The 72089-nt window shown below is 40.4% G+C and overlaps 1 protein-coding gene and 1 non-coding gene across 4 annotated transcripts; one reads left to right on the top strand and one right to left on the bottom strand.

Annotated features, from left to right (window-relative positions):
• The first annotated feature begins 11190 nt into the window (after positions 1-11190).
• Positions 11191-11277, top strand: trnay-gua (transfer RNA tyrosine (anticodon GUA)). The gene is given in 2 exon segments: positions 11191-11227; positions 11242-11277. It is a non-coding gene; the product is annotated as a tRNA-Tyr (tRNA).
• Positions 11278-22836: 11559 nt separating this feature from the next.
• Positions 22837-66483, bottom strand: uts2r (urotensin 2 receptor). Of its 3 annotated transcripts, none has more exons than XM_018762169.2 (3): positions 65945-66483; positions 64309-65406; positions 22837-22888 (listed from the first exon to the last, which is right to left on the bottom strand). In XM_018762169.2, exon 2 carries the CDS (start codon positions 65402-65404, stop codon positions 64310-64312), a length of 1095 nt encoding a protein of 364 aa, XP_018617685.1. In that variant the 5' UTR covers positions 65405-65406; positions 65945-66483; the 3' UTR covers positions 22837-22888; position 64309. The 3 variants fall into 3 exon arrangements, with proteins under 3 accessions (XP_018617685.1, XP_018617686.1, XP_018617684.1); XM_018762170.2 differs by lacking the exon at positions 22837-22888 and adding an exon at positions 28351-29099 and having other exon boundaries at positions 64309-65409; XM_018762168.2 differs by lacking the exon at positions 22837-22888 and adding an exon at positions 28351-29099.
• Between the last annotated feature and the right edge of the window lie 5606 nt (positions 66484-72089).

The following is a 72089-nucleotide window of genomic DNA, read 5'->3' as shown; positions in this document are numbered from 1 at the left end:
ACTGGGGTTACATGATGGCATGGAACAGATGCTCTAGGCAAACTGACTGATAGCTGCTCTTATGGGCAGCTAAGTATTGCCTGCGGCAAAGTCAAGTTGTCTGCTGACAAGAAGGAAAAAACATTGTTAAGCCCAACAATGGACCCTAACCCAATCTGGGGTGTACCCTGCCTTGTAGCTATGCTTCCATGACATGCTCCAGACCACCATGACTCTGTATTAAACAAATGGTTACTTATAATCAATGAATTAATTAAAAAATTATTTCTTTACCACCTGTAAAAAGAACATGAAGTGTGCCCTTTTATCCAGCCATAATCAATAACTCCTCATCTAATTCCCTTTCTCAAGAACCATTTTTGCAACAATGCTGGTAAGTAAAAGAAGCTCTATTATTTATTTACAATTTTGGGATGTATTAAAGTTAAAAGCATAATATATGATGGAGGTTTTATAGAATATAAAGACTGACATGGGTTTAGGCAGTGAATATAATTCTTTGAAACTTGTTACGCAATTGGAATATATCAGAGGTCAAACCCTCTTTTCACATTTTTCCTCTTCTGGGGGATTTTCAGTCTGGCTAAATGCCCCAGAAAAGGTTTCTTCCCTCTCTGTTGCATTCCTCTATATATTATTTATTTTTTTTAATTAAGTAGCAGTAATACATAGACAAATGTGTGGCTCCATTCCAGGCAAATTAGAAAGAACTTACCAGGGGGCTTCCAGCAAAGCTGACAGCATGTGGCAAACAGGGATAGAGAGCACATAGAGGCCTCAAACACAAACACACACAAAAGTCAGGGAGGAGAGCTACATGTATTCAGGGATGGTGCCTCCTCCAATGTGAAGTTGGCTGCTGGAGATAAGATTTCACATGTCTTTTGGCTGCAAACTGAAATATTTTTTGTATAAGTGGATGTTTTCTTTCACAGAAATGTGTTCCTTTTGACTTCCTCTCTCTCCAGAATCTAACTGTTGATCACAGCCAAATAGGAATTTGGAGGAAATTAACATTTTTTTATACATCCTCCTAACATTTTATATTCATACTTTATTTTTCATGAACGGTAACATTTTGACAAAGGGATAAAAATCGTCACATTTAAAAGAAAACCGTACAGAGTACATTCTTTAAGAATAATTTCAGCTGCTCCATTAGGAAAGCATTGAGTCATTCATGTGTCAGTGATTACTGGCTTATGCCGTGACATAGACTGGCTTGCGCAAATAGGCCTGCTCAAAGACTCAGTTACACCACAAGATATATCAAACTTGTTTTGCAGCAACCAACACAACACAGAAACAAGTTATCCTCTAAGATCCATTGTTAACAGCGGAAGTACAAAAAGTTCTTAAGACACGGGATAAAACCACAAGCACTTCCATTCGGTGACCTAATGCAAAAAGTTAATCTGAGAAAGTCACTGTTGGTACACATGACTGCACTCTGAGAGAGAAAATGCTGGATTGATTCTGAGTAATTGTAGATAGCTGGATGGGAACCTGCTATGTTTGATCTCTTTGGTAAACACAAAGTTTACATTAGATTAATTTTTACCTGACTTTGCTCGCCAAAGTGATTTACAGTCTTAAACTACTTATAATGATTTTCCCTTTTATACAACTAGGTAATATGTACTATAGCACTTTCTTAAGTACCTTACTTAGGGGTACTACAGCAGGTGATGGGATTTGAACCTTGGTTAGGGTTGGTCTAAAGGCAGCTAACCATAACACCATTTGGTGCACTACTGTAGCACTGTAAATGGATTGACACCAGGGCAGAGCCTCTCTGAAAAGTCAACGTAAGCTTTTGGGGGTATAGCAGTGTGGTTTTGTCTACTGCAAGGACATATCACACTCCTAAGCCTCATTAAGGGGGTGTGGTGGTGTAGCAGGTTGGGGTGGGGCCTGCTGTGTGGTGAGGCTAGGGTTTGAGTCCTGCTTGGGGTGCCTTGGGGCACACACTGGTGATCTGCCTGGGGTGCATCCCCTCCCCCTCCAGTCTTGCACCCTGTGTTGCCAAGTTAGGCTCTGGTTTGCCGTGACCCTGCTCAGGAGAAGTGGTTGTACACGTTGTGTGTGTGTGTGTGTGTGTGTGTGTGTGGGAGCCTTATTAGTATGAGTGGCTTTTTGATTCTTGTAATCTGAAGAGCAAACAGAAGGCAACAATACAGAAACTGCTTATCTCAAAATAAGCACCTTGTTCACGTGTGACAACAGTGGTAATTAAAAACCTCTATCATTGGCTTAATCAATTCAGGTACTTGTAGTTATGGAGTAGCTCATAATAACCGATTCCCCATGTACAGCAAATTTTAAAAGTCAGTGGAAAAGACTTCTTTCTGAGAATGTTTTAAAAGAAATTTCTTACCTATACAGGGATTTCATTTAATGTTTTTTAATTTTTTAGTAAACTGAAATTTTTATCCTTTTTGTTTCAATAAACTTTCTTGTTTTGTCTTGCATTATTTGTATGTTCTGTATGTACACATTTTATGCACTTTTTAAAAAAAAAGTCCTTTATGTGCATTATTGTTATTTTATTGTAAAAATAGTTAAATTAGTAAATAAAATATTGGAGTTTTCTATATAAATCAATATATGTGTAAATTACGAGATTATTTGCCGACCCTGTAATGGACTGGTATCCTGTCCAGGGCGTACCTCATCTAGCATAGAGCTCAGTGATTCCAGCATAGGCATGGTTAACAAAGGAGAATGATTGATTGAATGAGTGAGTAGGTGAGTGAATAAAATGTTGTATCTTAGCAAGAAGCTTCCTGAGAGCAAACAAACAGCTGAATAGTGATGTGCTGTATGCAGTTTCCATAATGTTTCAATGTACAATACAAATCCATCTGCTTTCTTCATCTACACTTGTATCAAGTGATATTAGGTGTAGAAATATGTAAAAATCAATATTAGTGCTACCCCTGTGTATTGTGTTTTGCATTGCCCCCCAGAAGTCCAGACATGGGAGAAGGGCAGCATGGTGGCACAGCAAGTAGCGCTGCTGTCTCACACTGCCTGGGTGGTGTGAGAGAATGTGGGTTCACACACACACACACACACACACACACACACATTTTCAGAACCGCTTGTCCCTTACAGGGTCACGGGGAACCGGAGCCTACCCGGCAACACAGGGCGTAAGGCCAGAGGGGGAAGGGGACACACCCAGGACAGGACGCCAGTCCGCCGCAAGGCACCCCAAGCGGGACTTGAACCCCAGACCCACCGGAGAGCAGGACTGCAGTCCAACCCACTGCGCCACCGCACCCCCAGAATGTGGGTTCATTCCCTGCTTAGTCTGTGTGGAGTTTGCATGTTCTTCCTGTGTCTGTGTGGGTTTCCTCTGGGTGCTCTGGTTTCCTCCCACAGTCCAAAGACATGCTGTTCAGGTTCTCCCATAGTGTGTGAGTGTGTTTCACTGATGCATGGATGAGTAACCCCTTGTAAGTAGTGTATCTAGCAATGTAGTCACCTTGGTGAATAAGGTGTGGGCTAGTAACACTGCATAGTATCTGTTGTAAGTTGCTTTGGACAAAAGTGTCTGCTAAGTGAATAAATGTAAAATAAAAAAGCTTGCTATTGTATACTCCTGAAAAAGTCTAACTTCTTGCTATTACTTGCCACCTTCCGTGTCCTAAGTTGCTTCTTACATAACAGACTGCTCTGTGTGTTGCAAGACAGCACTCCAGCTGGAGCCGGTTTCTGAACTGCCAGTAGCTGCAAAGATTACTCAATGTTTTATCAGTGGGACAGAGCTGGAAGATTCAGAAAGCAGCTCTTTGTGGCACCATATTTTACAGAAGTTGCGCAGAAGTGGTGTCTTTGGGACTAGGGATTAAATATGTGCCTGTTGGACAGATGGTTTATCAGAAAAGGGGAATAAAAGGACAAAATAGCTCTCTGAAGTAGCCAATTACTAGAGTACATTTTTTGGGTTTTTGCTACATGCAGGATAGATGTGTGCTTCTTAACAGAAGCAACTGTAAATATTATGAAAGCCAGAATTTAGTCTGAATTTTCTGCAAAGCAATTCTGCTAAGGATAACAATCAAGAAGTGTAATGTCCAAGGGAAGAATGCCCATACATACATACAGAGGTGTGAAGACAATTGCACTATGAATGAAATTTTCAGTGTTTATCCCTTGATGCTTTTGGGTCAGGACCTATGGAGATATTACCTGAAGAAGAAAGAAGCAATCAGTGATGTTATGATGAGCTATAGCAAAAAGAAAAACATATATTGAGATACTCCTTTGAAGATAGATTTGATTTTCTGGAACCCTAGCCTGGGTTTTGTATTTATGGATACAGAAGGCTCATATGACTTTGACCAGTTATGGCAACTTACCAAACCAAGGCTAGCATATTTCAATTTCATTATTTCCAGGTGCATTCCTGTTAGTGATCCCTGATTTAGCCTGAACCTGGACTGTGGACTACACTCTGTGGCAACAATGTCAGAACTTGTTGAATTGATGTGTGGAAACATGGTCACTGGCTGACATGCTGCGTCTTTTGTCAGTAAGCCTGTCACTTGGCTAACGATCCATATACATGCTTCTAAGAAGCATTTAATTTGTCTGCTCTATCCTTTGGCAATAGAGTGCACTGGTTCCCTACTGATGGACCAGATGTTGGAACACTGGAAACGCTGATTCTGACTTTCACTGGGAACCAGGAACCCTTTGAGTCGATTTATCCAAAGGGTCCAGGTTCAGACTTTCTTGCCAGTTTTGACCTCTGTGACACAGAGCAAAGGCAAACCCATATCTTCTTTCCTGAAAAACACAGATATAAATCTTCAGTATTCAGATTCATAAGGTAGTTTTTTGGATTTACGTATCATTTGTTGAGTCTTTGTAGCCAGCCCAGAAAAAAGCATGCTTATGCTTCTGCTTTCAGATTCACTCTTCTTCATTGGTCAAGGTTGTCTGTGCTGTTGCCCAGTATTTATATAGCTTAATTCCAGATGGTTTCTCAAGCGTAATTTATTACTCCGAGTAGTTGTGTAGTTAGTACTGTATCTCCTTGGTCAGGTCTTTTTGAATCCTGCATGTGAGCCTCTAGTACTTCTATGGTAAATTATAGTAAATTGAAACTTGGTGGGGATGTCAGAAAAGGATGCCCTCTGATTTCCAGCATGATCTGGTTCATGCAGGGTCACTGCGTCCACAACTGCACGACTCAAAGCAATTCAGAAAAATTACATGCATTTACACAGATCTGACTACAATCTGTGTCTTCTGTAAGCCTCTTTAGGATGCATCTTTGTGCATTTTAATGCCTGTGTATACAATGAAGAAAATAAAGAAAACCTTGAATCAAAATAACATTAGAACAAATCTTTCAGAATTTGTGCATAAATGTTAAATATACAATCAAATTTGTACAATAATTGTTTGTGGAAAACAATTTACAGATATATACATATACATACTGCATATACAACACATTTGAGGATGTAGGTAAAGAGAGAATGTTTAGAGATGCTGAATAACATGCAGCCCGTGGTAATTTATTTTCTTTCCCACAATAAAAGCGGTTGCTGCATTCTTTCCAACTGATTTTTTTGCCACTGGGCATGAGCTCTGCCAATCTCCTCCATAAATGGTAGTCCTGTATGAAAGATGAGGCTGAAGAGCTATCGGGGAAAAGGAGCAACTGGAAACAATGCAACACAAAAGGAGAACCAGTGATTCTGGCCCTTTCCAGGATCTCCAGCCTGGCTGGTGCCTACTTAAAGATGTGAGGAGGATGGGACTTCTGCACAGATTGAATGCTTGCTTGTGGAAGCCGAACACACCGCATTTGTTATTGCAAGGAATTTCATTGCATTGCATTACGGTCACCAAGCATCAGTATTCAACAATACCTTACTTGGAACTTCTTAAAATCTTTTTATGGTACGTTTCTATGGAAGACTGCAATCCACACAAGCAAGAGCTTCCAAGTTCATACAGAGATGTAAAACTATATTATCATTGCTTGGAAGGCTGCCTTTGAAAGTTGTTGAAATGAAGTTCGTCCTTCATAAAAAAAGAAAAAAACCAGAGGAAAGAAACTATTGAAAAAGGAAAGAAAAACTGATAGAAAAAAATCAATAGAAGAACTTCTAGAAAAGAGTAAAAATGCAGCTATTTGTGTAATTTGTGTACCTGGTTCATATGGTGGAATGGGGAAAATTAGCTGTACTTTAGAATCACATGTCTACATCCAAGTCTCTCTTTCTGTTGATGTAATGCACTCGTTTTTTTTAGCTGAGATGTACGACACTTTGTAGAAAAGCATCTGCTAAATGAGCAACTGCAAATGTAATGCCAAATGGCAGTAATCATTAAGTACAACTTTGAGGCATTTCAGAAGCATGTTGACTCAGAACACAAAAGGTCCTCCTCTGCAAAATCCTAGCACAACTGACCTGCATCTTCTAATCAGGACTCTGTTAAAAAGGGCATAAGATGACTCTGTCTTTGCTGAGTCATGATCATCTTACTTTGTAAATTTTTTTCCTGTTGATCTGTCACGTCCACACCCACAACACAACAACACCTGACTCCGCACTAGCTCATGAGTAATCGCTCACCCTATAAAGACCCTCTTCAGCTCCCGTACCGTTGCGGAATCTCATTTGGGACAACTACCCTTCCTCGTGTTACTACACTCTTGCTCTGTCCACGATCTCCGGTTTTTTATGACTCCTTGCTTCGTTCTCCGACCACGTCCATGGATCCTCGTTCCTGTCCTGTTCGCTGATCGACCGACTCTTCGCCTGTCCCTGGTTTTGAGACCTTGCCTCTTCCCTCAACGTCTAACGAGCAACGCTGCACTTTGGTTCAGCCGTCTCGGCTCCCTGTGTTCCGGGTGACATGATCAGCTCCCATGTATTCCTAGTGCAATCTTTACCCTGTTAGGGTGCTTTATCACTGTTGTGTCAGAAGTCTTTTTTGCACATGAAGATCTGCACCGTCTCACACACACACACACACATTGGCTTAAACCGCTCCTAGCATGCCGGAGCCTAACCTGGCAACACATAGGGCATAAGGCTGGAGGGAGAGGGGACATACCCAGGACGGGATGCCAGCCAGTCCGTTGCAAGGAACCCCAAGTCGAGCCGCTGACCAACTGGAGAGCAGGTCTTGGCCAAACCCACTGTGCCACCGAACCCCCTAAGATCTGTACCATCATCACTGTAAATAAACTCTGCAACTGGATTCATCTTCCTATCCCAAGTTTGTGCCATTATACAAATCCAGCATAATGGGTTAAAATCCCAGTATTAACTCTTTTTGTGTGGGGTGTGTATGCTCCTCCTGTGTTTTCTTTGAAATCCCACAGCTGTTCAGGTGAATTATTAACTTTACCACTTTCTGTGCCCTGCCATAACCCCAGTCTTTAACAGAAAGCACTCCTCAACACAGCAACCCAAATTAGAATTGGCTATGGATTTATTGAATCTTTGGCAAACATTCAAAGACTGAAATTAATTGTAACTTACACAAATCATACAAGAAACCAAGATGATCTGATAAGCAAACAAAGTAATGATTAGCCATGCAGACATTACAGAATGAACTCATATATGTATATGTACTTAGAATACAGAAATGCACTGTGATGAGTAGTTTTTTAAACAACTGAGACAGTGAAATGCAGTTGCAACACAATATGCTAATATTAACAGAACATCTGTTACTATAGGGCTTGCGCTTTCATTAGGCCCAGGAAACAGAGCCCAAAACAGAGAGATGCACAAAATGTCCATATGAGGAAACTACATTACCTGTCCTGAAGGGATTTTTTTTTTTTGGGTAGGAATGGAAATGACAGGGGGGATGTGGTGGCTCGGTGGGTTGGACGGGGTCCTGCTCTCCAGTGGGTCTGGGGTTCGAGTCCTGCTTGGGGTGCCTTGCGACAGACTGGCGTCCCGTCCTGGGTGTGTCCCCTCCCCCTCCAGCCTTATGCCCTGTGTTGCCAGGTTAGGCTCTGGTTCCCCATGACCCTAAATGGGACAAGCGGTTCAGAAAATGTGTGTGTGTGGAAATGACAGAAGACAACCGCAACTTAACAGTACATGTTCTGTTTAATTTTGATGATTTTGGTGAGAAAATAAAGAAAGCAATTCAGAAGACATCATATCTGTAGCACACACACCACACTCATAATAAAATTTAAGCATTTTGTTGAAAGACAGTGGTCTTCTATCATCAGCTGAAAAAATTCTGCCAGTATAATCATGAAGCGTTTCCTTCATATCTTTTTAGACACTTAATGTAGTTCAGATACGTATTGATTTTTGTCTAGACTTGAAAAATGTTCTTCCAGATCTAACATATTTCTTGTGGGGAAGTACAATGACTCTTTGTTTTCAATGTTTTTGTTATGTTTATAATACCAAACATTTTCAGTAACAAAAAAATCAATCAGTTCTATAGGCAGGTTCTTGTTTAATGTGCAGTGGAATTGGACAAACTGACTGTGCTTTCAGAATTAAGTATCTGCATCTGTAACTTTTTCTCTGTTGCCAATTTAACTTTTGTTTACTGTTCGTTATGTATCACTTGGAGAGAAAAGCATCTTCTAAATGCATAAATGTGATGTGTCAATACACCCAACCAACGTCAAGAACTGCTTGTTCTGAGCGGGGTCGCACGGAGCTGGAGCCTACCTGGCAACACAGGGCACAAGACCAAAGGGGAGGAGAGACATCCAGGATAGGATGCCAGTCCATTGCAAGGGACCCCAAGCAAGGCTCAAACCTACCACACAGTGGGCACCAGCCAAACCCACTGCACCACCATGTCACCATGTCACTACCTATAACACTGTATTATGCAGGATGTATCTGGAGGACCACAACCCAGTCTTCCAGATACATCATGCATAACATCCACGTAATCTGCCATAATCTCACAACAAACTCTACCCAGTTTGAGAACCAAGCCATGGTAATATCCTACCTGGACTACTGCAACTCTCTCCTCTTCCGGCCTCCTCCATCAAACCTCTCCAGGTGGTACAGAATACCGCTGCATGTGTTGTGTTTGACCTGCCACAACGAGCCCATGTCTCCCCCCCGACCTTGCCTCTCTTCATTGACTTCCTGAAGCTGCCTGTATCAAATTCTAAACTCTGGTTATGGTCAGACAGTTATGTTCCTCCTCCTTTGCCCTCTAGGTGATTCCATACACCAGAGGCGAAAGGTTTTCGGTTCTGACTCCTATGCGGTGTAATGAACTAACTCTCTCATGCAGAACAACCTAGCCTCTTTCAACATTCAAGAAGGATCTCAAAACACGTCTCTTTCAGACTCACTTCTCCTCTCATCTCCTATGTGCTTAATAAATATACACTGTGTAAAGCTTTATTTTAAAAAACTATATGCATCAACTTTTGTAATGTGTACTGGTTTACATACTGATTTCAGGTAAATTAACTGTACTCCAGAATCACGAGTCTCCATCCAGATCTCTCAGTTTTTTGGTGTAATACATTGTTTTTTGAGATGCAATGATGTATACTGATTTGGAGAAAAGCGTCCACTAAAAGAATAAATGTAAATGGAATAGAGAATGAGACAGAAAACAGCACAAACTGAAGTTAAGTTTTTAATATATTTATTTGACACCACACTCCCAGATACCTTAGAAACCTCACCCTGGAGACTATCCACATCCAGCTAAGGATGAGAGGTTAAATTCATGTCAGTTATATCAGAACTTTCTCTGTTTTGGGAAATAACATTTGAAGCACACATTAAGATGAATTCTTTCGGTTGATTTGTAGAGAGAATGATGAGAGAAGCATTCTTGCTCACGGATGGCTACTGGTAAAGTCTCTTGTAGAATTCTGTAGACTTGCCATTAAAAATAACTACGGTGATAACAGACGTGAAATGTTATTGTGCACCTGAAAGGATGCTACTGAAACGACTATAAGAATGTGTTCGATAAAGAGTATGTAACCAGCTTTTAAATTTTGTGATTAAATAAATACAGCAAAATTCTCAGTTTCCTTAGTGTGTCATGTTCATGGAGCTTCACTTTGCCAGCTGCTGAGACAAATTATTGCCTTCTGTAAAATGATCAGTTGATACAGTATATGTTTCTACCAGATACAATACTGTAACGACTCACGTTACTGATTTAATGTAAATAGTTGCATTATGGGAAATCTGTAAATAATGTTTGTAACCGCTGGGGGCACTTCGGGGGGAAATGGTGGGTTGACTGTGTCTGCCACTGTGTTGGAGAGAATGTAGGGGTGCTAGGCAGGCTGGCTGTTAGCGCAGGTCCTGGAGGAAAGGGGGTCCTTGGACCGAGAGCATTATTTCCCTTGTGCCAGTGTTCGAATAAATCGTTCGTTATGAACGCTGCCTCCGTGCCCTTCTTCGCCCCATCCGAACCCACGGCACTGCGCGCCACAATACTAACTAAAGACACTGCTAAATACTTAAAAATTGCAGACAGCTTTCTTACGAGCAGCGTTCCCCTATATTAAAGACACTCTGTTTTATTCCAGTGGAGTGTTTCGAGGTGTTTGGAACTGGTAATAGATGTACTGCCCTTAAAGTAACTGGTGGGCCTCTCGAAGCATGTAGTGCAAGGGGTGGTCCGTGCAGTGGCACCCTCTCTTTACGCACAGCTCCCAAACTTACTGTCACTGCCAGTAACTGCAACAACAACGACAACAGCAAAAAAGAAATGTTCAGAAAGTGAAATAAAACCGACTTCCTCCTGCAAAGCAGTGACAGTGTTAGGTTGTGGTGGAGTATTGTGAACTTTTTTCTACAGCGAGCTTGTTTTCGTAACCAAGAATTTTGGCTTTTCATCCTACACTAATGCTGCTTTCCTAACACTGCCCACTACTAGTAGCCTAGGGTTAGGATAGGGTTGCTGCTTTTAGTAAATACATTCACATTACAGTACTAATAATATTGTTTATATTTATAAAAACATGGGCTACGAGAGGCACCCTATTTTTTTTCCCCAAGACGAAGCGAAGGCACCTAGAAACCTAACGTTTATGTTTCAAAGGTTGTATTACTTCTACCCAACAGTTAGGCAAAGTCTTAGTCTACACTTACACATAAAAGCAATAAAGGAACACGTGCGAAGAGAAGAGCGAATGTCGTCCACAAATACGGGTCCCTGCGGGCTGTGACGTGTCTCCCTTCGATAGCTCAGTTGGTAGAGCGGAGGACTGTAGAGGAGAAAAGAGGCATCCTTAGGTCGCTGGTTCGAATCCGGCTCGAAGGAGGGCTCACTTTTGACTCACACCTCCCTTTCCCACTCACCACTAAACCTCCCTTCTAACAGACATATGAGGAAAAAAAATCCTCACTGAGACCGTGGAACGATCATCCGCGTTCGGTGTCCGGACAAGTTCCCGCCATTTTATAAACACCTGCTGCTTTTCGCCCGGAAGTCTACGGCTGTTGTAGCCGCCCGTGCTATCGGTGTGTCTCGGTGGATTAAAAACCCATTTAACATACTGCTTTACTCGCCAACGTTTTTTTATTTTTTTTTTTTTTATTTTGTTGGACAATTCTATTTGTGAACAGCAAAGCTGCTTAAAATATATTAACAAATCAACAAAGGCGTTTGGCCCATGGACAATGACCAAAGACTTCCGCCATGTTTTGTCTGTGAAGGTTGTTTTTTTCAAGGACAGGCATTGTCCTTTATAAATATAACAATTATTTCTCCTGTTACCTTGGGAAATATTAATAAATTGTAATAACAGAAGCGTTACTGAGCCAGCTTGAAGTTTAAAAGTGTAAGTCACAGAGTCATTACAATAAGAAACCATAATAAAATCAAACCTTTAAATCAACTGAGAACAGCTGCTTTGGGCAAGATCTTAGTTAAAGGAGATGATCTGAAGATACAGACATAAATGTACTGTTAGTCGGTCAGTCAGTTTTCTTCCTTTTGTGTGTGTACATCAAAATAAATTAGTTGCAAACTTTTTAGCAATAAAAGCTATTCACCCAAAAAAAGGTTTTTCTAGCAATTATCTTACAGAGCAGAGGGGATTATGAAAGGGAATTTACTTAAGGTCAAAGCATAACTAATCAGCTATAGAGCAGTATTTGGATTTAAGCAGTCACATTTTTGGTTTCATAATCACTTGTGCTGTGATCTTAGTTCCACAGACAGTGCCGTCCAAATACAAGCAATGGTATTTCTTACAGCCTTTTGCAACAACCACTGAAAATATAGTCCAGTTATATTTCAGTACTCAAAGAGAAGTGAGCTGTCATACTATTTAATTCAAGTCAATGATATGAAGAAAATGACTGAAGGTATAAAATACCATTTTCATCCTATTATTTACTCCCTCAAAAGGCTGTTTAATATTTCTGTGCATTGTGAGAAATATGAGGTTGATTGTGCGGGAACAAATCGTAGCAAAAGTGTTGCAGCTAGTCAGGTTGGTGGTGTGTTCCCTTGAAAATTTTTAAAATTATTAATGTAATAATGACAATATACTGGTAAAGAATTTGGAAATAGAGGCATTCCTAGGTTCGTAAAAAGCACACATTTCAGGCATCTCTCAGTAAAAAGCACACATTTCAGGCATCTCATTTTAGTTAATCTCATCATCTTTATTTTCTATGGCTGCCTGTTTATGCCAGCTCCTATCGTAAACAGAATGGATATGAAATGCAGATATTTAAATTAAATAGATAAAAAAAAAAAAAAGAGGGTGTGGTGGCGCAGTGGGTTGGACTGGGTTGTGCTCTCCAGTTGGTCTAGGGTTCAATTCCCGCTCAGGGTGCCTTGCGACGGAGTGGTGTCCCATCCTGGGTGTGTCCCCTCCCCCTCCGGCCTTATGCCCTCTGTTGCCGGGTAGGCTCTGGTTCCCCACAACCTTGTTTGGGACAAGCAGTTCAGGAAATGTGTGTGTGAGTGAGATAAAAAGGATGTTGGTGCTCATTGTCAAGGTATAACTAGAAACAACAAGTGTCTGAAGGTTTTCAGCACAGTAAATGAAAAGCTGTGTATATCTCTGAGGAAATTCTTTTTGTAGGCGATGACTTCAGGAATGCAGCAGATGATAATCTGGAATACAGCCAACTGTATACAGAGTATACACAGCAGTACCACTCCAAGAAAGAAAGACTGAAAGAAACAGGTAGAGCTTAATGCCAAGTAATAGTAGCCGCTTAGACTCAGAGAAGGGTGAATGCTGAGACCCTCCACTGAGATGGGAAAGTTGTAGAAGTTTAGCATAGCCTCAAGCCGTCTGGTCTAAGCACCAGAGAATGTGGTTTACTTGGCATTAATAGTGCTGAAAGTACAGGAAGGATTTATCTTGGGCTCCTGCCATTAGAACATGGATGCAACTCTGAACCACATCCAGATGGTAGAAGTTGAAAAACGTTCCCCTACTTGACATTACAAATGTATCGGTGCTGAGAAATTTTGTGGTTGTATTCCCACTTGACCAAAGTTTGTGTGAGGAGTGACTGCTATATAAGTTGAAGGTGTTCACTAGAGTAGGGGGGTGCAGTGGCGCAGTGGGTTGGACCAAGTCCTGCTCTCCAGTGGGTCTGGGGTTTGAGTCCCGCTTGGGGTGCCTTGTGACAGACTGTAAGTGTGTCCCCTCCCCCTCCGGCCTTACGCCCTGTGTTACCGGGTAGGCTCCAGTTCCCTGTGACCCCGTAGGGGACAAGCAGTTCAGAAAGTGTCTGTGTCTGTGTGTGTTCATTAGAGTGAATGACCTTCACCTCAAGGAGAATGAAGAATTGCTTTTGACTAATCTAACTGTGGTTGATATTTGAAGTCATACTTATTTTATGTATTGATGATTTTACCAGAGACTTGTGGCAATGAAGGTGAACTAAAAATGAATTTTGGACTGGAAGCTGGAAACCAAGGCCTTAATTTTTGTCAGGGGTGCTGCCTCTGCTGTTATGAGTTCCTTTTTAATTGCATTACAACATGTTTTGTAACTATGCAACAATATTTATGCAACATAGTTAGTTAGCAGTTTATAAGTATTTTTGTTAAAGAGTAGCATAATGTACAACAGTAACATTGCTCATGTACAGTATGTTGTTAAGATTAGTAATATTTATTCATATATGGAAACGAGTGCTTCCTTAATTTAAATTAGCTTCCAGAAACGGAAACAATATACATGTTCGATTAATCAAAAGTCATTTTTCCTTTGCAAAGTGAATGTGACCCAATGTAAAGTTATTAATTTTGTTCTGGGGCAAAAATTACAAGCTAACTTAATCAAAAAATGATGATGGAACAAGTTCAAAATGTAACTGGGGTCAATAGCTTTTGGTAAAACGAGAAAAAAATGACTGATTATAGGCAGCTTTGGAAATGTGTGAATAGCTGTGGAAAGTTTCAAGGACTCGAGGTGAATCACTGCTGTGATTTATACATTTTTATTCAAACAGGTGCTCACTTTTTAATGCAGAGAAAAGTGAAGTGTTAATCTTGAGCAACGTGTCAGCAGTTTATGGGTGAATCTATGGGGAACAAACTAATTGTACTTAAGAATCACACGTCTGCTACTATGTCTCTCTTTCTCCTAATGTAATGCACAAATTGTATTTTCTATGATATATATGTCGCTTTGGAGAAAAGCATCTGCTAAATGAATTAATGTAATGTAAATGTAAATGTGCCTGGAAAATGCTCTGTGACAAATACTTGTAAAAATACTCAATAGCAATCCATTGACTGTGTATTTTCCATCCTTATGTATGTTATCGTTGCAACCCTTATTTGTGATTAGTACAATTTCCTTACTGCAGTAAATTTTCACACAACCCCTTCCCCTTACAGTACAGAGGAAGACAGCAATTTGCACAACGGCTCTCTCAGTCGATGGCGACATTTGGGAGAAAATTCCAGGAAGCAATTTGGGACATGTTAAATGTGCTGAAATAGAGTACCACTTTTGTCTTTTGTTGTCCCTTCAATTCCCAGTGGTGAAGGGAGATTGTTTGTTTTGGATGAAAGCACTCTTGATTTTTGTGTCTGTGCTGCTATGATTACAGTACATCTGTCTTTCTGTACAGGGTGGAGAGCAGGGTGCAGAGGAAGTGCATTTGTTTAAATCCCCTTGTCTAAAAGGGGTGGTTCTCTAGGAAACATGCTATTTTTAGAGAGCAGATCATGGTCCTGCATTTGGAGCTGTTAATCCAGCTGTGCATGCCCCACCTGCCACCTGTTCAGCATCCTGCTGTAAGTTCCCAACTCATCTACTGAGTGAGACTGCTAAAGCAGAAACTAAGTGAATCTTGTCAAGGGCTTGGAGATGGCCCTATCTGGATGTTTCCAAGCAACTTGATGCAGGTCATTGTGTCAGTAATTATGAGGATTTTGTAACAGATAGCTATGGCACAGCTCCCCATTTATGCTTCATCTAAAGCAACAATTGCATTTCCAATAAAATTCTGTTTCCTTATTTAAATTGTTTTAAAACTGGTCTTTGTTCATAATTAAAAAAAATAAATAAAATTATATATATATATGTATACAGTATATATCCATCCATCCATCCATCTTCCTCCGCTTTTATCCGGGGCTGGGTCGCGGGGGCAGCAGTCCGAGCAGAGTCCTCCAGACTTCCCTCTCCCTGCACACCTCCTCCAGTTCCTCTGGGGGAACCCCAAGGCGTTCCCAGGCCAGCCGGGAGACATAGTCTCTCCAACGTGTCCTGGGTCTGCCCCGAGGCCTCCTCCCAGTGGGACAAGCCCGGAACACCTCCCCAGGGAGGCGTCCAGGAGGCATCCGGAACAGATGCCCGAGCCACCTCAACTGGCTCCTCTCGATGCGGAGGAGCAGCGGCTCTACTCCGAACTCCTCTCGGGTGACTGAGCTCCTCACCCTATCCCTAAGGGTGCGCCCAGCCACTCTGCGGAGGAAACTCATTTCTGCCGCTTGTATCCGCGATCTCATTCTTTCGTTTGTTCTTTCTTTCGTTCTCATTCTTATACAGTATATATATTTTTTCCATTTCAGTCACCTTCTCGCTGATTGTCAGTATAATTGGGGCTTGTCATTTCGGATGAATGCATCCACAGAGCCCTCAGTGGGATCCGCTCGCCCCACTGATAGCCTTCCAGCTGGGATTTAACCCCTCTGGAGATCAGAATTCCATGTTGCAATCACAGAAATATTCCCACAAAGGATGTTCTGTTAGTGTGTAGCCCACCAGGGCTGCAGCCCTTCTGATAACTCCACTTGCTTCCCTTGCTTGCAGAATCGAGCAAGCTACTGCATAGAAGCAAAGCAGCCCTCCTATGTCAGTTTTCATCCACTGTTGGGGTGTTCCTATGGTCACAATATACATCCAGGCTAGCTGGTATAGTAAAGGGCATTGGGGTTCTTGAGGGATCCTGTGTAATTTAACCACTGGGTTGGGTTTGATGTGGCATGGACTGATGAAAAACATGAAGTTGTCCTTAAGGACACAAACCTGAAGGTTGTTGCTTCAAGCCCCAGGTGTGGTCCTGCTGAAATGTGTTGAGCATGGTACTTAACCTCAATAGCTGTAATATAATAAATGCTTCATAAATGTACAAAAATAGCTCCTTTTCATAAACATGGCAACAGCTTGCTAGTTTTGCAACAGTATGATAAAAAATACTCTGGCAAATGTCATATTCCCTTAATGTCTTGCGCAGCAAAACTGAGACATCTTAAGGCCTATTGCAGAGTATCCTCAGACACTTTACAGTTTCCTCTGAAGGCATCTGCATCTCCTGCAGTACTGTAATATAAAGCACCTTCTCACTGCCACAGGGACCACCCAGTGAATAAACCTGGAGATTAGTTTTATTTTACCCTGGACATAAACTTACCAGACTAACAGTGTAGCAAGGAAATGAAGAATGGTCTTATGTGAAAAAGCTTAATAACAAATGATCATCTGCATAGAGTATACAGTTTAGTTCATGTTCTGCCCTTCTTCTTCTTCAAAAAAGAAAAGAAATTGCATAAATTTAAATATTCACCTTTTTCCCTGCTCACTTGAGCTGTGGGATCCATCCAAAATTGATCCATCCACGTTTACACTTTTCAAACAACTGGCAGCTGAAAAAACTAAGCATGCAAGTGATTTGAGAACGCATTATTATACAGTGCATGAAAGTTGTCCTTCGCATTCCTTTTGGTCTGCTACCCGTGAATGACACGCTATGAATTTCATAAAGTCACTTTCATATACAATGCATTATGATGTACTGCCGCGAGGTGCATGCTGCTGAAAAGCCGAGTTGAGAAACATTGACTGTCAGATCCAAACCAGAATTTCCACTTACTCTGGTGTCATGCAATCAGTCTCCACATTCTTCCAGACTCAGTTGGCTGTATAAGTATCACTTGATGTGCAAACCACGTTTTTACCAAGGTTCGTTTTCTTATTCATACGGTTTTTTCCACACAGCTGAGAAAGAGTGAAGCATGTCAGAAGAAAAGGAATAATACTAGTGCTGGGTTGGAGTAATAGCTCAGGTTGCCTAAGATTATTTGGTGTCATTGTTCTCACTGCAGTGTGACAAGATATGGAACTCACACAAGTTGAACACATTCTGTGTTTTCTCAGATAAAACCTGGGCCCAGACCAGAAGCATAGAAGTACGATATGTCGTTTTTATTTTTTATTGCAAAACACTGAGTAAGAGAATTCTCTGAGAGCATTATCACATTCTTCATCTGGCAAAAAAATACTCTGCTGGACAGAACTAGTTGCATATCCCTGTTTTACCCTTCTTGTACTTTTGACTATTTGCTGAATTTATTTGCGAATTATTTTGCTCTTGGGCACAACAGCAGGGTTCCTTCTTGGATTTGTGAACAGGAATTTAAATCTATAATAATATGAATCTTTATTTTATACAATACCTTTAAAAACACCACCTTTCAGTGCTTTACGTTGAAAAGAAAGATGTAGATTGGAACTTTAAAGCAAGGAAATTTACAGTAATAATCACTATTTAAGAAATTATCACAACAGAATAACAACAGAAACCATCCACCTTTTATAAATAACTGCTTGTCCACTTCTGGCAGAGTTGCACTCGAGCCCACACCACAAGCACAGGGCGTGAGGCAGGGTACACACATTCATTCATATGTGCGCATATTAAAGGAACTTTATTGTCACCAAGTGCTTGTTTTTTTGACAAGAGCACCTAGAGGAAACCCATGCGAACGCAGGGAGAACATGCAAACTCTGCACCTATGAATCCAAAGTACCAGAGTTGTGAAGCATGTACTGCACCACCTTGCCTCCGACAAACAACTGAATAAAGCAGTTAAATAAAAATAGAAAAATACAATAAGATAAATGACAAGAGAGAAAGGGATAAAATAAAAGGAGTGGGAGGGGGGGGGGGGGGGAGTATCATAGAAGCAGTTTTGACCATGTGAACCTTAATCCTGTATTTGAAGGTATCCAGAATAATTAGGGTATTCTGGAATTGATTTTGAATTAGATTTTCTGTTTAATTAGGTAATGTTGAAATTTTTCATTAATGAAAAAATGGCTGAACCTTTTATGACTCAGTAACATTATTTTTAGATAAATAAGACTTTGTTTCTGTATCTACGTTTGTGTACCTTTAAAAAAAAATTTGGAGGAAGGTGATCAGGATTTGTCTATCCTGAATTTTATGCAGCTACTCATACGATGAACATCGGTGCATATAGAGGAAAGAAACTAACTTTTCTTAAAAATCACACATCTGCAACTATGTCTCGCTTTCTCTTAATGTAATGCACAAATTGTATTTTCTCTGAGACGTACGTCGCTTTGGAGAAAAGCGTCTGCTAAATGAATAAATGTAAATGTAAATGTAAATGTATATGGTTCATGATAGTTTAACTTATTAGCAGATTTTCAGGAATGAATTATACTCATGCAAAGGAATCCTGTGCAATATTAGTCTCACTCAGTTTTGACTGCACAAATCTATTTTAGATTTATAAATTTTGCGCAGTTTTGTCAAGCTGTGATATTCCATATTGTCTCGAACTGACAAATCCTTGTGCATTCCATATTGACAGACAGTTCCATTTGCAGCCTGGAGACAACCTTCATGGAGAAGAATAACAGGAAAGGCAGCAAGAAGAGAGAGCAAAATGAGATTGAGTTTCCTTGCTTGTGCTCTGGTTGAGGCCAGTGTCTGTGTGAGAGAAAACAGCCATGACAGATTGGGATGATTTCCCCCCGGCCGAGTTCACTGAAGCCAGAGCATGTGACACAGCCTGCTGGTTAGGAGAGTGTGTACTGTGATGACTGATAACAGTGGGTAAGGGGGGGCAAGAGAACAGCCTGGCTATGCCTCCGTGAAGGGCCTCTAAGAAGAATATAAAGTAAATTTTTTTTATTTGACCTTTTTCTCCAAAGCAACTCACAGTGTTAAGATACTTTCAATTATTTGCCCATTTTTACAACTGGATAATTTTGTTGGAGCAACTTTAGGGTAAATGCATTGCTCAAGGGTGCTACAGCTAGAAATAGAATTCAAACCTGCAACATTAGGGTCCAAAGCAGCTCGCTACCACGCTAGCAACTGTCTGGTCAGGCCCCAGACCGGCCTCTCTCCTGTGTGTGTGTCCCTGGGACGGCCTTAGCAGATTAATGTCAAGCCATCCAGGCCCAGAGTCTTCATCTCCTAAGAGCATTGGTCTTGAATCCATGGAAGGCAATAACAGGGCTGAGGGAGGAGGTGTAGATCGAGTAGAGCAGAGGAACCAGTACCAAGCCCTGCAGGACACCAGTTGAGAGAGGCAGAGGAGAAGAAGGGGAGCCCCGCCAGACCACTTGATAGGATCTGTCAGGCAGATAGGACTCAGATCATCTTAGTGCCGTTCCTTTGATCCCAAACTGACTAAGAGAGGAGAGTAGAATCTGGTGGTTGACAGTGTTGAATGCTGCAGACAGGTTGAGGAGGATGAGGACTGAGGAGAGGGAGGCCACTCTAGCCGACTGGAAGTACCTCTTCAAGAGGCTGTTCTGTGAATTAACACTCACATATGAAAACAGGGTTTTTTTTAAAAACATATTTCCCTTACAAGGTGGGGGAGACTGTGCATATGAGAAATGAGAAAATATAATTTAAGGTTCAGGATGTTCAGTATTCATTAGCAGCCTTCTGTTGAGTTTGTTTGGATGCTGCATCTGGAAACCAGTGAATCAGTGAAGTGAACCAACATCTGCTCACCTGTCAGTCAAATTCCCAGAAATAGTGTAATGTGATTCACATTCATGGACTGATCTTAGAAGGTAATTTCCAATTAATGTAAAAAAGGGAAACTTGCTGGATAGAGCTGAGGGGACCTTTTCTCCCTTTAGGTTTTAGTAACAGAAGACAAGTACCAAAAAGGGAAAAAGTGTAATGTGTTGTGTAGAATTTTGGTTTTATTGTATGGAATTGGTCCGACCAGAGTGTTTTGAACAGGCAAAATGAAGACAGGCAATGGGAATCCTTACTGTTAACAGTATGCTGCTGTTTTGCTGGTAAATCCATAATCTTAAATATACTTCATCAAAATGTTACTAGTATTGTAACAATTATTGTAGCAAGATTACAGGCAGGGTGGCTCAATTTCACGTTTGCTACGACACTCATGCTCTCAGCCTCCAGTAGAGCTAATGGAAAAGTCATCATTTTCATAAGAAAATCCCCATTCACTCTAAGATAACTATTTAAAACAACATTAACTTAATTCTTAACTTGTACTTCTCTAGTTTGTTTATAAGAAACTGCAGTAGCTTCAGTGCTTCTCTTTGTTTCAAAGTAAAAGCAACCTGTGTTCCTGTGAGCAGCTGTTGGTTGGCAGCAAAATGTGCTTAAACAGAATTGAGGGGCTGCCTTCAATAAACTCCCTTCTACACTGTTCACAGCTCCCGTGTGGTGTTCCTGAGTGTTGGCGATCAATAACAAGGTGACAAACGCTGCATGTGTTTTCAGGCTTAATAGATCAACGATCAAAATAAACAGGATTTTGCGTAGACTGTGTATTTTTACTTTCAGTTACATTAGGTAACTAATGTAACAAGGTAACTCGTAAAATTAATAAAAATGTGAAAAACTTATTTTTTATACAATGATTTAATTCAGCAATTTTACAGAACTAAACCCTTAAATAAGTCAAGAATGCCTGTATTATTAACCTTAAGGAATAAAGGTTAGGTAAAAAAGAAAACTGAAAATGGCTGGAAGTTGGCTGATCTGTATGGGATGAATTGGTCAACAACTGCGATCAGAAGGTTGTGGAAATTAAGATTTTCAAATGTTTAGTATTTTTATATTAGCATAATTTTAATGTTTCTGAAGTGAATAAAAGTGTGAAAGTATATTTTCAACTATTTATAGCTTTATTTTAGGATTTTCTTGAATCTAACTCAATAATTAAGCTTTGATTGTGAATAAGTTGTAAAAGTGACTCAATTTATGAACAAATTGAGTTACACACAGCTGTATTTGTAAGTTGAGAAGCCAGTACATCCTGTGAAACTGGTTTAATGGTGAAATAAAGTTTTGGTTGCTACACACAGCTATGCAACATCATTTCAATAAGTAATGTCTCATGGGAAATAAACCGCATCTTACAGCTCTAGTGCTTTCTCAAATTCTTTGGGAAGGATATGTATGTGTAAGTAAAAGAGAATAGATAGAACAGTCAACCAACTGAAACATTTTAATGACAGAGCAGCTCAGTTTAAATTTAATTAGTTATGAAGGAAAAGAGCATTAATACAGTGTGTAGGTTTTATGAGCAGAAAGTTAATCAATTGCTTGTTTCTAGTTTTTTAGTTTGTATAATGTTTACAGCTTCCCTAAACTAACTTAGAAAAAGTTTTTCAGTATATTCCTTAATTTACAGAGATAATTAAAAACTATGAAAATGCTTCTATTTTCATTATTTTTTATTCCAGTTATTAAAGTTTGCTCCTGTGCTGCTACTTTATTTTACCAGTGGATGTGCCCCATTTAAAGCATAATGTTTCACTTTTCTTAATTGTGCTTGAGTGGAACATAACCTGAAACAGTAATGCAAAAGGAAAGGAAATGGAAAAAACTGCCTACCTTAGTGCAACACTGTACAAGACCTTTATTACCGCATTGTTTGACCCAGTTAGATAGAGGCTCCAACCTTGCTGATCATTCAGCCTCCAGGGATCCAGAACACTGCATGAAATGTGAACTGTTTATTATACTGCTTTCAGGGACAGTAGACTGGAGTGTGTTTGTATATTGAAAATGAGAGGTTTGGAAGAGATAACACAAGTCCAATCTTTTTAGTTTTGGGCACACATTCATGTTTTAAGAACTGCATTAGGACAAATTATGCTCCTCAGACAGCAGATTTTTCTTGTTTTTCTTGCAGTTGAGGTAGTCTTCACCTAGTGACTCCCAGGTGGTACTCCCAAATCAAATGCCCATCCAAGCAATATTCTGGGTCAATTTCTGTGCCTCTCGGACAAAGAAGACTTTGAAAATGTTACGACAAACAAATACAACATCATTTGTAATCTTTCCTGTCTGTGATTCTACCCATATTGGCCTGCTGATGTCTTACGAAGATGACCTGAATTCAGATTCAGTTTTCCAGATGTTTTATGGAAGACAAAATTTACTATGGTTTTGCTTATCCCGCCTGACCGAGATGTCTACATGAAAGGAAGATTCATGTGTTTGACCGCTTTTCTGACAGCTTCGAAGGACTGTGGTTCTTATAGGTATTTCAAAGAGCTGAATTTCTTTCCATTTTACTTCTTTTCTGGTTTCTGTTTTCGTTATTATTTTATTGGACTTGTTCTTACCTTGTTTTGGTGGTAGTCTTTTTATTTTATTTATGGTGGTTTCCTGGATGATGGTGCAGCCTAGGGATGATAGGTGTAGAAGTTAGGTACGATCTCTGTCAAACACCCATAAATACAATGGTGACTCACAGGTTCTGGTGGGGAAGGGGGTGGAGATTGTCCTCACAGTTTTTGGCTGTCATCATTTGAATTTTTGGGTTTTGTTCCCTCCTTCTCCCTCTCTCTCTCTCTCTCTCTCTCTCTCTCTCTCTCTCTCTCTCTCTCTCTCTCTCTCTCTCTCTCTCTCGGGGAGAGGAGTTGTCAAAGTTTTTGTTTATAGTTCGACTATCACTGCTTTTTTGGATTTTGATATCTCTCTCGTTCTCTCTTTTTTCTTTTTCTGCCTTCTACTTCACTTGGTCAGGTGTTCTTGGTGTTCAGGTAAAACTGAGTTTCAATTTAAACTTTCCCCCGAAATCTCAATATAAGTCAGAGGCGAAGGATTTAAATATGTCTAAATATTCATAAATATTTGAAAAGAAAAATAGCCCATTTAACAGTGTACTCAAAACTTAAATGGGACTGTGTTTACTTCTTTTCTTGAATAATGCAGTAGAAGTACTGCTATTATTGTACCCTCTTAGGAAATTTAGAGTGTACCTAATTCCAGTACATACTTAAAGGATATTTCCAAGGACATCTGAGCTGTGTTTTTATTTGAACTGGAACAAAAGCAACAGTGGGACACAACAATATAAGAGCAAACAGTACAACTCAGAGAAATATTGGGAACACCTGCAAATCTTAGCTGTGTTTTAGTGAGAAGCTGCTCCAAGTACTTTGATACATTTATCCTGGAGTGACATTCATTCAAGGAGATGAATGTCAGATATTTAAAATAAACATGTGCTTAGTGGAGTCGTGTTCAGTCAAGAATTTATAAAAGCTTTTAACAAAACGTTAAATTCTTCACTCCTTATTTGGATTGTGAACCTCTTAAACAAAGGTACTTTACACCTTTGAAATACTCTAAATTTCTGCCATTGTCTTATTTATGTGGATGTATCTGCAACTTTTTGGTGCACTATTTCTGTCCTTGTGCTGTCATAAACCAGTGCTGTTGTTAATCAATTAAAAAAAAGAAAATAATCCAATACTGTAATATAATATCATACTATAAAAATACTAAAGAAGCACTTCAAATGTGCAAATTAATAACCAGGAATTCATTTTTCCAGGAATGTGTTATTTATTAAATTTAGAAATAGATTAAATAACCAGGATGAGACACATTGTAGCATCAAAATCTTTTCTCCATGTTCCAGTATGTACATGTCTAAAAACTCTTGTAAGTTATCCAGGTCTGGTTATCAGATCATCTTCAATACTAAGCTCAACTGTATTTAAGGAAAAAAGAAAAATGAACTGTGACTACTGAGCTTCTGAAACAATTATCTGGTTCACAAGAAGAAAAAATATCTTAATCAAGAAACTTATAAATTACTGTAGCTTGTTAGATAACTGAAAATATCTTAACCCCGTGTCACTCTATTACTTATGTTTATTTGCTTAGAATTTTATTTGCTTTGTTCCAGATAACTGCTTCAGCTAATGTATACAAATCTTTCCCTAGTCTTTTGTTACTTTATTTCTGTTGTCATGGAAACCAAAGTGAGTGGAAAAAATTGCCTTCTGGATTCTGAAGACTGAATCAGCAGCACTGCAGCAGATAACATAGCTGTTAAAAAATTGAACTTGGGGCAAAATGTACCTTGGTCAGTTTCCTGGAAGTGCTGTATTTGAACTTTTAAATACGGTACTTAATAGCCTGTATGTTGCAAATATGTTTCACTGCTGTGACTCAAGGTAAAAGTAATTGTCCACACCTTACAGTCCAAAAGGAGCAAAGACACATCTAATAATAGCCTCAGTAGAGTAAGTGCAAAAGGTCCTGAAGTGCATTAAAGCAACCAAGAAACTCTGCTCATCCTCGAGCAAGTAACTTTCCAAAGCACCTCCCAAGACCTCAAATCAGTGTTAGTGTTTTTGTTTATTTTGCTGTTATTTTGAAGATTGTTGCAAACATTAATAAGGCTGTCACCGTCTACTATATTATTTTTGTAGGTCTGAGCTTTTGTGAAGTTGACCATTTCTGACTGACATCTACACCTTTTGTATTAGTCGAATGTAAGGATTAACTCTAGTGCATTTAAAAACATCTGACAATTTCAAAAGTTTTTAACTCTTTATTTTTATAAAACTGCCTTAGAACCTCTTTTGGGTGCTGACTCATGCTGATGTGCCACTGCAAAGTTCTACAAGTACCTCTCATTAAGGCAATGGTTCAAGTGTGTCTCATTGCTCTTGACACTCTTGGCTCCCTTAAGGGTTATGTTTTGTACAGGGTAGGGTTCTTCAGAACTGACAAAAGCTGTGTAGTATGAAAGTAACCATAGGATCATGGTCTCAACCATCTCACTGGTAACAACTGCAAAGAAAGTCTGTAGCATTTTGCAGTTATGTGATATAAGAATTGATCATCACCTTACCAGACACAATCTGAGAAAACAACGATGACTGAAAAGGACAAATGTAGCTATATTTTTGTAGGTGCTATTAGGTATGCTATAGAAATTTACCCCATGCATAGCCATGGCATAAAACCTGGCTTTTAGGATAATCCATTATTAAACTGTGAATGGATTTTAATGGATTTACAGAGTATTGCTGTAAACTGCAAAAATAATTCAAAAGGAAACCAAGCTTGTTTCAAATAATTAAACATTATGATACACTACAAAAGATTTATTTCACAAAAATGAATATATGAATGATCCTTAATGTTTAACCTCATGTCAGGCAGACAATAAAATTGCTGTAATGCTGATGCAAACATGCATGCTATATTCAGGAGGCACCCAGCGATGCCCGCCCAGGACCATGGTAACTGTCCAGCCTTCCTTTTTGTCCAACAGAGGGCATACTTTTTTGAAACTAGGATATGCAACATGATGCTGTACTTTTTGCTTGAGTTATGCAGTGATACACAGTGTACAGTATTCTGTGCCTACAACTGGCTGCTGGAAAATTTAAACCCTTCCCAAAAATCCTTTATTATGTGGTTATCAGAGAAACCTTGATCATCTGAAACTGTTCAGATTATTTATAATATTTTTATTCTGCCACTAGAAGTGAACCAGGAGTAGTCCTTCTGAAATTTTTATCACTGGAGCTAAAAGTATAAATTCTATGAAATACAGAGGATATGCAGAAATATATAAAATAATGTCTAGTGTATGAAGGCCTAGGGGGGATGTTTGAATCAGGAAATAGGAAAAAGCCAGGAATGGTCAACAGTACCTGTTGGGGGTTAGGATCACAAGACTCATTTTTCTTTGCAGGTAAACAGGCAATTGTACAAGAGCATAGCTATGGGTTCAGAGGTCCATAACTGGCACAAAGGACACAGTTTTGAGGTTAACAAACTGGTTTGAAACATCCTGTGCCATGCAGACATATGTAAACTTTCAGTACTTTCCACTTGTAGTTAATTTGTAGATTAAAAAAACATTCAATTGAAAATTGTTTGCTACTGAATCTGAAATGACACTGTGCCAAGAGAAACACAGAAATGCACAAATCAGGATAATGTACAGTACTCCTTGCAGAACCACATCCATCATTATCAGTTTCTGATATGTCCTCTAGATGTCTTTTTCCTATGTAAAAAACAGAAAGGAAGTAATAATTGCAATTTCACAATTTTAAAATGAAATTGCAGCTTTTTGTTCATAGGATAATACCTTTGAAGCTTACTGCTGCATAGTACATTTTAAAATGATGAGTTACCATTCGCAAGGTTCGACTTGAAAATACCAATAAGTTTTCACTTATTCTCATTCTCAGCTGTAAGAAGTGATTACCAAAGTTCTTTGGTAAACTCCAGTAATCTGTCCTTTCAACAGCAAGAGCAATAATAATAATAATAATAATAATAATAATAATAATAATAATAACAATAATATATGTGAGAACACAAAAAACTACATTATCTATGCACTATCTATGGTGTTATATGATTGGCTGACCTCTTTAGGAAGACCTATGTATTGTGAGATTGGTGAATGGATACTGGAGCTCATTGGTGAACAAATTGTCTTCATTAGGACACTGTGGACTGTATTTCCCCAGTTTGGTTTTTTAGCCTTAGAAAGATGAGAAGAGAAACAGTGGTGCCTTTAAAAAAGTTTAGTAAGCACTTGAAAAACAGCAATGGTCATCCTTAGTGATTCATTTAAATAAAACATTGTACAACAACAAATACACACACACACACACATTTTCAGAACCGCTTGTCCCATACGGGGTCGCGGGGAACCGGAGCCTACCCGGTGACACAGGGCGTAAGGCCGGAGGGGGAGGGGACATACCCAGGACGGGACGCCAGTCCGTCACAAGGCACCCCAAGCGGGACTCGAACCCCAGACCCACCGGAAAGCAGGACTGTGGTCCAACCCACTGCGCCACTGCACCCCCCACAACAACAAATAATAGGCAGCAAATATACAGATGAAAATTGCAAGAAAAAGAACCACCACAAAGGCATCTTTGAACTTCAGAGTCAAAGAATGCCCAAAAAAGCATTAATCTGCAGCTGTAACTCTAAAACAAAGCCATATTTACATCTCCTTGTTCTCAACGGTAATGTCTGCTCAGTCTTCCTGCTCAGCCATAAAGCAGTTTTGTAAAGAGCAGAAGTGTGTCTGAGTTATTGATTGTGTGTATGTGTGTCTTTATATGAAATGAATTATTTTTATCTGCAGATGAAGTAGAGCTGCTTTCCAGATTCAGACCTCCCTTCCAGCAAATGTCAAATCCAAATATAAAATTCCCAACCTGAAATGAAATTTGAGGCTGATGGTGAGGGATCCATTGTTCATAGGGGGTGTTTTGCTGGTTCTTCAGCATTTGCTGTCCTATTGGTCAAGGACTAGCTATAAGTTTTCTGCTCGCTCCTGTGCTCTAATCCTGGGCTTCAGGGCCCCACCTCCAAAAGCAAATCGAATGGGAAATTCAAGGAATATAATGACCATCATTACAAGAGCAACAAATAAATTAGCAAAGTGTTCATTTAGAAAGTTTGATTGACATAAGTGCAAAAAAATGTGCTGCGTGGCATTTTTCCTTCCATTAAAATTTTGAGAATTGTCTTGATATGCCAAGAGACAATCAATTTTACATTTGACATGAGGCAGACACATCAAAACAGGCTACAAACAACATAGATGAGCTTATCCTGAAGTATTTCAATGGAATAAAATTACAAATGATGTAGAATTACTACCTTTGCAATATGAAATGTATGGAAACACTTCAAGGACAGAGTAGTTTTCTCTGACTGTGTCTTAACCAATAACACAAACCATAGTGCAGGATGATCGAGCAAATCCTTTATTGTGCGTTAATTTTTGCCACTTCCCTCTTTTGATTGAGAAAAGCACTATCACACACTCTTTCTTGCACTTTAATATCTTCCAGGGCCAACGCCATGCTCATTCATCCAGCCCCTACTAATACTGCACATCCTTTCAGTCAGTGGATTAAGGTGACTTCATTGAGTGGTGAAGTGGTGACTGGTCCCAACAGCAGTGCAAAACAAAGGACAGACCTGAGCATAAATGGTCCCCTTTCAGACTCTCTCTTGGTTGATGCTCCAGTTATGAATGCAGTAAACATAACTCTTTTTTGCTTTTTTGCTTGAGGCCAAGAGTGAGTCTGTAGTTTCAACTGACATTTAGATCTCTCTTGCTGTGTCTGTCATTTTTGCATGCCAGCAAAGAGTTAAATTGAAATTTTAACAAGATGAGCATTGTATTTTATCTAAATGGAACAGAAGCGGTAGATCACAATGTGTACATTTAACACAGATTACTTATATTATTACTGTTATTGGTACAAAAAATCCCGAGGAGGAATTTTCTGGTGCGAGCCAGTGGATAGTGAAAGTAGAGAAGCTTGAAGTCAGTCAGAGGTGAGAGAGCTGCAATGTCACCAGTTATTCTGTAACAGGGAAAATAGTACATCCTGTGCTGTAGGCATGTGGTTCCTTAGGGGGACTGTACAGTTGTCTGATGGTAATCGTGTCACTGTCACTGCTGGTCTTTGGATATGCCAGATCATACAAACCCCTTGGAACATGCATGTATGTCTTCCTTTTGACTCCTGATTCCTCTCCTGCTCAATGGGGATCCATCAGCCCTTCTTCACTTCTTCCATCGAGCATGTATCCATCCTGTTACAACAAAATAAACCGCAAAAAATGCTGTTAACTCAGTTTCTATTCTGTCTGAAATTGAAAGGCAACTCAACCTGAGCACTACAGCTCTGTGCCAGAACCTAAACCTGAGCTGCACAACAGCTTGAATCCAGCAAAATGAGTCCATTGCAAGGTTAAGCCGTTCTATATCAAACTTTCCGACACTAGGCTTTGCCTAGACGTTATTCATGTCACATCACTGGTACACCCTTCAGGTATCACTGACTCTTTGAAAATTAATGTATAATTGTTATTCAGCCGCAAAAATGTGTTACTGGTTCACTGAATCAGTCAACAAAACTTCCATTAGCATCGAACTAGTTGGGTGCAGAGCAATCAGTGCATACTGACATGTGGAGTGATATTCTTGTACCATGAGGTTCATGCTACTGGATAAAGAAGGAGAACAATTAGCTGCGATGGTTCTTCTCAGTTGCAACTGGCCGCAGGGCTCATGCATTCAAGGGCCCCTGGGTAATGATATTTGGCAGAGCTACGTAGTCCCTCGTTCTTCCCCCTGCTGATTTGCCCAAGAGCAGAGTACTGTGCCGGATCCTGTGCATGAATGGTACTATGATGGCACAAATGCCTGTGTTTTGTGCAGTGCGGCCCATGGGGCTGCTGTCCTTCAAGAGCATTCTGCTTGTACATTCCTCCACACTGGGACTGAAGAAACACTGTTTGCCACATAGATGAGCCTTTTCCAGAAAACTGGAGACCTTGCTCAGAAATTATTTAAACTTGTTATTTGCTTTTAAATTTTGCTGGAGACATTGAAAGAAATTAAACACAAAAGTAGGTACATGCCATGAACGCTGTGTCATGCAAGAGTATGGACTCTGTGTACCTTCTGGATTATCAACTACAACTGATTAAGAGATGAGGGTCAGGTGCAGCCACAGTATTTAAACCAAAGGGGCAAAGGAGCTGTAGTGTGGAAATGTGACAGAGTTGAGTATGAGTATGGTTGCAAATAAAAGCTCCTTTTTGTGTTTAATTATGTTTTGCAGTGCTGTCTATTGTATTATTTTAATAAAATGCAAATAAAAAGTTCTTCCTATAGCTACTGCATCAGTCTTACTCACTCCCCTGACATGCCCCTGTGTGTCACAGATGACACAGATTCGATGACATGGTGACCTTATTTCATATACATGCAAACAAGGGATAGGTTATTTTTCAACACTTTCACTAAACAGATAAAGTCAACACCAGTGGTACAACACCAGACAAAAGTCTGATAGTCTGAGCACACATGTTGGAAACAATTTTTTATCACAGTTTGATTTCAGTCAAACTATTTTTTATTCATTATAACTATATTAAATAAAAAAAAAAAATAGTTTTCAAAATTATTTTTTTGAATTTATTATAACTATAATAGGGGGGCGCAGTGGCACAGCGGGTTTGGCCGGATCCTGCTCTCTGGCAGGTCTGGGGTTCGAGTCCTGCTTGGGGTGCCTTGCGATGGACTGGCGTCCTGTCCTGGGTGTGTCCCCTCCCTCTCCGGCCCTACTCCCTGTGTTACCGGGTAGGCTCCGGTTCCCCGCGACCCCGTCTGGGACAAGCGGCTCTGAAAATGTGTGTGTGTGTGTGTGTAAAACTATATTGAAGACTTTAGCAGAAACTACCTAGTGAATAAACAGAAGTAAGTGTCTGTTATGACATTTTTGATGCAGAGGAGGAGCACAGCACTGAATTGTGTATATAAACCAGAACAACACACTGAATAGGAAGCTGTGAAGACAGCATGTATGTTTTTATCTTGATAATGGAACGTTAAATACGTGCTCACCAAAAAAAAAAAAAAAAATGCAGGAGAAACTCTTATTAAACGGTATTTTTCTGTATCTTATGTACACTTACCTGGTTTATTTTGTGTTATGTCATTGATGGTCCATTTCTTGTTCTGTTCTCAATTATGTAATCAACATGCATTGTAAAGGTCAAGCATCCATTTTCATTTAGAAGCCTGTGCGCTGCTATGTAGTGGACGCCAATGTCCAGCTAGTTGTCATTCCTACCGGCAATTTGTCCAGTCATTTTCATTGTGCTATTCAATTACTGTCACATGGCGCTCTGTATGTTATTTATTTATGTGTCCCTGTAATGTTTCTACATAGTGAGGAAGGCCCATAGCTGAAATATGTTCATGTTATGTTACTGCTTTTGTGGTCACATGTGGTTACCGCTGTAAATCCTGGCCTTCAAAAACTTTATTTATTTATTTATTTATTTATTTTTAATGTTTTTTATTTTAAAGTACAGATTAATGTTGCCACATGTTAATAAAAGATAATAAGTGTCACACCCTCAACCACACCCTGGCCGAACACACCTAGTCTGAATCAGCGGGAGCGAGTTTAACGGACGCCGCGCCACTGTTCCCACGTTACGGAATCTCAGTGAGACAACCGTCTCCTCTGCATTTGCAACCTGATTCCTTTTACATCTCGCCCTTCATTGCTGCCGCTTCACCCTCGCCGTGCTTTTCTGCCCTAGCTCCAGACACCCTTGGTTTAGACCACATCTCCGAACTTCAAGAACGGAAAAAGATTTCCCCAACAATGATGTTGGCTTCTTGGTTGCTCGACTCACGCCTGACCCTGACCACAATTCCCAATTCATAGAGTTTAGTCAGGTAATTCTTTTGTTGGCAAACCAATTTAGAAATTTCCATATCTGACTGATGGCAGCAATGGAAGGCAGGAGTGACTGCCAACATTCTGTCTTGAAGGGGGTGAACAGGAGAAAAAAACAATTAGTATTCACAAGCTCAGCAAGGAGAAAGGCATGCTGGGAAGTTAAATATAGACACTTTTCCATTAATGAGGCATTGAGTTCATTGAGGTGATGCCTGTACCATTTGGTGAGCAACACAGCAATGACAATTTTTCTCTTGGAATCTGAGCTTATAGGCTTACTTTGCAGTATAAAAATCTAAAACAAATTTGATCCTTTCAGACGTTTTTGGTTCACTTTGGTTTCTCGAGCCTACCATACCTCACAGATACCTGTAAAGCCACAAAGAAACATGCATTAATAACACTTTAAAACTGTTGAAGAAAGAGAATTCCCTTGAATAATTCTCTATTGCAGAGTTCATTATATGGCCATTATGACAGGACAGAATGGAAGAAGAGGCTGTCTGCTAATAAGGGAGTAATGTTGCAGATGAAAAAAATATCAACATGTGGTTGGAATTGTTATCTCTACAGATAGCAACACAGAGAGGGCGCGTCTCCAGACTCTGTAAGACATTACAGATCAGTTACTTGATCAATTCCAATGCATTTTAACTGCCCAGATATGAGTTTAAACTTCTCTTTTAAAAATTTATTGTTTGGAGTTCGTTTTGGGGGTGGAGTGGGCTTGGCCGGGTCCTGCTCTTTGGTGGGTCTGGGGTTTGAGTCCCGCTTGGGGTGCCTTGTGACAGACTGGCGTACCCCCCCCCACAAAGCCTTGCACCCTGCTTTGCTGGGTTAGGCTCAGGTTCGCTGCAACCCTGCTCGGGACAAGCGGCCTCAGCCAATGTGTGTGTGTGAGATAGTTCTGCAACTGATTTTATTTGAATTTTCAGCATTCCAAATTGATTGACATTGGGTCATCTACGTATTGACTCACCTGTTGGTTTAAAAATCTTAGCTTTGTGATGGGACTCCGTGTGCTGCTTGTACTGTTTGCTTGCTAAAACATGCAGGGCGAGGGGATAAACAGCTATCCCAGCACACTGATGGACTGGTGTCAGGGACTGACATTGGCTATCAAACAGCTCATCAATGGATGCTGAACACCCACCTCTCAGTCAGGCATGACACCGATGCCTTGCTAAGGGTTGGCACCACACAGGTCAGAGAACAACTTTTGAGACAGCTTCTGTTCTGATGTTACAGCAGGTACAAACATTTACATTCATTCATTTAGAAGATGCTTTTCTCTAAAGCAATGTACGTCTCTGAGCACAATACAAAAAAGTACATTATGCCGACTAAAGGAAAGATCAAACAAACATGCTGAACTGCATGTAACAGTAGGACATCAGTATCAGCAATATCATAGGGTCAAAGAAAAAAATTGGTTGAAAATAATGCTTTAATAGTAAAGTTTTATGTAAAGCAGTATAAAATTGTATTAGTCAAACCTGATCAAGAGTAGTGTTTATAAGCAAGATAATTATTTGTGTGTTTTGTGGGTTTTTGTGTACAGAAGACCTAAATCAAACAAGATTTTGTTTCCTAGCGCCTTGGCTTTTACTGGGATTTGAATTAAATTATTCTTTGAACTCCAATATGACACAAGGAATAAGGTGAACATAGTTAAAGACATTTTTAATCACTATTAACTGATGTCCTTTTATTTGAGGACTGAAAAAAAGCAAAAAGCAATTCTTTGAACAGCACCATAAAGATGTTCTGCCTGTTTGGGTGAAGGCCATGTTTCCTTTCATTCTGCATGGGGCCACTTCTCTCTGTGGGATATATAGCACAACCATACAAAACAAACTGTGCAATAATAACATGGAAAATGGCCACGCTGTTGAAGGGCTTTCAGGTGTTTGTGACACCTGTGGATCTTACTGAAGAGGAGGTCTGGTCAGGTCTGGCACATGAATCAGGCTCCATTTCACTCAACACCTGGCAGGTTGGCACAGCTGCCTTAGATTTTGCCAAAGCAGCCTCTGCCACAACTGCCAAGACCTCTTTCAATGCACTTGGGAGGCTGTTCTCTGTCTGAGTACATTAGGGAAAACATATTAAAAGGTATTAATCAAGCCTTCATGGATACTTATTACGAAAGATTAATGAAGAATGTTATTGCCCTCATTATGTTTTACAATTGTTCTTAACCAGAGATGACCAGCCATGGTCCTGGAGGGCAGTTATCCTGGAGGCCTTAGATTGAAATGTCTAATTAGTGCTTGATATGCACCTGAAATACCAGATTTAGTGAATTACTGCCCAAATAATGACTTTAATGAAGCAATTAGGGGCTGAGGTAAAGCAAAAATGAGTACACACTGAAGCTCCAAGAGGCCTTTGCAAGTCACGCCCTGTACTTGGCATGGTTCTCATTCTCTTTCTGGGTGGTTTTCCATTTCTCACTCCTGCTGATTTCCTTATCCTAGCTTTACTTTGAATTTGATCTGCAGCATCCAGACATGCAGTCAGGGTTTATCCATGCAGACCTCCTTTGCTGCCTCATATATGGGCTGTATTGCCAATCTGGGAAGTCCTGGGAAGCCTTCTTGCATTTATTTGGAGACCTTACATTGTAAGAATGCATTTTCTATTGTCGTGTGTTTTGCTTCCTGACAAGGTGAAGTTCTTGGTTTAGTGGTTTATTTACTGTATACGTTACTTTTAACCCTAAACCAGAGGCTCTTAACCTCTCAGACACAGACCCCTTTAAGAATCTGACAAAATCCAAGAAGCCCCTCCTAGAAAATGTACATACACACACTGGCTGAAACCCCTTGTCCTGAGTGGGGTCACAGTGAGTTAGAGCCTGGCGGCGCAGGGGACACACTCAAGATGGGATGCCAGTCCATCAGAAGGCACCCCAAGCAGGACTTTAACCCCAGATCCCCCAGAGAGCAGGACCTGGCCAAGCCTGCTGCACCACCACCTTTCCTTCTCATCATATTGAAAAGATGCTTATTTCACTGCTGATAGTCATTATAGCGTATAGAGACATACAGCATGTATTTGTAACTGTAATTTTTTTGTATGCTTTTTTTTTTTTTTACAAAAAAAGGACACTGCAAACAAATGTCAGGCTGTCTGTATCCCCTCCTGAAAACAATCTGCTTTGATACATGTGAATGTGTTTGGCCTGGAGTTGGGATTACTCAAACTGCTTGAAAATGGAATGCAACACAGCGAGACGGTGGCGACAAAACACATTTAAGTGTTTGCTACTGAAATTGTTGTTTCTTATGGTTCTACAGAGAGCTATTTCACGCTAAGCATGAGGGGCTTCTTCTGTAGTGTGGGTGGTGATGACACAGGGGAACTGAGGACTGATCTTTGTGCGTAGCATACATTACCTACCCCCTTTCTCCAAACAATGATGTCTCCTGGGCCAAGAACAGAGGAAGCTTTTTTAATTTCTTCTTTTTCTCTGGTTGTTATTCCAGAGTCAACAAATCTCAGCTTTGCTTTGTTGTTCAAAAAAGAGACAGGAAGAGGGTGTAATATTGTTTTTTGGGCAGCTGGAAATGCATTAACTTTGCTCAATTTAACAACAACAATATGGTTTAGTACAGCAGACTCCAGTAAATGGTAATGCTCTGGCTGCATGACAGGCTGTCAGAGTGATACAGCTACCTGATACTGCACTTGTTCACTATGACATGTTTGGACATGAAGAGATCCTTAAATGGGGGGGGGCGGTGGTGCGGTGGTGCAGTGGGTTGAACCACAGTCCTGCTCTCCGGTGGGTCTGGGGTTCGAGTCCCGCTTGGGGTACCTTGCGACGGACTGGCGTCCCGTCCTGGGTGTGTCTCCTCCCCCTCCGGCCTTACGCCCTGTGTTAGCAAGTAGGCTCTGGTTCCCTGTCACCCCATATGGGACAAGCGGTTCTGAAAGTGTGTGTGTGTGTGTGTGTGAGAGATCCTTACATTTAGTCCTGCAGAAATCCATAATCCATCACTCTCATGCGTACAGATGCATGTAAACATGCAAATACATACACAGAAGGGTTTGCCTAATGTGCCATTGTGGGGACTTTACAGTGACTTTCACTTTTATTAAGTTATTTCTAATTCTTTGTAAAAAATCATACAAACTTTGATGACAGAAATTTATAAGCAGACCAAATTTTAAAACCAATAATGCAATTTTATCTCATCAGGTGCCCACACACACACACACACAGAGTCTGAAACTGCTGGTCCCAAGCGGGGTCATGGTAAACTGGAGCCTATCCCAGCAACACAGAGAGCAAGCCTGGAGGGGGAGGGGACACACCCAGGACGAGATGCCAGTCCATCATGAGGTGCCCATAGAAACTAAAATTTTGATTTGCCAGCAAGATTCCAAAAGCACACATACATACACAGTCAAATGCCTCAATTGTAGTACAGGCATCTCTCAATTTTCTAAGTTAATCCAGTTTTGCAAATTCGGTGTATTTGGTGTGGATGCCAAAATGTTAGATTCCAAAAGTTTATTTCCCATTATTTTAATTGGAGCAAAATGATAATGCCTACCCAGTCCATTTGAAACCCCAAACAAATTGTTCCATATATAAAAAAAAACCACCATAAAACACCTGTATAACTATCAACCCATGATTTCAGCACAATGCAAAACATTTACTACTCTGGGGTATTTTCCACTTTTTTTTTATTTCATCAGTTCTCTACAGAAGAAGTGCTCTCTGTTTGGATATCTTTCCTTCTCTCTTTGGCATTTATATAGGAACAGCTGGTATTGTACTGGTTAGAGCTGCTGCTTTTGGATCCACAGGTTGCATGTTCTACCTCCAGCTGCAGTACCTTTGACCAAGGAACTTATCATAAAATTACCTGGCATTTGTAATAATTGTATTAGTTGGTTTGGAAAAAAATAGCACAACATTTGATATATTAAGAGGAAAGACTAATGGTGCTTGCTGTACTACAGGCTGCATCAGCAAAGTGTGTTGCAATGATGGTCATAATGATAACAAGCCTTTTCACACTTTTTATTTTACTATGAAAGCAGTTTTGCGCAGTCTTGGTAGAGCTTTTTAAAAAACAAAATCCCCTATATATTGTTTGCACCTTATGTATCTTATCCAAACATTCAGCCCAGTTTTGGACCAGATATTTTAGAACTGATTGTCTAGAGTGAAATTGAAAAAAATTATTATTTTTAATATTAATTGTATATTGTTTCTTTCTTGTTGCACAAGGCAACTTAGGAGCTGAGGCATGCAGACAATATCAAGGTCTGATTGGGAATGCTGGAAATTGTTGCGGAAGGTCATTGCAATAATTTGGTAATTAATTAGTCAAACAGGCCATTACCTTTGCTTTTTAGTTCACTGTGTATTAAGCCATATTTCCTTTATGCACCTTCCTTTCGGCATTGTCTTCTTATGATGTGAGGTTCTTAAGGAACCATTTAAAGTAATGAAATCACACAAAGGTGGATATTCGTGTGTTCGTGCGCTTTGGTTCACTCAGAACTCTTTCCACAGCCCCGAGCTTCACATCCGTATCCCATTATGGGTCCACCATAAAAAAAAAAAATCATGCAAAGAAAGGCAATTAGTGGTGTTGTGCTTGCAGTGACCCAAGTCAGAGCCTGTTGCCAAACACAGTGGTTGCTCTCCATCTTTTATATCTTTGTTTCCAAAGATTTCTTTGAGCCAGGACGTGTCACTGTACACGAGTGATGCTGATGATGAGCATGGTGGTGCATTCTAGGTTCTGTTGCCTTGAGTTTCACAGCTGCCCACATCCACAGTAAAAAAAAAAAACTGAGAAAAAAACACCTAAAAGCATGGTAAATGGCAAAATAGTGACTGTCACGCACTACAAAACTTATGACTGTGCAATATCACAGTGCTCACCGGGAAGCCTGTTCACTTACATGAACAGCAAGCTTAAAGGAATGGACATAAAGCTGTCAACAACAGCCAGAGTGCCTCCTTTACCCGTGGATGTTAGACCACATCAGAGTAAGTTATTAAAGATGATTAATAGTAAATAACAGTAAGAGCAAGATAGCTTACTAAAACTGATGTATTTATCTGTCATGGTCGCGTCAGAGGGAAGCGGCGGACCCAAGTGCAGAGCAGTAATCGTGGTGTCTTCGGGGAAATCCAAGAGAGGAGGTCAGAGGACGGGCGAAGGGTCTTCGAGGTGCGAACGTCGTAACAGGGAGGATCCAAAAGGCGAGGTCAGTGTGCAGGCAAGAGGTCGATAATCCGAAGGAGGCAGTAGATCGGGGGAACAAGGGACGGGTTCGGGGAAGGCGTTCAGGAACAGGAAATGGCTGGAGAAGGTCACTAACGAGGAGGCAGATCAAGGTTCTGCATCAGCTGGTTGTCCGACGCAGCCTTTTATGCTGCGGTCTGCGTTGGGTCACAGGTGTTCCGTGTTGGTCCGAAGGTGTGGGCGTGGCATTATCCCAGGAATGAATTTATTTGTTGGGTTCATTTTTGCATTTTCTTTTGAAACAGCTGGTTGATTTACACTGGTATGGTGCAGATAATCTTATTGAGCTTTTGGCCACTATAGTTTTGTTTTGCAAAAAAAAGCAGCTCTTTTACCAATGTCTTTGTTTATCCCTACGTGAGGACCTCAGAAGGCAGGGACATCAGGCACATCAGACAATACAATTTTCGTGAGGTAGAATCTGCTACATCTGCTTTTGAGTTTTGGAAATTAAGCACGTATTAGTAAGCCACCGCAAGGCTGACGCAACAGCAACATATAAAGAAACAGAAGGATTGAGAGAAAACACTACGGCATTGCATCAAAGAACTTACGAAATGTTTGCCTTTTTCCACTGTCAATTAGAAGAGTGGCAATAGCTAAAATTTGTAATGAAGACTTAGTGAAGATAAATATAAAATATTTCCAAAACAAATGATGTCAGACTATTCTCATGTTTGTGTCTTGCTCTGTTGGTGACTGCCAGCAGCTAGAACACCTAATACTCACTCACACACACACACACAGTCTGAAACCACTTGTCCCGAGCAGGGTCACGGTGAACTGGAGCCTAACCTGGCAACACAGGGTGCAAGGCTGGAGGGGAGGGGACACACCCAGGACGGGATGCCAGTCCGTTGCAAGGTACCCCAAGCAGGACTCAAACCCCAGATCCACCAGACCCACCAAAACCCACTGCTGGTACTGGTACTCAAGGAAAGAACTCAAATCATGTTTCTTCAGTCCAGAACTCCTTGTTAGAATCAAAAAAATTCCAGCAGACACCACTGAGTTTTAGTATATCGAATTTCGCTTGGAATATGCTCAGGAAAAAACCAAGGACATAAAATTTTATTCATAATTTCTGATTAACCATGTATCAGTTTCAGTCTGTACTTTAGCATTTTCATTGGTACATTTGGCACACGCCATAAAAATGCACAATAATTCCCCACAGGTAGACATATCATCTAAGCATCCTAACCTGGAAAATAACAGTTTAATACCAAAATACTTCTGTGAAGACTCAGAAGTGAAACGTTATATGGAATACATTATTAACAGTCAAGCTGGAACTTAAGGAACTTTAAAAATGAAAACAACTTTGGTGAGAGAGCTGGGGCTAATGACTCTGACATATGTCTCAGTTCAATGTTCTGCAGACACACATGAAAGATAAACTGCTGCCTTTTGACACAATATAACTATATGCAGCTAACTATATGCACTGCCCTGCTGTGTGTCCGAAACATGCCGTCTTATCACTATCTTACATGTTTGAATCTGGCTCAGTCTCTGTGGAATTTGCACATATCCCCTGTGTCTGCATGGGTTTCCTCCTTCAGTCCAAAGACATAAAGTTCAGATGGATTAGTGACTTCAAATTGCCCGTAGTGTGAGAATGGGTAAGTGACTCTGTGTGTGTGTCTGTGTGGCTACCATGTGATGGACTGGTGTCCTGCCCAGGGTGTACCCCCTCAGCCTTGTGTCTAGTGATTGTAGGGTAGGCTCTGGACCCCTCTGACCCTGATCATGACAAATGGTTAATGAAAATGGATAAACGAAATAAATTCTTTTGTACAAACACAATATGGATCAGCCACTATACAGGTACAGGGTATTTGTTTCCACCGCAGTTCTTTGCTGTTATCACAAGGCTGTCTAACTATAAAGAACTAAAAAAAATCATTTCCCAACATGATAACAAAGACAGCAATAGCAATTATCAATAAAGAGAAACGGAACAATAACGAAAGCAAAGCAACAGCAACAGCAGCCTGCATAAATCCAACGAAATGGCACATTATATTACAGTTCAATTGAAGGAGTCCGCAATGTAATTGTCGACAGTACTCATCTGGTATTCTTAAAATCAGCCCTTCTGTTGCTTTATGATAATTGCAAAACAACATGATTGCCATATAGAACTGTTGTCTGAATAAGCATCCAGACTGAAATCGCACTCCAAAATGTGATACGTATACTTTGATCAGTTCTGATAAGAGGATTAAAAAGTGAAAAACAAGGAATTATAAACACACACACACACACACACATTTTTTGAACTGCTCATCCCATATGGGGTCACAGGGAACCGGAGCCTACCCGCCAACACAGGGCGTAGGGTGGGAGGGGACACACCCAGGACAGGACGCCAGTCCGTCACAAGGCACCCCAAGTGGGACTCGAACCCCAGACCCACTGGAGAGCAGGACCCAGTCCAACCCACTGCACCACCGCGCCCCCAGAATTATAAACAATTTCTGTCAAATTTTTAAATCAATATATCTTTTAATTAAAAGGTTTTTTTTTCTGATATTGGTCCTACAGATCAAATCAAGCCACAGCTCCCTGGGTATAATTACGGTGTTTTTAACATCAGACTAATTAATGAGGAATTCTGGTGCACTGCAAACAGCAGTTGCTCCAGGCATTGTGGGCATCACTCATCTTTACAGAGGCATTAACATGTGGAGCACTTTGTAACCGCTGGCCACCAGAGCAGGACTGCTGCTTATTAAATTATGCTTTTTGCCAAAATGACAGGGTGTTTTAAAAATTTCCCTGTTAATGCAACAATACACGCAGCGAGAGTTTCCACTGTTGGTTGAGTGCGCAAATTGAACTCTTTCACCTTCTCTTTTCCCCTACATCCTATTAACAATTCTAAATCCATGAAATTCAAAGAGGTGACCTTATGTTATATATACTTTGTGCAACCAAGTTAACATCTGTTCAGAGCATCTCTCCTACAGCCATCTTCATCTTCCTGTCTTATTTATAATATGCACAAAATGGGGGTCAATGACTGTCCAGTCTGCTGTTCGACTCCAAAAATAAAGAAGTCATTTCTTATGGCCTTGGTCCATAGGCCTGTAATATTTTGTTTGTGGGCATGTGTGTCTCTCTGGAATCACAGGTGGAGTTGCGAAGACTAACTGACATCCAACTATTATTGGCCAGCAGAAATGGAAGAAGGCTGAAAAGCCACATGGCCACATCTCATATGTATGTGCACAAGAAGTTTAACGGCTTTGTAAAAAGGGATTAAAGCCAAAAAAGGGCAGATAACGTCACAAAGGGTAGGGTTCACTTTTTTTGTTGTGTTGGCATGTCTCAACCCTGGAAAGATGGCTTATGGGTTGCTAATGGTCAATAAAGCTGACCCTTTTGCCTTCCGAAAGAATTGGTACACTTTCTGGTGGTAGTCAGTCTCAATAATCTTGCATTGCAGGCCAACCTTCTGTGCAGCTGTACTTACTGGGAGCTAAAATCGCAATAAAAATGTCCTTGTTTTCCATCTGTCTTACATAAGAGTATGTTTAAATAATTCATTAACTTGTGTTGTCCATTGGTATTGTTTACATCAGATATTGGTAACCTCAGCAAAAGCAACTCTCACCATTTTCCGCCATCAATTTAATAAGCAAGGAAATCTGCATTATCAAGATTATTCCTAGTGCAAGGAAAAAGGTATGGCAAATTACTTTGTAACACCATCCCAATATAGTTCATTAATTCCATTATAAAATGAAAAAAAATTCAGATGGAGAACTCTTGACTTTACATAAGTTGCTTGAATACGTCTGACTTTGATCCACTAATTCAATTCTCTGTGCCACTGTTAATTTAACATTTTAGAGCAATTGACTTTCATGTGAAAACATCTGCTACTGAATCTCAGGGACACAAATGTTGTTTACTTTGTGTACAGGCTGGGGATGAATTCTTTCTGTCTCAGTCACTTCTTCGAAAGGCTTTTCACCTACTGAAGGAAACTTGACTATTTTGCTCCTGCACTTCTATTTGAACCCTCAAGTCTCCCTCAGCCCTTAGATTACACAACCCCTCTCTAAAATTGGAAACCTGTTTGGTTTAAGATATAAAAGAAGAAGGGAAATGGCAGGACAACCAGCTGTATGAAAATGAACAGTTGAGGTGTGAGAGTATCATTGTATTACTATCACCATGGTGGAGTTGGTAATGACTTTTATTAGATATAAATGCAAGGTCCTGGATAGTTCAGGAGGGGATTCAACACCATATCTACAAGCTACACATGAATTTTGATGAAAACACTCATCTCCCCCTTGTAAAAGTAACAAGCTGTTTGGAAATTGTTTGTATGCGGTGGATGCCAGTTTGTGTTATTAAATCTTTGTGAAGAGTAGCAGTCATGACATCAGCTTACAAAAGTATTATGTCCATTAAAATACAGACTCAGAGCATTAAAGTTGCATTTATACCTTGCAGAAAACTTTATCAAGGCAAAAGATAACCTGAACAAAACATAAGACTCAGTGGTGTCTGCTGGAATTTTTTTCTGTGTGTAATTTCTGAATTTCACCATTTATTAGATCAATTTTTTATAAGATATAATGGCTTGGACTTGTGTGCCATCCAGGACATACCCTACCACGGTGATTCTGCATTGGACCAGTGTTTATTTATAATGAATGGATGGATATGTAAATGCCGGATTCGGCATGTTGGAGATTGGTGTGTTATATTGCTGGAATTGGACAGAGAAGAATAATGCTTTAAAACAGGTTTGTTACGAAAACAACGACAGGTGCAGCACTAGGAACTGAGCACTTTCTCTGAAAAAAAACGAACCCTTATCCTTCATTTTTCTTCTTTGCACATTCGGCTTAACTAACGGCAGCAGTGTTTAAATCTCAAGCATGAAATTTATATCACGGCCTAAATAGTTGATGTATCATTTTAAAGTTTTATAAACAAGATATAAATATGTTCATTTTTCATTCCTTTTATATAGATATAATTATATGTAGATATAATTATTGTAACTAATTAAATCAGTTGAAGCAATTAAATAATCAAGTCATTCAATAAAGTCCAAACAACTCTTAAAATATCAATGTTCTTACAGATATAATGGGGTTTGTGGGGGTTATTTTGCTCCAGTTATTTTATTTTCTTAAAAGTAGATCAATACTTTGAAGACACACTTCTGTCTGTTCATACATTATTGAATAAATACTAAAGAAATTTTAGACTAACTTTGTCAGCGCTTGTATTACAAAAGTTGTTAAAAAGTTAGTATAGGTATGACATTAATCCTTCAGTCTGAACTGAAGTGAATTTTAGATGAAGACCAGTTATATATGTTAATTATTTACATTTCCATTTATTCATTTAGCAGACACTTCTCCAAAGCAACGTACATCTCAACATTTTACGCTGTTTTACGGCACTGCACATAAAATTGTCAATAAAAAAATCTCTAGGTCAACTTTCTCAGCCCTCATTAACTCAGAACAGTTTAAATTTCGGATTGTATACTGTAAATTGGACCAGTCCGATAAAATCCGCACTTCTGTCACTGTGACTGATTTTGACCACCTTTGTTTCCTTTTGTGGGTATTTTGAGATTCCTGGTAAGGAATGCTGCATTGCTTATCTAAATTACTATGCCAGTCTGAAACCATCCTCTAGTGTAACTGAGAGAGATATAATCACTACCAAGAAAAAATCTAAAACTTCTAAACACAGCTTCCCTGCTGTCTGAGTAAGCTTGTATATCCCTTTGTTTACATTTATCAGATGCTTTTCTCCAAAGCGACTTCCAATGAACTCCATGTAGTGTTACCAGCCCACAAACCTTATTCACCAAGGTAACTTACACTGCTAGATACACTACTTACAATAGGTCACTCATCCATACATCAGTGAAACACACTCTCTCTGTCACTCACACACTATGGGGGAACCCGAACAGCCTGTCTTTGGACTGTGTGAGGAAACCAGAGCACCTGGAGTAAACCCACACAGACACAGGGAGAACATGCAAACTTCTCACAGACTGAGCGGCAATTGAACTCATGCCCTCTCAAACCATCAAGGCGCTGTGAGACAGCAGCACTACTCGCTGTGCAACCTTTGTCTAATAGTTTTATTCAGCGTTCTGTTACTGTGTGAGAAGCATGTTCTATAAAAATTAATTGAACTGAATTGTATATGTGCGGTGGTGCAGTGGGTAGCACCACAGTCCTGTTCTCCGGTGGGTCTGGGGTTCGAGTCCCGCTTGGGGTGCCTTGTGATGGACTGGCGTCCCGTCCTGGGTGTGTCCCCTCCCCCTCTGGCCTTATGCCCTGTGTTACCGGGTTGGCTCTGTGACCCATATGGGACAAGTGGTTCTGAAAATGTGTGTGTGTGTGTGTGTGTGTGTGTGTGTGTATATGCATTGTGTAGACAATAGATAAAAAAATACAACCTGAAAAACCTGTTGATTTAGATTCAAAGTAGACAACTTTTTCGTAAGTAGTAAACAAAATCCAAATGGAAATTTGAATTCATTTGTTGCCAGTAATTTTGTTTTGATTTGGTTGAAAGAGGAAATATATGCTTCGTGCTTAAAAATTAAATAAATAACCTTAATCCCCTAGCTATCATATAAATACTGTATCTTTAATTGTTAGGGATGTACTTTTAGTAGCTGACATATTTTATGTTGCTATGGTATAATGATAACATAACTGATGACTGGTGACAGTATGCCACGTCAGCGCTACCGGTACAACGAGCTGCACCTGGGAACCAGTCAGGGCAGGGGCATAAAAGACAATGCCGAAACCGAGTCTGACACGGAACCTTATTGGCCTCTAGTCCAAGTTTCCCACGAGACACCTGCTCTACTGCCCCGCTCCTCGCCCGGTTTTCCCTGTTCCTTGTTCCCCGATCCCAGTTCCCTTCTACCTGATTGGCTTTCCTGTTTACCGACTTCTTGCCTCCCTCTCGACTTCGCTTCCTGGATCATCCCCTTGAATGACGTTAGCCCCTCGGTGACCTTTGCCTGTCTGAGACAACGACTCTGGAATTCCCTAATAAACGTCCTGTTTGTTTTGCACTTGGGTCCGTCCTTTCTAACCCGGACACGGAACATGGCACAGTGAATATATTTTAGGATTTAATGTAATCCTTCATTTTTTAAAAAATGTTTCCCAGAATTTTTCTCTGTTTGCAGTGTTGGCCAGGTTATTATTTTCATTTCATTTATTTTCATTTCATAATATTATGCTGTTTAGCTTATTTTTGGTAAACTGTTCTTCTCATGGGGGGTGCGATGGCGCAGTGGGTTGGACCGGGTCCTGCTCTCCAGTGGGTCTGGGGTTTGAGTTCCGCTTGGCGTCCCTTGCGATGGACTGACGTCCTGTTCTGGGTGTGTCCTCTCCCCCTTCAGCCCGAGTCCTCAGTTGCTGGGTTAGGCTCTGGTTCCCCATGACCCTTTATGGGACAAGCGGTTCAGAAAGTGTGTGTTTGTGTGTTCATTTCATCCCTTCGAATCTAGTCCCGAGAATCCATCTTTCAGCTTATAGAACTGAAAAATACTTCTGGATGCAAACCTGTCTTGAGAAGCAACAGGCCAGCAACAGGCCAACAAGTCAGCTGAGTTAATGGTTATTTTACAGAAATACAACTAATATTTGCCAACAATATTCCCTTCTGTTATTGTATCAGAAAATCAGTTAGGTTACTAGACCTCAAGCACATCAAACTATATATCATTTAGCCTAATATGTTTGGTAAAGGTTCAGTCTAATGGCCCAAAAGGTTTTTTATCAACAAACTAAAATAACTTGGACAGGCTACGAACACTGATCTTATCAGTAATGTAAAATTGGTCTGGACTGGAGACGGTGAGGCCATGCATATTTGTGGACTTAAGTTTGAACTTCTTGTGAAATTCAGCCAGCATCAATCACGAGCCAAAAGACACAGCACACAAACAGAGTGGCAAGCAGAGATGCGTTTTCAGTCATGTCAAGGAAAGGACTGCAGGAAGAAACTCCGGTTTTGTAACATGCACATGACTGGGACCAGTGAAATGCTGCTCACGAAATTGGTCTGGGAATGGGATTAAGATCTGAAATTTTCCCCTGAAAAAATCTAAACACCATGAAAACTCCTTTTGTCAGAGTAGTTATGTTCCCATTTAATGCTGTTTTCGTTATTTAAACAATTAATTTAGCTATTTATATGTTTGCAATCTATTTCTAAAAGTTAGGACCTACTATTTCAGCTGCAAGGTTTAAACCTGTAAATACTTGCTGTTTGTATTGTTTAAATGACCAGACTATGGGTGCCCAAATGGCCACCTGACAGCTCTGGAGATTTCCTCCAGAACAAAATATTTCTTCTCTTCATTGTATAGTGTTAAAATGCCCAGAAAGAATAAGCGGCAAATAGGTTTTGGTCTCCAAAGGTTTTTTCCACCCGAACCATTTTTAGTTGTTTTGTTTCCTCCCTGTATCATCATGCGGCTCTTTCTGCTACATTTTTACTCAGCCATCTATAATTGCTGTTAGAATCTGCTTTGATCTGTGTTGAGTTTACATGTTCTCATCATTTTTGGGAGTTTCCTCCCATGTTCCAAATACATGCGTTTCAGGCAAATTGGTGACTCTAAATTGCCTGTGCTATGTGAATATGGGAATGAATGAGTGTGATTGCCCTGTGATAGGCTGACATCCTGTCCACCATGTACCCTACTCTAAGCTTCCAGGCTGCACTTAGTTGGATAGACACAAACACACACACGTTCAATGTCTACAACTGCTTGTCCGGAGTGCGTCGCTGCGAACTGGAGCCAAACCTGGCAAGGTAGGGTGCAAGGTTGAGGGGGGAGGGGATGCATCCCGGATGGGATGGCAGTCCGTCGCGAGGCACCCCAAGCAGGACTTGAACCCCAGACCCACCCCAGAGCAGGCCCCAGCCAAACTCGCTGTGCCACCTCACCCCTAGTTGGATAGACACTAAACAAAAAAAAAAACTGACAAATAGAACAATGTGTACAACTACTTTTATCCAGAACCAATAGTACTAAAAAAATTGGAGTTCTGCTGCTGGCGAAGGCCCCAGAAAAATTTCATCAAGATGTTTAATCAAGGTTAAGGACAAATGAAACAGCAACACAGGATATGTGGTATCAAGAAACAAAAGCAACAAGTGCAGTGTCACATTAAAGGACACTAGACTAAGTCAGATACCAAGTAGTAAAGCCCAAAACTACAAAATCAAATGGGGTTGTGCTTTGCCGTTTCACACATCCCATGGTGTTGAAGACAAACAAACTGAAAGCCAAATAAGAGGGCTGTGACCTTTTCTTCACTCTGCTTAGAGGGTAAAATCTTTCAAGCCCTTACTGAAACAGAGTACACAATATTGGGAGGAAACAGAGCTTTGAGACATTACATTTATGACATCTGGATCTCGCTGTGGATTCCAGTGCTCATTTAATGTTGATCACTGCCAAGCTCCCTAAATCTGAAGGATTTCACACATCAAACAACCACCAGTGCATTTTTTAAACCACTTTCTTAGTAATGCATTTTTGGGTTGCGTTAATGGCATTCTCATTATAAAACACCTCAGAGAGATGGGCTGTCTGAAAGTTTTAATCAGGCTTTTAATACACACCTAGCCATAGGCATTTTGGGGCTCAGCAGAAACAATGGGGTCCTTGTATACAATTCATTATTTAACCTCTTATACTTGCTGCACAGTTCTAGTGTCAGCTCCAGAAGAAGAAAATGCACACTCAGTGAGGAATCCAGTTAAGAAACAGAGAAATACAGAAAGGTTGTTACAATATTCAGTGCAAACCTCACTCAACCTCACTCACCTGGCACTCAACTAGTCTCAGTCATCCTCAACTGATGGGCTTCATGGATGGGCTACTGTTGAATCATTGACTATCCAAAACCTGCTTGGTTGCTCTATGAAGACTTCCTTTGTTCTGTGGTGTGGCCCCATCAGCTGTAACCAGAAGGACATCCAGCCACAGATATTTGTCCCTCTAAAATAAGAGACTATTTGGTTAAGTTTAGTTTAAGATCTGCTTTCGCAGTTTACCTACCCTTTATTGGTGGCTGTGGCAATTTAGCAACATAATATTCCTAATTTGTAAAATGTTTGATGGGAGGTTCTCCCAGAGTTGCATATAGCCCATAAATTTAAGCTATTCCGTTTTTCCCCTGCTGGGTCTTTGCTCCACAGTATGAAGTGAAAGAGTAAAAACAACACTGTGTAAGAAATTTGTTTATTAAACTCTAGGCTTGCTCTTTCTTGGTGAAAACATTTAGTGATAGGGTCTGCAATGAATCTGAAAGTGTTAGACCATGAGTACTCTCCCATGTTGTTTGAAGGCAGACTTTATCCCTCAGGTGAAGCTAATATTTCAGGACTGAGAATAAGATGGGAAGTAAATGGTTCAAGCAAAACTTTAACTGCTTTGGTGGATTGTGCACCAAAGGCAATCCGATCAAAAATCAATTTATTTTTGACAAACATGATGTGTTTCTTAAATACTACTGTCTCATTCATTGATCTCTGCACCAACCATGTGAGTATAGCAAATACGTTTTACTTTTACATTACATTTACATTTACACTTAACTTAATCTTTCCATTTCTGTTTTGCCAGGCTTTACTCCAGTATCTAGCTACATAAACTGTTAAATGCATCATCATGAGACCCGAGCAAGCATTCAGCCTGGGTCCGTATATGTATGTTTGTATGTATAGTACAGACTCTTGGAATTGACACTCAGAATAATGCAATAGTTTTGGAATGTGAGTTTCACCAAATAACTAGTATTGGGTTACTGTTTCATTCAATGACAATGAACTGATCAAGCATGTCCTTAGCAGAGGCAAAAATGAAGAAGAGGAGGAAGAAGAGGACGACAGCCACGGCAACACCAAAAGTTTAGTGGAAGGAAGCTGATGGTGCCTTGCAAACATTTATAATGTTCTCTAAGCAGTGTTTATACAGGAGAGGACACAATGTTATTCAGCTGCACTGCATTCATTCATTTTTTTCAGAAGTAAAATTACAATTTCAGTATTTACGATACTGTTTATTGGTGATAAATGTGGTGTTTGGTTTTTTACCCTATTTGTCTATAACTGCTTTTTTGTGAGTTGACTTGTAATAAGATTACTCAGCTTACCAACAAGATCCCTGGTCCTTATACCTCGTGACACTTAGGACAGGAAACCCATCTTTCAGTTCACAAGTATATTTGTTTTGAGAAATCACCCCAAGTGGTAATTTCCCATTGTGATTAGCAAATATTCTTATGGAAAAAATAATCAATAACCTGGCAAAAATGTGACACCTAAAATTAATTTAAAAACCAAAATTAAAGGTATGTTTTGTGCTTGACTATGAGGTGCACTGTAGTGTTATAGAAAAATTAATGATAACTTGATTGGACATTAAAGCTTCATATATGCTAGGGCGAAGTTATGCTTGTTATTAAAATTGATGTAATTTATTAAATTTCATAAAGTTGTACAATTAAGGAGCATGCAGTTGTGACGGAGGCAACACAGAGGGAGTAGGGAGGAAGCAGAATGCCCACATCATTTATCTAAACCTTAGCTAGCAGTAGGAGGGTGTGTGACCCTGAGAAGTAGAATAAGCAGCTTGTCTAACATAGGGCATGGTCGTGTACTTGATGGTTGCCAGTTCAAATTCAACTCCCTTGTACATTCTTTGAGAACGGTATAATTGTCTGAATTTCTCCAGTAAATGAGTCAAATTAGGCCACTTGCTTTAGATGAAAAAATTCTGCTAAACAGAAAGATTTAAATTGCAATTATAATTAATACTAAATGGCATCAAATTTAAATTGGCGGCATGGTGGCGCAGTGGGTTCAGCCAGTGCCTGTTGGTGGTGGGTCTGGGGCTCGAGCTCTACTTGGGGTGCTGCGAGATGGACTGGTGTCCAGTCCTGGGTGTGTGTGACCCCCCCCCTCACCAGCCTTGCGCCTTGTGTCACTGGGCAAGGGTCCGACTCGCTGCGACGCCACTTGGGACAAGTGGTTATTGCCATTGGATTGGAAATTTAAATTAGTCTGTCAAAGATTTTAAAAGTGAGATCATAAGGTCATACAGCAAATCAGTGTAACATGTTTACATTACATCCACACTTATCTACAAAGCGACTTCCAATTATCATTATCATCCTACACCTTATTAAGCCAAGGTGACTTACACTGCTACATACACTACTTACAATGAGTTACTCATCCATACATTAGTAAAACATACTTTCTCTCACTCAGACACACTATGGGTGGCTTAGAACCACCAATCTACCTGAACAGCTTGACTTGGGTCTTCAGAAACCCATGCACGTACGGGGAGAACAGGAAAGCTCCACACAAACTGAGCAGTGATTGAACTCACACCACCGAGGCACTGAGACAGCAGCACTACTCGCTGTGCCATGGTGCCACCCCAGCGCTGCTAAAACTTTTCATCAGTTGATGGATGTTACGGTAGCCTTTATTTAATATGCACTTTAGGTAATAGCCAGGTTTTACAGATTTGCATGAAAAATCTGATCAAATCAGAGTTAATTTTCCAAATTTGTACAAACAGAAAATTATTGCAGTCTGTGCTTGGTAAGGATCTCCACACTCTGCCAGGTTGTAGGAGCTAGCAGCAAAAGGAAGACGTTTCTCTCTTCTGATTACACTTAGGTGTCAACTCAATCCCTTCAGCAGACTATGTGCTAATGAGCTGTACATCTGTCAGCAATTTGAGCATGGAACACCAACATTTGCTTTGCATTACACACTCTTATTCATGAAAGAGGAAGCAATTGTCCTTTGTGAGTTTTTTACATTTTGTCTGTCTCGCTGGGGTAAACAAATTTTATTAACATCGTTTTAAGTACATCCATATTTGGACATTATTACTAGTATTAAACGTGAGTCATCACATACTTCCTTGTGTGTCAAAACTGGGAAGGGAAATGCACGCACACCCAGACAAACACTCATGCCAGAGTTCTCAAGATTTTTTTCCCTATAGCTCATGTTTCGTGCCTGAAGCCATACTTATTAGAATTTTTTGATACCTTTAGGCATTTCACTCTGTTGTGTGTGGTAGGTCATGCATTGCACCTCCTGGAGTAGAACAATACAAAAATGCACCTGGACAGTTACTGGCTTAAAGTGTTTACAGGCATGCCTCGGTTTCTGAAATGAATCAGTTCCTGAAAATGGTGCGAGTATCAAAATTTTGGGTACCATATGCTTATTTGCTATTTGGGATTTCATGCACTTCCATAATGCCCCACTCTCTTAAAGCACTACTCTAACATCAAACACTGGGTGTCACAAGCCAAGAGCATAACAAAAGAGAATTTGTAAATGGAAGGATGCCTGTAATAAGCACACCTCATGGTGCTAGCCAAAAAAACCCCGGTAACAGACACAAAGTTGGTGAACTATTAATTTAGTTTGAACTGGTGGTCCTGCTTATTTGAAGCATCACATTTACATTTTATGATTTAGGTATGGCGGGGTGCAGAAAAAACAGTGGAGTCACACTGGAAGCATTGCATCTATAGTTGTTGAGCTGTGTCTAAGACTGAATTCTGTATTCATCCACTCTTCTTGGTGTCAGAACTATTCTGTTGGACTGAGATCTAACTTGAATCTGGAATGATGCTGACATAAATGAAGGCAATATTTTTGGGAAAATGTCTGATTTGCTTTTTAGAGGACTGATCACACATAGGTCAGAGCTTTCCGATTCACTCTGATAGTAGTGATTAACAGCGAGAAGCACTTTGAGGACAGGAAATGTTACACACGTGTAAGTGCGAACCATTTGACCTTCACTCTGGCATTTTTAATTTTGCGTGAGCACGAGATTAATTGCACTCATATTCAGTATGCTGCCTCATGTGTGGCCTTAGAACAATTAAACCAATGCTTTGTTGGGATTGCAGGGTCGGTTTCAGGTAGAAAATAACCAAGTACAAAGGAGGAATCACAGTGACTGGGATAACAGCTGGCTGTAGGTTTGGATATTAAATATTTCACATTTGCGTGGGAACGCTGGGTTTCCTCATATTCTCTGGGCTCACTTCTAGTAGTGCCTTATGTCTTTCTTATTTTTTCCTAAAGGATCACAGTTACTTGGAGCTGCACTAATGCCTCGATTCTGATCATGTACAATGCACAGAAGCACAGGAGGTCAAATTGTGTGTCACGTCCACACCGCAGAAGCAACGCAGAACACCTGGGGCGCGGCACAGCCTGACGCATAAAAGGCAGCATCAGAACAGGAGCTGACGCAGAACCTTGTTCAGCCTTGTTACTTGTGACCTCCTTACGGCTTCTCTACTCCTTTCTGATCCCTTAGTCCTTTCCCAGTCCCGAGTCCCTACTCCTTTGTCCTCGTGCTTCCTTATGATCATTGACCTCTTGCCTGTGTACCCACCCTTCTTTCTGGATTGCCCCTTTAACGACATTTGCACCTCGAAGACCTTTTGCCTGTCCTGTGATGAAGTTTCTTGGATGTCTCATAATAAAGCCCTGATTCCTCTCTGCACTTGGGTCCGCCACTTCCTTCCGGGACCGACCATGACATTGTGATGCCCACTGCAAATCTCACCTTTGGGTTTCCTTTCACTTACATTTACTGCACTTACATTTATTCATTTAGCAGACGCTCATCTCCAAAGCAACATACATCATACACTTGGAAGTGTCACTGTTTGCGTAGCCCATTGGGATCCACGTTAGAAAGCGACATTAAGGACAGCTGATTAATGATTTAGACGTGTGAAGGCAATAGGTGTGAGTACTTGAAACCTACACACATTTTTATAAAAGTCCCAAGTAGCATCATCTTTTTTTAACAGTCGATCATGCTAGCTGACAACCCACTATGACTTTTTCCCTTGATTAATATTCTGATAAGTACTTTTATTTGGATTATGGTTGAGTTGTTATGGCAAAAACAATATTTATTTTCATCTTCATGGAATCATCCTAACAAAGTTTTCTGTTCAGATTTTATACTTAAATAATGCTCAAGCAAAGATGTATAAATTTTGCGTGATAGAATTTAAAGTTGGTTAGTAATGAGTTACATTTGCTCTGTTATTTTTGCTTACATTGTTGAATGTAAGTGCATTTCAGGACAAGTTGTCCTTTTTGGAGTAGGTTTTGGCACTGATACTTTTTTGTCTCAAGTATTTCAGTAAAGAGATAAACTTTTGCTTTGTGGGATTTCGGTCATGTTTTTCGTGTTACTGTTTCATTTTTCACGTTTAAGGTTTTCACTATGTTATCTTAAAACCAGCCATGTCACTCTTACTGCAAAACTACTTACATTCAGTTGACTTCTGTCAGTTTCATTGGCTATTATCGGTTAGTTCTTCCAATGTCAATCAAATGACTTTTCTGCAAACCAGTAGCGATTTCGCCTTGCTGTCGGTTGTCTATTTCGGCAGATTACGTTAACCATTGTTGGCTGTCAGCCACCAGTTTTCCTCTGGATTTAGAGCCATGCAAGAACTGCAGAATAGCTAGGTTTACAGTGAAAATCCATGGCCTTAATTGTTAATTTCATTTCATTTAGCAGTGCAAGTTATTATTCAGTAAGATTCAACTCATAGCAACCTCTTTTTCACTTGTCTGGGAATTGCTAAAAGAAGGACAAAATGCAAACTTTGTGTGGGATTCAAAGCTATGCTAAACCATGAGGAGATGTGAAGCACCAGTGTTACCCACTGCTATTATCTGCTATTATGACTTGCTATGATCTTACCCAAGTTCACAAGTGTTTGTCCATTTATACAGCAGGCTGTTTACACTATTTACACTGAAAAAGTTAAAGGCAAGTGTGTTGATCAAGGGCAATACAAGAGGGGCAACAGCATAAATCTTCAGCATGAACAGTTTGTTAATATAATGAAGAGTTAACATTTTTCTGTGCGGTGACAACAATCAGAATTGGGAGTTTACTTTTTCCTGCCTTGACTGACAACCTTATCTCTTCATGGATAGGGGGGTGGAGGCACAACTTTGAGAAAGAATGTGTGTTTAAATATGTGTAAAAATGTGTTTTTTCATATTGTGAGAGTTGAACTGAGTCATTTTGTGATTTGCTCTTTAGGCTATGCAAGCAGAAATGGCATTTTGCACGTACTTAACTAGTCAAAAGTAAATTAAATGTTTAAAAATAAGTACAAGATAACTATATGATAAAAAGATTTACTATATGGGTCATTTAGCTTGGATGAGAGAAAACCACATAAATTCTAATTATAGTCTAGGAACCTACTTATCTAGGAACCGTTTCTCTGCCTATATTGAGTCTAAGAGGATATAACTGACAAGTATTCCCATGTCTTGCTCTAAGGATGACAAAGATTATCCTTTTTTAATACAATATACTATCAGAAATATAAAAGGGGTAAGTAAATAAAATAAACACATGGCCTGCAGCCTGGGACCATTGATTTGGACGCATTCAAAGAAATAGCTGTTTTGGCTTCTGCTTCTGCTTCTTGTACCAGTTCACCATGAAATGAATGGGACCAGTTGAGTTTTCTGTTAAACAGGTGAATCGTGTGAGGCAAAGCTGGATGCTGTCAATAAGAAAGAAAGCTTTTGTTTTCCATTCTGGCTATAGAAACAAAACATAATAACTTAACTGATCATGTGAACAACTTTGAAAACCAGGCTGATAAAAATTAAAACAGCCCCATGTTTGGTGCAGGGGTGCTATACTTGGAGCCATAATCAAGTGCTTAAATGTTATGCAGCTGTTTCTGAGAGCATGCGTGTTGTGGTGCATTCATTGCGTGTTGGTAGTATAAATAATGCGACTGGTTTTGTAAGACTGTGCAAGGACGGACCTTGATGCGTTTTGGTAGATGGGGTTAGGCCTGGGACTGGAAGCTGCTGGCTGATGTGAGCAAACAGCTCCAGGCCTTGCAGCTTTTCTTGGTTACTTTGTTGCATACAGACATGGTGTTATATTCTGAGTGTGAGCAGACTGTGTACTTTGTGTACTTTGAGTTAACAGCACCATTTAAGGATGCTATTGGGGAAAGATTTCAGCGTGAAAATGTTAAAGGATGCCGATTAGGAGGAGGGGCAGAAGATTGGTCTTGAGTCTTGGAGACGTATGATGGCAATGCCGAACCTCTTTCTCTGTGGCTTCATGGTGAAGTTGGTCGGACTGGGGCAATCTTATCCTGTGTGTGCTGAATGTAGGAATTCTGCAGAAAATTATGCTGATGAATCACAAGCTGAACCAGCAGTGGCTCTGGAGTGAAAAGTTGAGCTACTCAGTAAGAGTTAAAGGTAAGGCAGAAAAAGATCTGGCACAATCATTTAAAAATTGTGGACTTACTTGAGAACACTGAAGGGAATATTCCTCCTAAATGATTTCTGTAGAACAAGTTGTTTTCCTCCAGTGCACCTGGTTCAAGAGCTCCCTCAAGAAGTATACTGATTTAATTTCTGCACTAAGACACAGGAAGCACTGCAATGAAGAAATGTGAGATGACCTTGAAGGTTTCTTTCTGCAATTCTACCCCACTTCTCTGCTGATATCCTACAAAGATTGCATGAATTCAGTTCTGTGCTGAAGGCTTTGGCCCAGTGCAACATGCACCACTGATTTGTGTATGCAGCTTGCCTTAGATCTCTGCAGAAATGGAAAATAAACCTGCTTAAGAATTTGCTTAACAAAAGTGAGTTTTCATTTGGCAGTTTAAGGGGACCAAGAAAGGCTCAGATAAGTATCCGAATGATCTGAATTTCTTTCTGTTTTTAATGGACCTTACTGTGCTTTATAACTTATTAAGGGGGTTCACTTTTATGCTTTTTAATGTTTTATTTATGGTGGGTTCTATATCATTGGTGCAGCTGGAGATAAAAAGTAATAGGAGGTTAGAATAGTCTACCCTGTCCTCCATAAGTTCATGCGGTCACTGACAGATGTGTTTGAGGGGGTTGTGTGTTGCTGGGATTTTTTTGTTTATAGCTTTGTTTTTCTGCTTGGATTTTATATTGTTCATTCTTTCTTCTCTGCTTCCTAGTTCACTGGGTCGCTATGTTTTTGTCAGTTTGATACTATTAGCATTGTTTTATGAGAAAATTACCCAAGTTTTCCACTTTAAATTATTGCCTGGTATTTTGGGGCATGAACCTGGTCATTTAAAGGAAGAGTATTTTATCCTTCTTAAAAAGACTTGTTAACTCTCCAAGAAACATCTGTATGATGGAGCGTTAAAAACTTAAAGAACCCCGGCATTTGCCAAGTTTACTTTTTTCCTAGTTTTAACATAAACATACTGTCATTTTAATTAATTGATATATCTGTGTTACTTACATGTTCATTCACAGAATTTATCTTGCTCCAGTACATGAGATATTTCTGTGAAAATGTCAGCTGGATTTCAAATTTAAGACTGTTCCTGGTGTTCTACATTTATTTGGAGAATGTGGTAGGATGCAGTCTTATTGGAATGGTGTTCATTCATAGTTCCTATTTTTTTTCAGTTTCCCATTGTATTTTCCTAACACTTATTTATCCTTATTTTGTAAAATTTCTTCTTCTGAGAGAAAAAAAATGTGGCAATAGTTATAGCATATTTCATTCAGCATATTTTTAAATTTATGATAGCTACAGCCTAGAAATTTACAAAAATTGGCCAGAAAATACATAAAGGTGCATTTCTGTTACATTTTTTTGACTGCCAACTTAACTTACCAAATGCAAACAAATGTTTGTGATGCATCACTCTCTTTCTCATGACCGATTTTGTTGGTTTACTACGAGGTGAAACACTAATTTGTTCTTTCTGTGCAATGCTCCATCACTTTGCTGCATGCTCTCGTTTCTGTACCCACTGCTTTGCTCTACTCCAGCCTGCTGGAAACATGGTGCTGTTTTGCATGTGTAAACACAACACACTGACTGCTGTAGAGATTAACTGTTTTTATTGTATATTTTTTTGCTTTCAATCATTGTAAAAGTAGACAAGTGTAATGATAAGGCCATATATAGACTTCGATATAAGATGAAGCATTATTAAACTTAGAAGATGATAGAATAAAATGGCATGCAGTCCAGATTCTACTGTCTCATGCCTATATGTATGAACTCTTGATAAAAATAGATTAAATAAATAAAAACTTTATAGTGAGTTCCTAGTTCATTTCAGTTTTTTATGTTTGCAACAGATTTTAACCCATAAAGAGAAAGAAGTCGCATTTTCAAGCTTTTATTGATTGTAATAGTGAGCAGACTTGCAAATATTTCCAAATTACAGACTGACTTCTGGCCACAGTTATGCTCACAAATTGATGTGCAAGTGTATTTTCATATTCTCTACCCACCTTTACCCACAAATTCCGGACATACGCTTAAGTAACCCTTTGTGTAATCATGTTCAGCTCAGAGTCAGATTTGTATCATCTGTTTTGTTTTACCATCACAATCCAAAATTTAAAAATAAAAATCATAATCACGTATTCTGTGCTATGTGTATGCTTTCAGAATCGCTACTTTTTGAATATTACTGAACTTCATGGATTTGTAATTTCTTTAGGTTTAAGCCCCATTCCCACATTACCAGTATCATGAAAAAAAATAAAAAACCCAAGGGACAAAATGCCTAATCACTTCCTTATGTAACAAGTCTCACTCCACATTTTCTCAGCTTCCTTCTGTTGTTGACTCTCCCCCCTGAAATCTGTATTATTCTTTCAGCATTTGGCATCATTAGAAAAACAAAACCGGAAATGAAAGTGTATGTTCTTTAAAAACTTCATGGCAATTTTAAATTGCTTCCAGTAACACAAAAATATGATGTAATAGTTATTTCAGAAATAGAATAAAAGTAATTCAATGTGCACTACAGTACATCATTATCATTTACGGTCGTAGTCTTCACTGAGAGCAGTAGTAAAGGAAGTATGAGATGAGATGAAACTATAATTCATTAAATGTAATGTCTGGACAGCCAGTGTGACTTGCTAAATGTATAAGAAGCATTTACACAATTTCCTTTTCTAAAAGTAACTTTCTGTAGCTGATAACAGCTATATTTTCATTTGATAGTAAATTATGCTATTAGGGAAACTTTTTCGGAGGTGCAAAAAGAATTCCCATCTATATTTTTACCTTAAATTATGAGAAAGCACCTTTTCACCTGTCACTCTATGAAAGGGCCTTCTCTGGAACCAAAGAGAATCCAGCAAGTTGAAGATTTCCATCCCCTCTATTTTAAAGTTCTCTGCCAGCGGAGCTATTAAACCGAAAATTATGTCTATTTGCACGTGTTTTGACAGCAAAAGAAGCACAATGAATCTTTCCTGACGTATATAATTTTTTCTTCAAGTCTTGATAGCTATTTAGAGACCTATTATTAAGAAAACAAATGAATCCAGATGCAAAATACTGCCAAAAGACACAGAAAACCTTATCCTTTTTCCGACTGAAATAATTTGAGCTGAATGCATTTCGGAATTTAGAACACAGGTTTCCCTTCACGAACCTTAATCGCTGCATTCCGTTAGAAGTTAATGGTTAATCCAAAAGGATATCATCAGTTTCATTTCATCAGCCATTGATAGCCTTTGAGGCCTTCTTGCAGAAAGTCCAAAAACGCAGCACTGGGTTTATGCACCTGCACCCATGTGTTGGCAGTCACACAACTTTGTTGCCCGCCATGCATGTGAGAAAGGGAGGGGTGGAGCCCCCTGGCGGTGGTCTCCGCACCTTGCCTCCTTTCGGACGGCAAATCCACCTCCGTGAGAGGTGTTCCTCTCTCCAGACCGCCTCTGATGTATCAGCTTAAGAATGTCTTTCAGCATCTGGTTCTGCTTAACTCTGCCTTTAGATCTCCTTTGTTTTCTGCCTTGGTGCATGTGTGCATTTTAACATGCATTCATTCGTCCATATTTAACTATGTTAGCTGATTTCTCTTGCAGCGGTTCTAATTTCACTTGGTGAATATGCCTTAATAGACATTTTCACAGGTATTTTCACATTTTTATTTTTTAAATCACACTGGCAGTGCAAGCTTCAGGGTGCCATAAAGACCGCACAGAACCGAGAACCTGCGAGCGAGAAGGAGAGATTCCAGAAGTGAAAAATCAGTTATGATGTCACTTCTGCTGTGATATGTCAGCCATATAGTGGGGAGAGGAAGTGTATTCAGCAGTAGGAATGGGGACAGGGACACTGGTCAAATTCCATTCTCAAGGCCATTTAAATGACTGGCTGAGATCTATAATTGAATGCACATGAAAATGGAACTCTTTGTATTTTATCGACTTGCTCGCCTGGTGGAATTAACGGAAAAGCTCTTGGCGACGATCGGTGCGTACTGGTGCAAGCTCTGCTTTCTAATGCTGTTGCTAACACACTTTGACATGTATCTTAACACCAAGGGTGAGCACATCTACATAAATCATGAAGGTATTGTGAAAGCGCAAAGGAGGTTGGGTTTAGAAGGGAAGTGAAATAAAAGTTTAGTATGGTGCCTCAGTGACCATATGACCTCTAACTGGCTACAGTGTGAAAGTTTAACGCATATTTGGGACGTGATCCCTTTTTTTTTTCTGTTAAAAGGCATTTCTGTCCAGCACATTTCCACACAAATCCAATGCGCAGACAATCCTGCGCAAATGCTGGCTGGTTTCGGTTCTGACGGTCACATAAATTATGCATGAAATTGACTTTAATTAATCCTTTCCACATCCATCAACTATCCCAGCAGTATTTCCCTCTCTTCACATAAATCCTTCATTGTCTAGGCAATCACACAAAGAAGGAAATGACAACTGACATTTTAGTCAGGGGTCAAAGGAAAACTATTTACTAGTGTGATCATGAAAAGAGGGCAAGAAACAGAGCCAGCTAACAGGGGCAGGTCACAGCTGTGTTATTGCACACCACGAATGTGCTTAGGGTTAGAGCTCCTCTCTCCAGCTGCTGGAGATCCCCAGTATCCCCCAGCACACCTCCTCCCTTCTGTCACCTTTACCGGTGCTCCACCAAACTACCATCTTCATAGCAGTGCTGACCCTCCTCTTTCCTTCCATCCCTCCTTCACACCTTTACACACCTTGCGGTTTCTTCTTTTTGCCATCCCTTTTCATCTTTTACATCATGTATCAAATCCAAAATAAAACCTTATGCTAGATATAAACCTTTTCTGACTTTTGATAAAGCCGTGTTCCTTCACATAGACAATTGCCACTGGTGTAATGAAATATAAGATATATGGATGCTGGCAGGCATGTCTCAGTGTTTGAGCATTTCTAAACCCAGAATCACACCAGCCTCTCAAATCTTCATATATAACTGGCAACAAGGAAACAATTCTTTAGTCTAGGTACATAGATACCAGGTAACATTATTTTCCAAAACACATTTTAAAAAGGGTTGAAAGTTTAAAATATCAGAAGGTTACACAAGGCCAATACGTGATAATGTCTGGTTTAGAAATATGTGAACGCGTAAGTGTCAGAAAGAAATGACATATGCATATCTGTTAGAAAAGCTTTTACTTTAAATTCTAAACGGCACGTTTTTATTGCAACTCAAAAATTAAAACAAGGAAACCAAAGCAAAAATTACTTATTCTGTTCTGATTTATAGAACTGGTTTAATCATTCTTTTGAGATGCTGCTCTTGGTCTGTGTGGCCTTGGCTACATAGTACCATTTATGCACTTTCAGGGAAAAAGACAGAGAAAAAAAAAAGAGGGCTGCGTTTTTGGGGTGGTGCGTAAGAAGCACTCTCATAGCATTTTGAAATAATTTTAGAAAGACATGAATGCAATGTTTTTGAACCACAGTCGTGGTGTGTGAGTTATTTTAAAAAATATATATTTATTGGTATACATGGATCAGCCTTATCGGAGGAGCAAGAACAAGAAGTTGACTAATAATTAAATTTGTTCAAAACCATTACTGGTCTGTGCAACTAATAACTGTTGGACCTGTCTCTTTACACAAACCAAGTGATAACTGAGAATAAGAGCTATACTGTTGGGAAACACCTGTGCAGGGTTCACCTTACCTTGTGTGTGTAGTTGTGCTGTTTGTTTCACTTTATCAGGATTGATCAAAGAACATGCACAGCATGGGACTAGAATGACCGTATAATGGTCAGCAGTGTCATGGTATTCAATGATAAGCCCATCTACTGAGATATATAGAGTATATACAGTCCGTTTTGTTTAATACAGTGATGCTAGATTTTTTTTTTTTGTTTGTTTCCGTTTAGGCTGTGCAGCTTGTGTCATGTGAACACCCCTTGTCTTTCCTTTACGATTTACATTTATTAATTTATTAGACACTTTTTCTCCAAAGTGGGGAGAAAAAAAAAAATCAATTTCACTATTAGAAGCAGAGCCATAGATTCAGATAAGCAATTCTTGAGCGGTCAGTTTGTCTGATGCCATCGTTTAAACCAACATTTATAGGTGAGAGTACAATTATTTCTTAAGCACATATATTTAACAATAACATCACATGAGCGGCAGCATGCAGAATTGTTTCACAATTTTTTCTAAAAACAGATGACATTCACAATAGCAGTACTTGAGTATCAGAATATAGATCAATAATTGTGAGAGATGGCAATTACCTTTACAATTTACAATTTAAAAGTTTCATAACTTTTAAACTAAATTATTTTAAAATGAATTTTTGATTTATTATTTTACATATATATCCCTTAACTGAGTATAAAGTTTTTTTTCTGCATGATTTTCCTGTATAAAATTATGGCTATGCGTTATTTTACTTGTTTTTGTCTGCATATTTTAAGGTTCACTGCTCTTTTCCTTCTGAAACTGTTTATATTAACATCTTGTTAGGAACCCCTAGTGTATGTAGTACTTTAGCAATCGCTGACTCCTGCTGTAGCCCCTTTTTCTCCATTAATAATTTTCTAAACACAATTTCCAGAAATGTATACATGACAGATTTCTGTCATAATTGCACTGATCCCCTATTACTCTGGTAAAAGTAATTTTCCTTTTAACTTGATAAATAACACATGCTACAGCTTCACATATCCAAAAAAAAAAAAAGAAAAGAAAACTGCAGGATCATTTTGATTAAGCTCACCAATCGCAGTTTCAAATCAGTGACTAAATGTGTTTTCAGATGGAAAACATTTGATTTGCACAGTATTAAGAATACATAAGGAGATCTGGATACAACTCTACACCTCATATCAATATTTTCATTATAATTTTCTTGCATTTTTAACACTTTTTTTACACTTAGGATTTCTTTCCAAGGCCTTTTCATTTGACTGAATATCTGCCTCGGTAAAATATTGGTGTTTTTTTTCTTTTCATTAATTTATTTATTTTTCAGTTATTTATTTAGCAAATTTCATATCATTTATTCATTTTTTTTTTTTTACTTTTAACAAACTGTTCATTCCTCATAATAGTGATGTTATGGCAATTTCTATTGATAGATTAATTAAGATATTGATTAATAGAATTAATAGATTAATAGAAATTCTCTGTCATTCCGTTTCATGTGGTTAAACTGTGAATTTTGTCCTTGTGACTGATGGTATGAAAGTCATTGTGGCTGTGTATGAAATGGTTATTATACCACTTGTCAATCCTCTCCTCAGAAACATAGTTAGGCCATTAAGTGCTCGACTAGAGGTGCGAAAAACAAGCGACTGATAAGAAACAGAGCCAAAATCCAGCGACTCGCCCTTAAAGGGAAATGGATTTGTCTGCAGGGTATGCAGCAAAAAGGTTTCATTAGAAAGACTTTTATTAGTTCTTTGTGAACTATATATTTGAGTCAGAACTTTAATGAGCCATAATGTATTCTACCTATTTCCTTTTGATTCTATTAATTTCTTTAATGTCATGACAAAATCTAAACCTCACACTGTAATTTACCTGCCTGGTTGATTCTACCTACAATGGACATGTATTTTAAACATGTAGTTTGTTTTTTCATAGTGTGGTACCTTGATTATTAAAACACCAGGTTTTTAAACATTTTAAAGTTTTGGGTAGCAACATGGGAAATGGTGGCATAGTAGGTCACGCCGATATCTCACAGCCCACTTTATGGTGTGCAGATCTCATGCATTTCTTTGCATTCCCTGACTTGCATTCAGGCATTCTTCCCTTCACCGTTACAAGCCACAGCTTTAATTGTCGTGTCAGCCTTGACTAGATCCGTAAATAGAACTATAGAATGGAAGAGGCAACATATCCTTCCAGAAAATTCATTTGGCTTCAATTAAATTAAGAGGAGATATGATTCTACCAATATAGCATTTCAACTAAATCCATGATATTAAAATATCCTCAGATTTGTACTTATTATAATTCTTTTATGGCTATGGCTTTTTACTAATTTGGCATTTGTTTTTGTGCTAGAACATTTACAAACTGTTTGCATCTAAGTAGTTTCAAATGGGTTTTCAGCAGGATATGAAAGGCTGCTAATGAATCAGTTTTAATTACCTCCGTTGCTTATTTTGTTTATTCTGTTTGCTCTGTGTGTTTATAGACATGCATGCAAGAATTCATGAGAAACCCTCAAAGCAACAAGTGGGATGAAAAAAAATTATGTGAGGACATTTTTCCTTACATGTCCACTTTATACTCACACAAATCTGCAATCGCAGACTGTCAGCCTTTAAAGACAGCTGAACAGCTTCAAAAATGGGTATTTTTTAAGATAAAATTACAAGTTACCCACTAGCGTATTGTGTTATTAGGAGGGAATTCACCTAGTTTTGAAGTGCTCTAAAAACTTGTCACGGTTCACTGGTTGAAAAAATGGTTCTCTTTGTGGGAATGTAAAGATCAGTACAATGTGCTTGGAGCTGACCAGGATTGGCCCCCACGCCTGCTCCTGCAGGCGCCTCTTGGGAGAGTGTAAAATTTTAAGTCTTTTATTCACTACACGGACAGATCCTTGACAATGATCTGAGGAAGAAAAACTAAAAAATCCACAGCCCGTCCCAGAGCCATACGCAGACTATATAAAATGAAATCATGCAACTTGTACTGTAGGTGAAGAGATGCATTCTGGACATTTGACCCAAACCAATAAAACCCAATTGAGTGTTCAGAAAAAAGGCATAACAGGCAGCGTACCATAAGCTAGCTAACCTGAAGAGCTGGCAGAGCGCAGAGTGCTGAGAATATGTAAACCCGGATGAGGTTTATTACCTACCTCACAGACTGCTGTGGTTGGCACGAGCGGCATGGGCAAGTACAAAGCTCTCAGTGCACTGCTGGCTGCTGGATGACAGGGACCTCCGTGGTGATCTCTGAAAGCGGCTCCGTCGGTTTAAGTAGCTGCTGGCAGTCCAGCTCCGCTGGCGCTTGCGCAGGTACTCCTTGTAGTTTTTGGTGAGCAGTGTGTAGAGGAATGGGTTGATGCAGCTGTTGCTGTAGGTGAGACAGGTGGTCAGGTAGTTGATGTTCCGTGTGGCCTTTTTGGAGAGGGATAGTGACAGGGACGGGTAGAACTGACCCAGGAGTTGCCAGATCCAAAAGGGCAAGAAGCAGGCCCAAAAGAGGAGAACGATGGTGAAGATCAAGTACAGAACCTTCTGATTGGGCAGTTTCTTGGTCTGTTTGAAGGTTTCTGTTTGGGAGATCCAGTAGGTCCGGGCCAGACGGATGTAAAGGTAGCCGATGATCATGCCAGGGGCCACAATACTGGTGCAAAAAAGAATTGAGATGTAGATCTGGTAGGACAGTGGACTTATGGTTGGCTGACACATGAGTTTGTTGGCCACCTGTGTGAGCTGGATGCTTATGAACATGGGCAAGGTGAGCACAAGAGAGGCCGCCCACACAAAGAGCGCTATGGCCTTGCGGTAACTCTTTGAGCGCTTTACAGTGTCCAGGGGCTTGAGGACAGCGAAATAGCGTTCTGTGCTCATGACTGTCAGTGTGAAAATACTGGCATGCATAGTGAGGAAGTCCATGCTAATCAGCACACGGCAGCCGGCCTCCCCAAAATGCCAGCCTTTCAGGAAGTAGGTGCACACCACAAAGGGGATGGTCAACAGGTAGAGGAGGTCTGCTAGTGCCAAGTTGATGATGTAGATATACATGGAGGCAGCTGAGCGCATAGAGTGGCACATGACCACCAGTGTGTAGATGTTTCCGGACACACCAACTAGACACATGATGGACAGCATACTGCTGATGGTGAAGGTTGTGGCCATGCCCTCAGAGGAGCTGTTCTGTGGGGGATCAGTGGCGTTGGGGATCCGCTCCACCTGCACTGCCAGGGGTTCCATTGCCACGGTGGTCATCGCTGCTGGACAACAAGAGCAACGGGTGTGAAGCGGAGAAGCGTCAGTGGCTTTGAAGGAAAATGTCAGTTTTACAGACATTCCAAAGTAATGACTGTGTATGTGTGTCACTGTGTCCATATATTTAGTATTGGTACAGAGTTTTGAGCTGCTTCTAAACTGCCTTTGAATTAAAAAAAAGAGAACATTTTGATGTAGAAATTGTATATTTGAAATAAACCAAAAGCAAAAATACAGGGTGAACAACAGTAAAAGGGACAAATTTTTAGAAAGAAAACTTCACCTTAACCCAACTCAATGGTATGGTCAAAGGACTAGACTGGTAAAAAGCTAAAGAACGTTCTCTCCTATGTATGTTTGTGTTGTGAGTCCTGCACAGATATTATTATACAGCTGACCAACACACCATTGTCCTTTAATGACAATCAGTAATGTGTAGCTTAAAAAAAAGGCTGGGTTGTCTCAATAGCACACTATATATGACGGCAGACTTCATGAGACACAAAAACATACAATTCAAATGAAATCTGAATGTCTTACCTTGATTCTATATAGCAGAACGGAGTCCTTGGAGACAGCAGTTCACCAATTCCATTCAGTCACTGTGGTTTAACTCATTGCTCCTCTGATTTTGTTCATGTGCAGGTATTAACCGTTTCACCACCAAATGATCGCAGGATTGCATTTTGGAGGAAAAATTTTCTTGAATCACAATATGTCCATTTTTAATGCCTGCCTGTCATGAAGCAATATGGCATAATCTTTCTGTCAAAAAAAATGTAAACATGAGGGAGAGAGCTGTTTACAACAAGTATGCAAAACTTTGCTCCTAGCAATGAAGTCATCAACGATTTTAACAAGCGAACGCACAGACGTAGAAAAGACGAAATGAAAGAAAAGGTCAAAATTAACATTTAAAACATACAAGCAAAAACAAAGTAGAAAATACAGGAAAATGCAGGTTTTTGGCGTAAGCTGCCTAATGTGAAGGACAGAAGTGAGAGGAGGAGAAGATCCCTGTTTCCACGAGCAGACAGAGAGCGTGAGTGTAAGCGAGAGGGTCCAAGAGGAGCAGGCACTCGCACCGGAGCGCAGGGTGGGAGGGTGAGACGAGCAGAGCGAGTGGTACAGAGAGAGAGAGAGAGAGAGCGAGAGAGAGTGGGGGGGGGGGGGGGGGGAGCGGTAGAAATTAAGAGGGAAAGGGGTTGGTCTGTCAGGAGGCACACTGGGAAAATGTTGCACCCTCTCCCCCAGAGTGCCTGCTCATGCCCAACTGCTGCCCCATACTCATCCCTCCAGGGGCAGACCCTGCCTTCTACATTGCTTGGCCACATACAGGTCAGATTACTGACCAAACCAGCAGCTGCCTACACAGTCCACATACATGCCATTAGGGTTTTCTGCCAAAAAAACCTCATTGTGCAAAAACCTCAGCCACTGGGTTCAACAACAGCTTTTCTGCTGTAACTTGCTAAATGACATATTTTATAACAGAAAAACATTTTTTTTTCTTACTTTCATTCAAAATTGCTTGGAGCATAAATGATCTCAACATATTAAAATGTTGTCCAGTATGTAGTGTGGTTTGTACATCTCTACCAGAGCAGGAGAATACAGATTGGAAGGAGGGTGTATGAGAGCGTACCACTGCTGCAACTCTCTCTCTTGCCTCTATTTCTTCATGCCCTGCTGGCTGCAGTGTTACCCTCCACAGCAAAATCAAAAAGCAATAAGTACAAGGTGATGCTGTGCAAGCTGCAAGAAGCGTTTTCACTCTCCAGAAGGTCATAGAAGGCTTCGTGATCCGTATGCGTCAAAAGATGCAGGTGGGCTGTTCTACTGCAGCCAGATGTCTGCATGAAACCAGCAGTTTTAAAGAATGGCGTATTAGATGTGGGAAAAGTCATATACATTGAGCAGCTTTCTGTGATTGCTGTTTGATTACTATGGTACTGCGGAGGCAGGGGGTTTGGCTGGGGCCTGCTCTCTGGTGTGTCTGGGGTTCGAGTGCTGCTTGTGGTGCCTTGCACCTTGTGTCCCCTCTCCCTGTGGCCTTGCCCCCTCAGTTGCCAGGTTAGTCTCCAGCTTGCTGAGGCCCCACTTGGGACAAGCAGATTCAGGCAGTGTGTGGGTACTGTGGAGTCTGAGGACTGAAAGAGCCTAAAGAAAACCTAAGGAAATTCGTTCACTCATAGTTGATTTGTGGAGCATTGATCTCTTAAATTCATGTAATGTGTAAATGTTCATGCTCTATAACTTTGAGATCAGAACTGTTTAGCAATGGATAAATCTTCATGCACCAACTCACGTAATGTAAATGTAAAAAAATAAATATTAGGAAGATGATCAGGAATTGCTGATATTTGGATAAAGTTTTATGCAGCTATTCATGTGATGTGCATTGATTCACATGATGGAAAGTAACAAACTAACTGTACTTTAAAATCATGCATCTGCATCTAAGTCTCTCTGCAATGTAATGCACACATTGTATTTTCTGTGAGATGTACGTTGCTTTGGAGAAAAGTGTCTGCTAAATGAATACTTGTAAATGTGAACATGAACTAGTGCACATTTCCTATTGTGTCTGAGCAGCACTCTTTTTGTTTGCTGTCTGTCCTGTTTTCACATTAACAGGCTCAGTATTACCTGATTATAATTTTAAAGGGTGGACTGTTGCCAAAATCTCAGAGTCCCTTCTGGAGTTCCTGCGCGGTTCTGAGTATAATTTTCACCGGAGTGTCAACAGACTTCGAAATAGAAAAAGTGTTTGCATGTAACCTGTTTTGAAGGATTGTTTCCAAGCCAAATTCAACTTTTTTCCCCTGGAAGCCATAATATTTGTCTTATCTCCCCTGGTGTGTTGCTAAAACAATCTTTTAAGACTAATCCAGAGATTAGGTATCAAGCTGCAAAAACATTACTGGTATGTCATATTTAGGAATGGCTAGTGGTAAACCCTACAGTGCCTTCCACTATGCCCATTTACAAGACTTTTGCAGGCCAAGCTACTCGAGTAGCCTTACAAAAAAATATTTAGATTTTAATTATTATTACTACCAGCAGAAGTGCAAGTAGTTGTTGTTATCATTATTCATTCATTTAGCTGACACTTCATTTCAGAGAAATGTGCAGTGTGAGATCAGAAGACTAAGGTACTTACAGTGATTTTATCCATTCATACATTAGAATAACTTTTGTTACATCAGCTCTAGGGTAAATATCTTGATCAGAGGTACTACTTCAAGAGCAGGATTTGGAGCCTAAGTCCTGCAGTAACAAGACAGCTGCTCTATCCATGATGCTACCTACTGCCTCAGTAGTGTTTGTGGTAGTAATTTTAATAGCAGCAATAGTATATTTTAAAATGGTATGTGTATGGTCCATATTGTCTAATAATGACTGAGGAGGCATATAAAAAAGGTTTGCAGGAAAGGGATTCAAAGAGGAATGTGCAGTGTTCAAATTCAGAACTTGTGCTACAGACTGTTATTTGAATTAGAATTTTTTTTCTTAGTGTTAAAAAGTTTAAATACTGTGTGGAGTTATTTATGCATTATTGTGTGAACGGCAGGCACCTTCAGTCACTGAAGGTTAAATCACTGCAAATGAGTTTTGTGCAAATGAGAAGGAAATCGCTTCCAGCATGTTCCATATGACGTGTTCAAAGGCCTGGGGCTGGTGTCTGCTCTTCATTTATGTCCTGTCAGAGGCTGATGCGTGTGTTAAATTCAGTGAGTGTGACCCCAACCATTTATGAGGAAATTTTTGGCACGTTCACCACTGCCATATTCTCACAGTGCTGTCAACCCCTCTTGGCTCCTCCCTTTCCCTTCTCCACCACCAGCCGCAATGCGTGCTCCACACACACATTCTGCACGTGCTCAGATTTGGATTTTTTAGATTTCTCAGTTTTTGAAAATATTCATTCCTTCTCTTATAGCAAATAGAGAGGGAGACAAAGGAAGAGGAAGAAGAGGAGCTCTCAGCAATGTCTGGGTCACCAGACTGAAATCCCATGCCAAGACTTGCCTCTGGAAACACAATGAGAAAATCTGGACACTTCAGATAAACTTGTTGCATTAGAGGGGGGCATTTTGCGATTGTGTGACACGTCACGTACTGCTCCTGATTCTGTGCCTCTCTCTCTGGTATTGCTTCAGACCCATGGGAAAAAGAATAGTTCTCATTTTTAAAATACAGTATGCATTCATATACACACACACACACACACATTTTCAGAACCGCTTGTCCCATACGGGGTCACGGGGAACCGGAGCCTACCCGGTAACACAGGGCGGAAGGGACACACCCAAGCAGGACTCGAACCCCAGACCCACCGGAGAGTAGGACTGCGGTCCAACCCACTGCGCCACTGCACCCCCTAGCATTCATATACTATAAGATGAATTAACCTGATTGGAGATTACAATGGACAACAAAGTTTTTTAAGATTTTGGTTGAATTTTGGTTTTGTTTGCACTGAAACAACAAACAATGGGAAATGAAGTTGCTTATTTTGAAGGGTGCAGGAGATTAAGCATGATTGTTTCAAAGCCTGGATCAGGATGGATCCCTTAATGGATCGGGGACTTGTCGTGGTGGAAGGGCTTGCGTGATAGGGATCTCCAGAGCTATATATGGGAAATGGGGGCAATGCCTTTCAGGAAGCAGGAGGGGGCTGGGTGGAGCGTCACGTCACGGACCCTTGCAGTAGAAACTGGCTCTTGGTACGTGGAATGTGACCTCACGGGGGGGAAAGGAGCCGGAACTGGTGCAGGAGGTTGACAGATACCAATTAGATATAGTTGGGCTCACCTCCACTCACAGTGAACAAAACTCTTTGATAGGGGGTAGTCTCTCTCCTCCTCAGGAGTTGCACAGGGTCAGAGGCCCCCTGGGGAGTGTGGGGATATTCACAAGCCTCCAGCTGGCTGCCATACAGTTGGAGTTTGTCCCAGTGGACGAGAGGATTGCCTCAATGCAACTTAAGGTCGCAGAGAGGAAAACTTTGACTGTTTGTGGTTATGCACCAAACAGCAGTTCAGAGTATTCGACCTTCTTGGAGAGAGTGGGTGGGGTTCTGGACAGGGCCCCACCTACACACTCTATAGTCCTGCTGGGGGACTTCAATGCTCACGTTGGCAATGACTGGGAAATCAGAAGTGGGGTGATTGGGAAGAATGGCTTGCCCAATCTAAATCTGAATGGTGGAATGTTATTGGATTTCTGTGCTAGCCATGGTTTCTATAACAAACACCATGTTCGAACACAAGGATGCTCATAAGTGTACTTGGTACCAGAGCTCCTTAGGTCAAAGGATAATGATTGGCTTTGTAGTCGTTTCATCTGACTTGAGGCCACATGTTCTGGACACCTGGGTGAAGTGAGTTGCAGAGCTGTCAACCGATCACCATGTGGTGGTGAGCTGGATCAGATGGCGGGGAAAACTGACGGACAGACCTGGTAGACCTAAGGACATAGTGAGGGTGTGCTGGAAACGACCGTCAGAGGACCCTGTCTGGAATAATTTTAACTCCCACCTCTATGAGAACTTCTCCCATGTCCCAGAGGAGGTAAGGGACAAGGAGTTTGAATGCACCCTCTTCAAAACCTCCATTGTGGAAGCAGCCAAGTGCAGCTGTGGCTAAAAGCTTGTTGGTGTCAGTCCCGGCGCCAACCCAAGAACCCACTGGTGAACGCCGGTGGAGAGGGAAGCCGTCAAGTCAAAGAAGGAGGCCTTCAGGGCCTGGTTTGCTCTGGGGACTCCTGACTCAACAGATAGGTACCAGCAGGCAAAAAACGCAGCAGCGGCAGCAGCTGCAGAAGCAAAATCCAGAGCATGGGAGGAGTTTGGAGAGGCCATGGAAAATAACTTTCGGTTGGCCTCAAAGAGGTTCTGAAGAATCATCCGGTGGCTCAGGAGGGGCCGGAGAAGCTTCGCTCAAGCTGTGCTCAGCAAAGGTGGAGAACCTCTGACCTCAATGTCGGGAGGTGGAAGGAGCACTTTGAGGAACTCCTAAACCCGAGAGATATGCCTCCCTTACAGCAGTCAGGGCCAGAGGCTTCTGGAGTATCAGAGTCCATTTTCCTGGTGGAAGTCACTGAGGTAGCTGGAAAGCTCTGCAGTGGCAAAGCAACAGGAGTGGATGAGATTCACTTGGAACTACTTAAGGCCCTGGATGTTGTGGCGCTGTCTTGGCTGACACGCCTCTGCAGTGTTGCATGGTCCTTAGGGACAATGCCTTTGGATTGGCAAACTGGGGTGGTGATCCCTGTCCTTAAGAAAGGGGACCGAAGGTATGTGCCAACTATTGGGGTATCACACTTCTCAGCCTCCCTGGGAAAGCCTGTGCTAGGGTGCTGGAAAGGAGCCTACGGTCAATAGTTGAACCTCAGACTGAAGAGGAACGATGCGGATTCCGTCCTGCCCGTGGAACAGTGGACCAGCTTTTCACCCTCTCACAGATAACTGAGGGGGCATGGGAGTTCGTTAATCCAGTCTACATGTGTTTTGAGGACTTGGAAAAGGCCTACGACCGTGTTCCTCGAGGAATTCTGTGGGAGATGCTTCGGGAGTATGGACGGTGCCAAAAGGACAACATCATCCGCAAAAAGCAGAGACATCACCTTCCGGCCCCCACGTAGAATGCCCTCCTGACCTCGGCTGTGCCTCTATATCCTG

Source organism: Scleropages formosus, chromosome 20 (genome assembly GCF_900964775.1).
Source record: "Scleropages formosus chromosome 20, fSclFor1.1, whole genome shotgun sequence".
Taxonomy (NCBI): Eukaryota; Metazoa; Chordata; class Actinopteri; order Osteoglossiformes; family Osteoglossidae; genus Scleropages; species Scleropages formosus.
The sequence above is the reverse complement of the archived record's forward strand: the minus strand, read 5'-3'. Positions and strand labels throughout refer to the sequence as shown.

Bases quoted from the DNA above. Each gene is read 5' to 3' on its own strand.
- uts2r (XM_018762169.2), bottom strand. From the start codon at position 65,404: ATGACCACCGTGGCAATGGAACCCCTGGCAGTGCAGGTGGAGCGGATC.